The sequence below is a fragment of the Anolis sagrei genome, chromosome 1 (genome assembly GCF_037176765.1).
Source record: "Anolis sagrei isolate rAnoSag1 chromosome 1, rAnoSag1.mat, whole genome shotgun sequence".
NCBI lineage: Eukaryota > Metazoa > Chordata > Lepidosauria > Squamata > Dactyloidae > Anolis > Anolis sagrei.
Genome location: NC_090021.1, coordinates 151,744,609 through 151,816,697, shown reverse-complemented (window position 1 = coordinate 151,816,697; position 72,089 = coordinate 151,744,609). Strand labels below are relative to the sequence as shown.

The 72,089-nt window shown below is 40.4% G+C and overlaps 1 protein-coding gene across 1 annotated transcript; it reads left to right on the top strand.

Moving 5' to 3' along the window:
* The first annotated feature begins 14,105 nt into the window (after positions 1–14,105).
* LOC132780861 (serotriflin-like) lies at positions 14,106–34,888 on the top strand. The gene is made up of 7 exons (XM_060784711.2): positions 14,106–14,168; positions 15,834–15,956; positions 17,475–17,565; positions 21,603–21,751; positions 27,104–27,198; positions 31,427–31,518; positions 34,386–34,888. The coding sequence occupies exons 1-7, from the start codon at positions 14,106–14,108 to the stop codon at positions 34,511–34,513; spliced, it is 741 nt and encodes a 246-aa protein (XP_060640694.2). The 3' UTR covers positions 34,514–34,888.
* Positions 34,889–72,089: the final 37,201 nt, after the last annotated feature.

The following is a 72,089-nucleotide window of genomic DNA, read 5'->3' as shown; positions in this document are numbered from 1 at the left end:
CTTCTGGCTGCCTGCAGTGTGACCAGATGTTGGACTAAAATGGACTTTGGGGCTGGATCTACACTGCCATATAATCCCGCTCCACTTATTATATGAGTCTACAATGCCATATAATCCAATGCAGTTAGCCTGCATTTTGAAACTGCATTGTATGGCAGTATAGATATAGTCTGGGTTGTTATAGCACAAATGTTCTTAATTTCTTATGATGCTTTAGGTCAGTCAGGCCCGTAGCCGGGGGGGGGGGGGGGGGCTGAAGCTTACGCCTCCCCCTGAAATTCTCAGGATTGTCCGAGAGAAGGCCTTACTGTATATTATTTAAACGGTTATGTTTATTCATATCATGATCTGATCACCATGCTCAATATATCCCATATGCATGGGGGTATTGGGATAATGATACAAAAGGTTTGCTAGGGTAGATCCTGAGCCCCCCCGAATCAAACTCAGCCCCCCAAAACCAAACTCTGCACCCCCCCCGAATCAAACTCAGCCCCCCGAACCAAACTCAGCACCCCCGAATCAATCCCAGCCCCTCAAACCAAACTCAGCACCCCGCCGAATCAAACTCAGCCCCCCGAATCAAACTCAGGCCCCCGAATCAAACTCAGGCCCCCGTATAAAACTCAGCCCCCCAAATCAAACTCAGCCCCTCCGAATCAAACTCAGCCCCCCCCCCCGAATCAAAATCCTGGCTACGCGCCTGAGGCCAGTGGTTCTCAACCTGGGGTCCCCAGATGTTTTGGCCTTCAACTTCCAGAAATCCTAACATCTGGTCAACTGGCTGGGATTTCTGGGAGTTGTAGGCCAAATATCCGGGGGGCCACAGGTTGAGAACCATTGCTTTAGGTGTATATCAAATGATTTATAAAAATGCATTTCAATTTCTAACTGGAACAAAAAGAGTCAAAGTGTCAGAAAAAATGAGGTACAAATCCAGTCATGCCCGACTCTGGGGTTTGGTGCTCATCTCCATTTCTAAGCCGAAGAGCCGGCGTTGTCTGTAGACACCTCCAAGGTCATGTGGTCAGCATGACTGCATGGAGTGCCGTTACCTTCCCGCCGGAGCGGTACCTATTGATCTACTCACTTTTGCATGTTTTTGAATTGCTAGGTTGGCAGAAGCTGGGACTGACAGCGGAAGCTCACGCCGCACCCCGGATTCGAACCTGCGACCTTTCGGTCAACAAGTTCAGCATCTCAGCGCTTTAACCCATTGCGCCACCGGGGACATAAGGATTTATTTATTTATTTTGGACATTTATATCCTGCCCTTCTCAACCTCAAAGGGGGACTCAGAGTGGCTTATAATCAGCATTCACTAGATTCCACAGAAGGCAAATTTAGAAGATAATATCAGGGAAATTTACGGAAGGCAAAGGTGTCAGTTGCCACTTCTTGTTTAGCTCAGATTAACGAATCTGTCGTTGAACAATTTTATTTGGAAGAAATTAACATTGATTGAAGATTTAAATTATTTCCTTATATGCTGAGCCAGCTGACAGTTCCAAGCACCTCATTCAAGCAAGCTCATGTAGTAATCCAGGCTGGATAACAGCAGTGAACAGACATCTCTTTAAGAAATGGCAGAGCTGGTCTTGTGTTTAATACAGTACTTTTCCAACCTTGCAATCATTTTGCAGCCTCGAGACTTTGGACTAGGACACCCACAAAAACCTCATCTTGCTCTTAAGTAATGCCAGATCAATTAAAAATAAAGCACATATCATGTTGATCTCTTCAAGAATGAGGGACCTGGCATGCTTCACAGAAACTTGGCTGGGGAAATGATAGTGGCCTAGCATATGCTCAGGATTTCCCAGCTGGGTACGGCATTAACAGATGAGGGAAAGTGGGTGATATGTGTATGTGTGGGGTAGCTGTGGTCTATAAAGACCATCTTAACTTGGCCAGATTATCAACTAGTATATACCTGAGTATAAACATCAGGGATAGACTGGAGATTCTCTTAGGCCCCTTCTACACAGGCCTTAAAATCCAAAAGAAAATGGGATAAAGGGGGTGGGGGTGGCAAGATCATCCAGGGAGGCCGTGCTCTAGCTTCTGCCAACATTGCAAATGCGCCTGGCGGAGATGAGAGACAGGGCCTCCTCGGAGGTGGCCCCCCGCCTGTGGAACGCACTTCCAAGTAAGATAAGATCGGCCTCATCCCTCCTGGCTTTCAGGAATAAATTGAAATTGTGGTTTTGGGACAGCAGACTTAATTAGCACTTTGGTTGGAAATTGACTGGAATGGCGTGATAGCTGATGATATTGGTTATTGTTTTAATTAATGCTTTATGTACTGTTTTTAACTAATGCTTTATATATTTTAATGATTGTTGTATTATTGTAATTGTTAATTTGTAGAGGCATCGAATTGCTGCCAAAATGTAAGCCGTCCTGAGTCCCCCTTCGGGGGTAGAGAATAGACGGGGTAGAAATACCAGAAATAATAATAAATAAGATGCTGCGCACCAAAAGTGCATGCTGGATCACATGACTGGATGAAAAACACATGTTAAAAATGTTCTCCTACATTTTGCAATTGGCCAAAAAATGCGCTGCTACATAAGACTGATTGCTGCACTTAAAAAACCCAAAATATGAGTGTTGGTTGTGGTACACTGGTGTGGACTGCTCTTATCTGTCAGGATTAATTTAGTTATGTATGTGTTTTAAATGTGCTTTTATATATTGCAAATATGGATGCCACTGTGAATTAGAAATGCTGAAATGCTGTGCAGAATGTTTACACCATGAGGCTGTGATTAAGTGAACTTGAGAAAAGTAAGATAAGGTTTGCTCTTGCTGGGAACAGAGGAGAGTAGCCAGTCTCAGCAAGAAAAGGTAAGCAGATGTGAAGAAGCTTTCGTTTTGACAGGTTCCTGAATTGGAGCTCGCTGTAGTAAGACGTGTCTGATGTGTGTGCTTAGTAAACTTAGTTTCTTTTGTAATTCAAAGCCTGCAGAGTCCTTATTTTGCAACTCAGTGTCTGCTGATCTAGCATTCCTTCCGCTGGGCATCATTGAACTCTGACATTATCCTCATTTTATAAACCCAAAACAGCTGATGAAATATGTAAACAGATGGCGCCATGAACACACAGGTAGCTAAATGGAATCACAAGATGACAGCAATTCCCATGAGAACTTTCACCAACTATTCTTTTGTTCTCATATTTCTGAAATTAAATTAGCTTGAATTTAATTTGCACAGTGGGCTGCATGGCAGGCAAGTGACTCCAAAGGAAAATGGGGTTCAAGAGGGCAAACTTAAATGCACCAGGAGAGTTAGGAGAGATGATGACAAGAAATCTGCTTGTGTGCCCTTTCTTATATCCACATCAGCACTTTTGAGGAGGATGTCCCACGTCAATTTGCAAATCTGCTATAACTAACTCTTTCAGATGCTGGGGGACTATTTACCGAGATTGAGAGCTCCATGTTGGGACTTTCCTTCAGATGCTGCAATTTTTTATCCCATTTCCTTTCCCTGGGCGGGAGTATGGGAATTTGGAAAATATAAGTCAATTTCAACAGAGGAAAGTTATGGACTAGATATGAAAGGACAGAAAGAAACAGAATGATCAAAAAGCTACCAGTTTAAGTTTTAACAAACCACAGAATGAGTGCATACATCTTTGTATCTCTCCTACTAACTCCACGAAGAATTAGAAATGCAGATGCTGAGAGGAAGAGACCAGCTTTGCAGAAAGCTGTGTGATTCGCTTTTTCCTTGTCTCTTCTTTTGATTGGCTGACAAGAAAAAAAAACCATAGGCAGCTGCCATTATCAGTTACATCGCTCTCTTTGCCTCCTTCCACCCCAGACAATTATGGAGTATGTTACACTGTAAAAAAACACAGCTTGAAACTCTCCAAAATAACAAATCTCTGTGAAACATTTCAGAGGCTTCTGTTTTGATTCTTAATGCTTTGGAGGGATCACTTTCCAATTAGCAATTTGGAAATTTATATTACTGAGTCATACAAATCTCTAAATTATGAAACGAGAACTCCGAAGCTTTGCACAACCCTATCAGATACCTTCCCCTGAACCTGCTGCTAAAAACTTCAATGGCTGGACTTCAGTGGTGTGGCTTGGAGTGAAATGTTCTCTCCCTGACTTCAGCTCAATGTGGGGGAGAAGCAATTTGCAGAGAAAAATCCGGTTTGGGAGCTCCTAAACTGACAATTTACACTTTTTGGATATAAAAGGCATCAGAGGATTATCCACATTAGCCAATATGCCCCATAGTGGTCTGCACTCCCCAAAGTGCAGACCACTTTGATAAGACAGAGATTCAGGTTGCCATCTTAGTCCTTCTGTGATATCTGTCACACCCAGAAAGCTAAAAAAAAAACCCCTCCAGAATAAAACATTTTTCCACATAGATTAGTTACGGGTACATCTAGAAGTGAGCATATAATACATATGCTAAAATCACTCCACTGGTTGCCAGTTAGTTTACAGGCAAAGTACACAGTGTTGGTGATTACCTTTAATGTTCAACATGGTTTGGGTTCAGGTTATCTGCAGGATTACTTCCTCCTGTACAATACACTTAATTCTTCAGGGAGACATTTACTCCAACCACTGAGAACTTGACAGGCAATTGTTTCCCAGAGGACCCCTGCATTGGCCACCCCTTGACTGTGGAATGACTTACCAGAAGAAATTTATCAGCTAAGTAAGCCATACAAATTTAAAAAACAGAATTAAAAACTTTATCTTCTGGAACAGGTCTTGGCATTATCACAATTCATGCCCAACCAGCCCACCTAAACATTAAAGCACAGAGTACCAGATACTGGTAATGATTCAGACAATGATAACTTCTGCCAACCTCGTCTCCATGTTTCTTCTGGGTAGCCATGTATATCCATCCTAGTTGATTGTATAAAGTATCATTTTCTATTTGATCAAATATAGCCTGAAACACCAATAATAATAATAATAATAATAATAATAATAATAATAATAATAATACACTTTATTTATACCCCACTACCATCTCCCCAAGGGACTCGGTGCGGCTTACATGAAGCCGAGCCCAAAATACAACAATACAAGCAATAACCAAGAGGGAACTAAGCAAAAGAAGACTCAACTAAAAAGAAGTTGGGATGTGAGAGGTGGGGGATGTATGGGTACCTACTATTTATGAATGAGAGAAAGTCATGTGTTTCCTATAAACTGCTCAATTTTTAAGTAGGTGTTTTGTGAACCTAAACATGAAACAGATCAGTAAACCATAACCTTAAGATGGGCATATGCAGTCTGAAAATAGTCGTTTGAGGACTTCCTCAGTGCTTTTTATCTTAATATAATACTGTATTTCTTTGATTCTAAGACACAATTTTCCCCCATATAAACATCAAATGAACAATTTTATTGATTAGCCAATTGGCCTGATCAAAGCAGACACAACATGTAACATACATCTAGCTCTTTTAAAGTAAAATACAAATATACAGGTATTTGTCAACTTGAAACTAATGTAGCTTAGCCGTTGATATATACACCAACTATCCTCGACTCCCCTACACTGCACCCCAATCTGATCTATGTACTCTGATCTGCTTTTAGCAGCTTTATCTTCTGGGGCAGGTCTTGGCATCATCACATGCCCAACCAGTCCATCTAAACATTAAAGCACAGAGTACCAGATACTGGTAATGAGTCAAATAAAGGGCAACTTTTGTTGTCAGAATGGGGTTGTAACCGGCCAACAAAAATGAGGTTTTGGTCACTGTATCCCAAGGGTAAGATGGATGGATGGTATCCTTGAAGTGACTGGCTTGACCTTGAAGGAGCTGGGGGTAGTTACGGCCAACAGGGAGCTCTGGCATGGGCTAGTCCATGAAATCACTGTGCTGTCGCACGCTGGGCCTGTGCATAAGACTGTAGACAGGACATGAATTCCGTGTGCCCAGTGGGACGCAGGGACTGCCTCAGATTAAAGGCCCTTGGATTTCCTTAAAACAGAGTCTTTAGCTTGCTTAAAGGTTCAACAAAGTTCTTTATTATTGATGAAAACAAACAGGTACTTTAAAGCTTTCTTAACAGTCTATTGGCTTTCTCTCAATCTTATTCGCTGGGAACAGGCCTATCTTTATAAACTGTAATTTAACTAATGGGGAAATCCTTAACTTCTAATCTGGGCAGTCTGTCTTTGCCTCTGTTGGCGTGGTACCAACTGCTTCTGGCTTCCGCGAGTGACCCTTACCAAGCAGAGCTTTGTAGACTTCCAGAGGAAAAGGAGTTCAGGTTTCGGTGATGGCTGGCTGAAGTCCCTCAGCAAAGGAGCTGTAAGGCTGTATGATCCTTGGCCAAGCTGTGGGCTGTATAACCCCGACCAAGCTGTAGAAGACGAAACTTTCTACAGGAGGTCTTGGTATTATGTCCTGCATGGAAAGTATGGACTGAACCCAAACTGGCTCCTATTCCCTCCAAAATCCAAAAAGAGGGCGGGATCAGGGAACCTAACTATAATTGACAGGTGGCTTGCCCTACGATTGCAGCCAAAAGAGACCACCTATCTGCAGAGTCCCTGAAACTTAGGACTATAACAAACATTCAATGCAAAGCAAACAAAATTGAAGCTTCTGGTGCAGTTGTACCTGCACAGTCACGAAGAGTCAGAGTGACTGAACGAAAAAACAACAAATTGTTTCCTTTCTTTTTCATATAGATTGCAGTTATGTAAAGTGTGGTTCAGATTTTCGACTTCGGGGGCACCACAGACACAGGGTCTTTCTTCGTGTAGGACATAATTGAATCTGCCATGTCTCTCCATGGACACCATTTGTTCAAATATTGCCCTGGTAAAAGTGATTCTTAGGTAAACATCATATGAACATAAGCCATATAAACATAAACAAATGGGGTTGGTGATACTGAAATTAGTGTGCATCTTAGAATTGATGTAGTCTTAGAATCTAAGCGATATGGTAGATTCGATCTTGAAATCTGGTAGACTGATGACTACTGTTTGGAATGTTTATTCTTTTTTGTATGTTGATCGTAAGCCAAGCTGAACTTCATGCCCATGAGCTTAAACAAACGCCACGCATGCAGTGAAAGAAACAACCCCTACTTCAGGATTAAGGGATGTTCACACCAAAATATAAAAGACTTCTCTGATCATTTGTTGGCTTCTTTCTCCTGTTGTAATCACCAGCTTGCCTTTGTTGGACTATAGCAAATCTGCAGATCTGACCCCACCTTCACTAAGGTATAGTTGGCTCTCAAGATATTTTCTGTCTCTGCAGTTATTGTTTTTTTATCTTTGGCAATGGAAGAAAAAATATATATATTATGCTTTATTCAGATTTTTTAAACCCCCTATTTAGCAAATCCTAGTTTCAACATTATATAGTACTGGAGTTTGATAAGGTAAGAACCTTCATGAATAATTAAGCAATATACAAAAATATTAAGAATGCCTTGTCTCTAATGTGCTTTGATGGATGTGACCATGATGTGCAAGAAGGCTTGTACATAGTGAAAACTGAATTATTGTTTGCTATTGGAATAAAATGACTTGGAAGATCTATGCAGTTTTGAATTATCATTTCTTTTGTGAATTTGTGAAATGAACATGAGTTATAGTCTTAAGATTTCTGGAAACCATACATTTTGGTATGATAGTATTTTCTGTGTTATTGGAACTGGGAGAGAAGCTAGTCTTCTCTATGTTGTGCTATATAAACATAATTAAAATTAATTTTTCTAGATGTAAATATTTCAGAAAAAACAACATTCGGTATTTAAAGATAAATCACATAAAATTTCAATATTTATATATATAAGTTAAACATCTTGATGAAGCATATATACACATAACATTTGTTAGGTGTACAGTTTAAATATGTCAGTGTTCTATTTCTGTGGGAAAGCATGGAACATATACACACATGTAGCGATCATGATCTAAAAAAGCCGATAACACAAGTTATTTGAGCTCTCCAAATCTCTTTAGGGAAGAATTTAAAAGCTGCTTCCCTTTTGTCTCCTGGAAGCGAAAAGCAATTTAGGGGTTCAGTGATGAGAATATCTGTGAGAAAAACAATTTAACTCAAATGTTATTTGACTTTATCATATAGCATAGACAACAGATAACTTGCTTTAGCACTTCTTTTGGAAAGATCAAATCTGCATCAAGAAGGAACTAATGCAGAATAGAAGGACTCTTGTGTTTGTAACTGCTCATGCAGCAGGCTCCACATGGCCCTGTAGTTTGGGATAGATAAGATAACAATAATTTATTTTTTATCTACCTCTCCTTGTGGTTCGAGGCGAGTTACAGCATAATTAAAACACATACACATTTGTAAAAATGTTTTACATTTTCAGTTCATACAGTAGTAAATCATTGTTGAAATTAGACAAACCTGGAACATATCTGATCATTTAGACCAGGAGTCCTCAAACCTTTTAAACAGAGGGCCAGGTCACAGTCCCTCAAACTGTTGGAGGGCCGGATTATAATTTTTTTTTAAAAACACACGAATGAATTCTTATGCACACTGCACATACCTTATTTGTAGCGCAAAAACTCACTTAAAAACAATACAATAATTAAAATGAAGTACAATTATAACAAATATAAACTCATTAGTATTTCAATGGGAAGTGTGGGCCTGGTTTTGGCTGATGAGAAAGCGTTGTTGTTGTTTGCTTTCAAGTCATTTCAGACTTAGGTTAACCCTGATTGAGGGCTGGGTAAATGACCTTGGAGAGCCGTATCCGGCCCCCGGGCCTTAGTTTGAGGATTCCTGATTTAGACATTCTTATTTACTCCTTTTTTTATTTCCCCTCATAAGTCTTTCTGTTGGTCTCTGATTTGAAGCACATAGTTGAGCCCATTATCCTATCATCTTATAATACTTGGAGCCAGAAGTGGTTTTGATTTCTGATTACTTTTTTAAAATTTTGGATATACATTATAAGATATCTTGGAGATGGGATCCAAATCTAATTTATGCTTCATACACACTTTCTGTAAACAGCAGCAGAAACAACAACAATAACAATAATGTTTTATTTATTACCCACCTCTCCTTATGACTCAAGGTAGGGCACAACAAATTAAAAACGTATTCACACACACACACATACAGTAAATTATATAGATAATCACATAGCATAGACAACAGATAACAGACAAAAACACAAAAACATAAAAAACATAGATACAGAATTGACATATAGTAGCAATAGAATGTAAATCAAAATTCATGATTGAAAGCTGATTGGGTAGGCCTGCTGGAAAAGATGGTCTTCAATTGCATTTTAAATCCTGGCAGCTCATGCAGCTCATGTAGCATTTGGATGTCTTCTGGCAGGTCATTTCACAGCCATGTGATGGCTGATGAAAAGGTCTGGGTGACTATTGCCAGTCAAGTTCTGGTTGATCAGAGTAAATGTCCCTCAGAGGATCTAGATGTCGTAAAAGGTGGATTGTGCAGGAGAAAGTTATCCTGTGGTAACCCAAATTATGTAGGGTTTTGAAAAGTATTTCAGATTTTAGAATTCTAGATAAAGTAATCTTTAGATGTTTTCATTGAAGGGGAAAATAAATCAAGTACATATAATTTCTTAAACCCAATTGTTAGTACTACCTAAAATCGACCCATGAAATCAATGGAATGGAACCGCTGTGAGTCGCCTTCGGGCTGAGAACAGCGGTATATAAGTAAGGTATATAAGTAAGGTAAATAATGGAATCATAGGAAGTTGACACTTACATATGCTGTGCTGATTCATGAAGTCTACTCTATTTGGGACTAATGGCTAGATTTTGAGCTAAGTACAGGGAAGCTACAGACCTGTCCTGAAGCTTAAACTTTTTTTGTTAATTTTAATTCCCAGTAATCACATGTCTCTATTCTAGATGAGATTAACAAATGATTTTAAGTCACAGGACCTAATCAGACAGGAAGGGGGAAAGCAGGGGAAAGTGGAGGGAACTGTCTTATCCTGTTCCCACTCATCTTTCCCCATTTTCTGGGGTAGCCAGCCATCTCACGTGCTTACCATGACTTTCCCAATCTTTCCCTCGCTTTCCTCTTCATTCTGCTGCTTGGGGTCGGATAACAGCCAATTCCTGGAGATGGGTTTCCATGCACTTAGGAAACGAAAGGCCATGGAGTCCCACCAGAAGGGCCCTTACATCATGTGATGCCCTCTCAAGGTGCTCTGTTTCCTAAGTTCATAGAAATGGAGATCATCTGATGAAATCCTTAGACTCAAAATGCTGAATTTTACTGTTTTTTCCTAGCCCCATGTATATATACCTCTGTTTGCCTCACTGCGAACAGAACTTCTGAAGATGCAGGTGAAACATTAGGAGAGAATGCTACACGAACATGGCCATAGAGCCTGAAAAACTCAAAGAAACCCAGTGATTCTAGCCATGAAAGCCTTTGACAATGACTACCTTTTGTTCTGTGCGTAATATGATTTATAAGCTCAAGGATACAACTTGTTATGCTTCTAAGTTGTTGTCATTTGTGCTTTCATCCTTGTATGTAGGAAAAAATGAGGTGACATTTATAATGAAGAAAGATGTAGCAAAAGCAAAGTTTGCCAAATTATGTCAATAAGATTCATAAGAACTCTGGCCTGAAGCCAGTGACACTGTCATGAAGGAACACACACACACACACACACACACACACACAATACCTATAGCCAAAAAGAAAGTGATACTTTCATAGATGTCTAATAGCAGTTAAGGGGAGATAAGAAGTAAAAATAAGATGGTGACAGAAAGAAAATCAGAATACTGAAACCAACTGTTCAGTGACTTTTGTGTAAGAGAACAATAACAGCAAAACCTCAATTGAGAGAAGTAGAAAGTAACAAAGAAGAAGAAGAAGAAGAAGAAGAAGAAGAAGAAGAAGAAGAAGAAGAAGAAGAAGGAATGGGGGACTGTTCTGGTACGGTCGTACCAGGAGCTCCAGCTTATCTTGCTATTTGTTGAGTGTTGCATGTATTTAAAGTTCTATGCGTTTGCAGTTAGATGGCTTTCCTTACTTTGCCGTTATTGGGACAATGACCTGCCAATTATCATTAGGTTCCCTAGTTCTGCCCCCTTTTTGGGTTTTGGAGGAAATAGGAGCCATTTTAGGTCAGTCCACACAGTCCACACAGATAAGATTTTTTTACAGGACGTAAACCAGGACCTCCTGTGAAAGGCTTCATCGTTTACAGCTTGGCCGGGGAGAAATAGCCCATAGCTTGGCCAGGGATATACAGTCTTAGCACAGCTTTTGCTGGGGACTTTACAGTTTGTTGAGGAACTTACAGCCTCTCAGCTCTCTTGCTAGGGATCCAGTCCCGCAGCGCTTCAGCCAGCCATCACTGGGAAGTGAACATCTTCCTCCTCCTGGAAGTTCTGCAAAGGTCTCTGTTCGGTAAGGGCCCTTCACGGCAACCATAAAGCAGATTGGACTGGGTGTAGGGGCCCCACGCCAACAGAAGAGAAGACAGATTGCCCAGGGTAGAGGTCGAGGATTTTCCCAACAGTGAAGGAACAGTTGCCTGCCCTTGGGAGCAAGATCGAGAAAGCCAACAATTTATTAAGAAAACTTTGAATCCAATCGTTGAAGCCTTGTTATTTGTTCAGTAATAAAGATTTTGTTGCATCTTTAAAGACTTTGAAGCCCATCTTTTTCAGGAAAATCCCAAAAAACCTCTCTCTGAGGCAACCCCGGCGTCCCGTTGGGCTCACAGAAATTACGTCCTGTTTATAATCTTTTATAGGAGCCCAGCGCAAGACAGCACAGGGACCTTTCCCATAACAGCTGTCTAATGATTTTTGTGCAGGTTTTCTGTTTGAGATCATTACTGCCCTGGCCTCAAACCATTTCCAGCTATGGCAGTCTGATCATCTGCAAAGAAAAACCGTTTCCTCCCAAGCTGGTTCCAAGCTACATTATTGTGCCAGTATAGAAGTGCACCAAGTTGGAATAAAAATATAGAAACATTACACAGAAGAGATGAAAGGGTGAGTGACTCATTCAAAGAAGAACTATATGAAGATGGACCTACAATTTTACATAGTGAAATGGAAGCTGACTCAGACACTTAAAAATAACCAAGTAGAAATGCAGACAAACAAAGCAGTTTTAAGCTACAGAGACGAATCTATTCTAATTATGTTCTGTCAACAAATTTGAAAAATACAGTCACAAGTAAAAGACACCAGGGATTACGGCAGTTGAAGAAAAAAAATTAATTTCCCATGCTCAAAATTCTATAACAAAGACTTTTACTGTATATGGAATGAGAAATGCCAGATGTTGGAGCTGGATTCTGGAAAGGAACAGGAAATAGGGACCATATTGTAAATGTACATTAGATAAAGCAGTTAATAATTTCCAAAAGAAAACAGCCTTCAGTATACAGAATTTTATAACGACTGGTACAATAACTCGTAATCAACCTTTTCATACGAGAGGTATTTTTGAAGTAAGGTCCGTTTTGTTGTAGACACTAGTTGTGCATACCACAACGAGCACGTGCGTCGTGTACTGGCATGCCTTAGGAACAACTGTGCTCAGTTTCCGCTCTGTAGCTAACCTGTACGGTTCTGTTCTGTGCTTTAAAAATGTTTAAGACTATCAACTCACCCTCCACATGTGAGGTTCGCTCAGTGATACGGTTTTTGTCAGCAAGGAACCTGCCTGCTGCAGAAATTCATCGACAGATTTGTGAAGTGTACGGTGATACTGTTATGAGTGAAAACAAAGTGCGTAAGTGGGTACGGCAATTCAAAGATGGCCATGACAACGTCCATTATGAGGACCGCTCCGGTCACCCTTCTTTGATTACAGACGATTTGGTGGCTTCAGTTGAAGCAAGGATTTGTGAGAACAGGCGCTTCACAATAACAATAATAAAAATCTTTGAATTGTCGTACCCACTTACGCACTTTGCTTTCACTCATAACAGTATCCCTGTACACTTCACAAATCTGTCGATGAATTTCTGCAGCAGGCAGGTTCCTTGCTGACAAAAACCGTATCACTGACCGAACCTCACATGCGGCGGGTGAGTTGATAGTCTTAAACATTTTTAAAGCACAGAACAGAACCGTACAGGTTAGCTACAGAGCGGAAACTGAGCACAGTTGTTCCCGAGGCATGCCAGTACACGACGCACACACTCATTGCGGTATGCGCGCGAACTACTAGTGTCTACAACAAAATGGACCTTACTTAAAAAATACCCCTCGTAATTTGTAGTTTGAAGCACAGGCCCCATCTACACTGACCATTTTATGCAGCTTGAAGCTAGCTTCAAACTGCAATGGCTAGATGACAAACACCTACAAAAATGTGTGAAAGAAAGCCAGTGTGCATCAGCGCTTTGTGGTTTGCGTAAACTCAATCTGGGCCTCGGGCTGGTCTCAGGATTTCCTCTGAACAGAGAAGTCACTTTCTTCCATACCTCTTTAAAACTGCATTAAATGGGATCATAGTGAAATTATAAAATAAAGGCAATTCCCTTTGAATATTTACTCTTTGCAAACACTTTAAGTACCAGGCTTTTAGACATTATCCTGGGAGTATTGTTGTTATCAGTGAACCAAGAAGCAAATAGAAATAGGAAATATAATTCCATTATTGAGTACACTAACAAAAAACTCTTAAAAGATGACCACAAAACCCTCAGAGTAATAAGTGACTTAAAGCCACATATACCAAATGACAGTGATTGTAAAAAAAAATCAAAATCGGAGACACCTAAATTGTGAAATTGAATCTTTCACAGTTGTTTTCTATTGATTGAAAGCCTGCTTTGCATATTGCACGGTTGTGTAAGAAATATAATGCTAACAAAAATGATATTTTTCCGCTTGAGGAAGAGCTTGCATAACATCTTGTATAAGAGGAAGAATTGATGCAACCTACATATAAGATCACTGGCGTGACTTAATGTGCAAACTCTTGTATGTTTGTGGAAGAGTACTACTACTGCAATCAGTTCTTGGATTCACACCAATATTAATAAATGCTTATAAATGATTACTGGAACCATTGTAATAGCACAAATAAAGAAACTCAATCATCTGTTTTCTTTTTTCCAGCAATGTCTCCTCTGCTGGCACTTTTAGTCTTGGCTGCTGGCCTACATCCATGTGCTGGAAATGAGGTATGACCGCATGTGTGAAATTTGAAATTCATTCCAAAAGAAGCGCCCTCTGCCTCCAACCAAACAGGATTCCACTGCTGTGTCTTCAACATAGTGTCCAGGGATTATGAAAAAAGGATAACATATAGGAGTAATGTATACTCATTCGTTTTTTACTGACAGCCTTTATTGGTTGTAGCCACATATATGTCCATTATGCCAATAATGAAATAATGTTCTTTATAGCTATTTTGAAAGCAGTAACCTAAGACCAAGGGCCCTTCCAGACTGGCTTGAAACGTGGGACCTGTCTCGTTTTTTGCCTGAGGAGTCTAAATTGTGGCATAATATAAAAGAAACCATGTAGTTCATGTTTGATCAGCCAACACACTGCCTTGCCAGATTAAGAAAATATGCCACACAGATGAACAATAAATAACAAGTAGTTTACTCTTCATAGTTCAGAACAACAATCATGTGATCAATTACATCGACTCACATAATGTCCTTTTATGAGAGATTTAAAATGGTCTTTCTTTGTCCATGTGGATAAACTCCTTCAGGAGCACATGAAGTGAGAGCACACTCCAAACCAGCTCCCTCTGCTTTTCTGTCTGTGCATCTGCATAGCTCAAGACTAAAAAATGTAACAGTATCCAAAAGTCCCAGGCTTAGCTTGCTCCCCGGGCATAGCCCAACCAATCAGCTTCATGCATCTTATTTTACAGTTGACACACACAAATTGATTTCTTGCATACTCCAACATAAATGACACCTCAGGTAAAAGCGAATTAATGCAAAATAATTTAGGTTTTCCCAGTTTACTCCACATTAATTAAACACCTCTAAAGGTCTGGACCTTAAGCTAAGGTCCGGTTCTTTAGAGGTCAGGGCCCAAAGCCATCCCTCTTCTTCAGGCTCCCAAAAGCCCAGAAGAGCAGGATGGTGTCCCACACTCTTCCCATCTCCCCATTTCACCCACAAACTTACCGGAGAGTCCTGCCGTCAAAATCTCTCCTCCCCCTTCCACCTCCTGATGCACCATTTTCCTGCATCAGGAGTCCTGTACAGAGGAGCCTGTGGTGACCACAGCTGCCTCCCCAATAAGTTTGGGGGGAGAAATGGGAGACTGGATGGCATCCTAGAAAAGCCCAGGGTTTGGTTTGGGGGTGGAGTCTAGAACCTGTGAGGTAGAGGGTTGTTTTAATCTTGGCTTTTAGCATAGTGTAGAAGGGTCCCGAGTCACATTGGTGTCATATGGCAAAGACCCCATATGATAAAAGATGACTGCATTTGACTAGGATAGGGTGGGAGTAAAACAAGTAATGAATAGCACTCTGACTCATGTGTGCTCCCAGTTCCATGTAGAAATTGTTATGCTAATACCAGGCTCTCCCAAGAATGTCCAGTTATATGTTTCATTCATGCATTCAAACAGTCTAGAAAACATTTCTTTTGTGAGCACAGATAATACATTATTGAACTCCTTTTTGTATGAGAAAAGCCTTCCAATGCTTGAGGGCAACAAGAAAGGAATAATGTCATGTAATAAATCCAAGGCAAAGAGGTTGTTGTCCTGCGGTAATTGCAGTTTGCCTCCCTCTTGTGATAAACTCCTTAATGGATTCTATATGTGTGGATTTTCTCATTTTTGTGTTTGTGACTGAAAATTTGATTTCATGACAGAAACATGCGGAAGCATTTGCTGCATTGTCGGCTGATTTGCCAGAAGTTCAGAAGGAAATTGTTGACAGACACAATGCCCACAGGAGGCAAGTCGAGCCAAGTGCTTCCAACATGCTGAAGATGGTAACAATTTAAGCAGCACTTTTGTGGTGCTTCATTTTTTTGTTCCTTATACCTTCCAGTGACTTTTGCTTAAAAAAAATATTTCTACACATAATTAATTGTGTGTGTGTGTGTGTGTGTGTGTGAGAGAGAGAGAGAGTATAGACATTTTAAAAAATAAAATAAAATAAAATAAAATATGGTAATAGCTATTGTTAGTTACTATGGTAATATTTGAATGATTCAAGTGGTCTGTAGTGCAAAACTTATTTTGATGTCAAACTACTCTTTGACACACATTCACAACAATACAAGAAACATTGCAAAGGGCTCTATGATATTCCTTCACTATTTAATGAATCCCCACCTCATAACTTTAAAAGTAGCAAAGATGTTACCTGCTTATAAAAAATAAAGAGACTATCCTTCCTTAAGTTACAAACCTATTCTAATGTGGTTGCCTTAGTTATTGGGAAAAGGACAAAAATTGTAATTAACTCATTTGTAATGACACATTTCCAAAGTCTGAGAACAGATAAGAGTGTCATCTTTGATACTACAGGTTGGGGATCTTTACCCATCTCTCTCTCTCCCTCTCCCTCTCCCTCTCCCTGCCTCCCTCCCTCCCTCCCTCCCTCCCTCCCTCTCTTTCTCTCTCTCTCTCTCTCTCTCTCACACACACACAGACACACAAAGAGCTATCTATCTATCTATCTATCTATCTATCTATCTATCTGTCTATCTATCTACAATCTATCTAATAAAAGTCAAAGTTTGTATGCGGCGGAAGTGTAGCGGTGTATGTGCCAGTGTTCTGATTGGCTGCCACTGTGGTACAATCTGCATATGGTCACTGATTGGCCAACTTCAACATTCCGAGGAATAATTTGCATATGGTCTCTGACCAATCAAGACCAAACTTAGCACACAGAGCCCCCATGACCCACTCTACATCCTGCTGCAGTTTAAAGGAGGATGGACTTTGGATGATGGGACTTGCAGTACCTTCACTCACTTACTGAAACCACTGCCACCCTCATCCAATGACTGATAAAGACCAAACTTGGCACACAGAGCCCCCATGACCCACTCTATATCATGCTGCTGTTTAGAGGAGGGTGGACCATGGATGATGGGACTTCAAGTACCTTCACTCACTTCCTGAAAACAATGCAACCGTCATCCAATGACCAATAAAGACTAAAGTTGGCATACAGGACCACCATTACCCACTTTCTCTAATAACCCGGGCAGTGCCGGGTCCCCAAGCTAGTATCTAATATTTGTTGCTATGAGTCTAAGCAGGGGACATGATTTGATAATGAATTCGTTGCCAAGGATAGTTTTTAACCGAAATAACCTTGAAAGGTGATGATGATATACAAGATGTTAAACATTGATAGGATATTTTTCTTGGGTATCATTCAATATGTGGGTTCAAGTTGACTAGCCCTCATTTAAAATGGGCAATTCATTCACAAATGGTAAATCTGGTACATGAAAGCTTGGAGTCAGTTATATGCCGTTGTTTCTTTCAAGGAATGGAACGGGACAGCTGCAGTTAATGCCAAAAGGTGGGCTGAAAATTGTGTATACTCCCACAGCCCTGGAGATCAAAGGAAAATAGAAGGTAGGTTAAATGGAAGGACTGCCCACTATCTCCTGAAACATTCCTCTTTACCTAGAAGAAAAATACTGCCTGTAGTCTAACACCTTATGAGTGCAGTTGCCTTAATTAAAACAGTAACACAGCTTACTTCAATTACATTGGAATAGCCAGCATGTTTTATTCCTTCCCAGAAAATAGAGGTGACTGAGCTGGTGGAAGAATAATAATGCTGTTTGTATATAGCTTAGCAAAAAGTATACAATGCTTGGGGCAGAAGGACGGGCAGTGCGATGTAGTAGTTCAAATGCCAAGCCCTATCCACACTGCACTAAAATGTGGTGCTGAGAGTGCATTATCATGAGGCATTTATTTATTTACAGTTTTTATATTCCGCCCTTTTCACCTTGCAGGGGACTCAGGGTGGATTACAATGTACATATGCATGGCAAACATTCAATGCCATAGACACACAACATATATAGACAGAAACACAAAGGCTATTTAACATTCCAGCTTTTTCATGAGGGTATTCTGGCCATCCAGGGTTGCTTCACCATCCATTTGTGACACTGATTAAGTACTTCCTCATTCTTTGCATGCTTGCTGGAGATTTTTATGGTGTCGTAAATTAGCGGTACCTAAATTTCCTTCTTGACAGATGCAACTGTCTTTCGGGCTGCAATGTTCGACAGCAAGCTACACAAACTGATTGGAAGCTCACTCCAACCAGGGCTGGCTTCGGACTCATGACCTTTTGGTCAGTAGTGATCTTAATGCAGCTGACTTCCAGACAGCTGCACCACAGTCCTGGTGCAATGATACCTCATAATAGCCCAGTTTAACCAGGAATAAACCTGGAAAAACACTTCTAGAGATCTGAACCTTTCAGTAAGGTCTGCATCTTTGGAGGTGGGTGGCCTGTGGAGATTCTCCTGGGATTGCCATTCACGATCTCAGCAGCAGCCTCCAAAGCGATCTCACCTCTATGAGCTCAAGCAGCCTTCCCTCCCTCATCCACATTCCTGGATTGAAAAGGTAAAAAAAAACCCTTGCCAAACTTGGAGAATTCTAAGAGCTCAGTTTTGCATTTAAATGATGCATGGAGCTCTGGAGGGTCTTCCCTTCTCTAGAACGCTGTCATATTAATTAGATGCAAAATGGATTCATTAGAGAGTAAGGCTCTTCTTTTTACTCTGTACAGCTAGGAAAGGGCTCTAGGGAGGGCAGAATATTGTTTGGCATGGGAGGAAATGTGGCCACCCACTTGCCAAAAAGACAGGGTTTTGGTCCCCTGTGTGGGCAACAAATGCGCAGGGAAGTGGAAATTTAAACTCCAGTTCCATGCACATTTTGCATTGTGTGGAAGAGCCCTTGGATTCAGATTCAAATGCACATACCCCTTAACTTTATCCAAGATACTAGAGTTGCAACACATCAGTCATTAACTTATTATACTAGAAGATGATGGAGACAAAATTGTAGTGAAGAGAGAAGTCATGTGTTGCTGTTTATTTGTTCAATCACTTCCGACTCTTCGTGACTTAATAGACCAGCCCACGCCAGAGCTTCCTGTCGACTGTGACCATTCCCAGCTCCTTCAAGGTCAAGCCAGTCACTTCCATCTTGCCCTTGGTTGGCCCCTCTTCCTTTTTCCTTCCATTTTCCCCAGCATCATTGTCTTCTCTAAGCTTTCCTGTCTTCTGTGCAGTGTTTGCTTTGTGATGTTTCAGTGTACACAAACATTGTTTTATGCACAAAATTATTAAGAATGTGGTGTATAAAATTATCTTCTGGCTATTTGTATAGGGTGCATGTGAAAGAAACAATGCATTTTGTATCTAGTCTTGGGTCCCATCTCCAAGGTGTATTATCTATATGCAAGTATTCTAAAATCTGGGGGGGGGGGGGGATATGAAATCTGAAATGCTTCTGAATCTAAGCATTTGAGATAAGGTATCTTCAATCTATGTTACTTTTTAAACCATCAAATGCATTTCAGAGCACGAACCACCATCACCACTGATTATTTTTTTCCATAACCTCAAAGTAACAGGAATTGAGGATGAATTATACACGTTGTATCTAGCTCTTCTCATTTTTCAGTCTCTATCCTTACTACCTTTTTAAAGATTGCAAGGTAGCCTAATTTTAAAATATTATGAATAATTCCAAAACACTAATTAGGTATTATGTAGTAAGAAGTGTTTTGTTGTTGTTGTTGTTGTTCGTTCATTCAGTTGCTTCCAACTCTTCGTGACCTCATGGACCAGCCCACGCCAGAGTTCCCTGTCGGCCGTCACCATCTCCAGCTCCTTCAAGTTCAAGCCAGTCACTTCAAGGATGCCATCCATCCATCTTGCCCTTGGTTGGCCCATCTTCCTTTTTCCCTTCCATTTTCCCTATCATAATTGTCTTCTCTAAGCTTTCCTGTCTTCTTATTATGTGGCCAGAGTACTTCATATTGGCCTCTACTATCCTTCCCTCCAATGAGCAGTCGGGCTTTATTTCCTGAAGTATGGACTGGTTGGATCTTCTCGTGGTCCAAGGCACTCTCAGGACTTTCCTCCAACACCACAGTTAAAAAGCATCTATCTTCCTTTGCTCAGCCTTCCCTATGGTCCAGCTCTCACATCCATAAGTTACTATGGAGGATACCTTTGCTTTGACTGTGCGGATCTTGGTTGCCAGTGTGATGTCTCTACTCTTCACTATTTTATCAAGATTGGTCATTGCTCTCATCCCAAGAAGTAAGAGTCTCCTGATTTCCTGGCCGCAGTCTGCATCTGCAGTAATCTTTGCACCTAGAAATACAAAGTCTGTCACGGCCTCCACGGTTTCTCCCTCTATTTGCCAGTTATCAATCAGTCCAGTTGCCATAATTTTGGGGTTTTTTTATGTTTAACTGCAACCCTGCTTTTGCACTTTCTTCTTTCACCTTGATTAGAAGGCTCCTCAGTTCCTTCTTGCTTTTGGTCATAAAAGTGGTATCATCTGCATATCTGAGAAATCACGTATAAACAAACAAAATGAAATAAACTACCTGGATTCAGATTCAGGATTATATGGCAGTTTAGGTGGGGCCCGATAGACATGTATAGGCACTACCCAAGTTACAAATGATCTGTGGGTTTTTCTGTAGGTTTGTTCTTAAATTGAATTTTTATGTACATCAGAACATTACATTTTTAATAGTAACTCCAGTCATTTTTTTTGTTTTGGATAGCATACAGAAGAGTTAACACCCCTTTAATGTTTGTTTTGCTGTCCTTGCCCATTTTCACTTCACTTTCTCTCCCTGTGATAATTGGGATTTGAAAATTTTGGCTTGTTGTGAAAACAAGGATTGGTGATAAAACCTTAGTGGAGACACATTTTTCCTCATGACAACTCTTTCAGGAGTGAATTTCCCTCCTTAGAGGTAGATTTCCTCTCACTTCCATTCTTAGTTGTATGCAAATTAGATGGTTGTAACTCAGGGACTGCCTGTAATAAAAAATAATCCCAGACTATTTTCATTCAGTAACTTTGAATGTGAATACTGTATATACTCGAGTATAAGCCTAATTTTTCTGCCCTTTTTTAGGCTGAAAAAACTCCCCTTATACTCGAGTCAAGGTTATTTATTATTTTACTCTATTATTATTACTATTATTATTATTAATATGTATGTATGTATTTTTATTTTTATTTATTTTATTTATTATTTATTATTATTATTACATTTATCATTTTACTCTATTATTATTGGAAGGATACGTAAACCCATGTACACTGAAGAAGGTTAGAACAATGGTTTAGTCAGAGTTGGACAGTCTTATCTTATAGTTTTATGTAAATATTAATAAACATTCAACCTACTGATGCTTCAATTAATGTAATTTTTATTTTGAAACTGACCCGTAGCTGCTGCATTTTTCATCCTCAGCTTATACTCAAGTCAGTACGTTTTCCCAGTTTTTTGTGGTAAAATCAGGAGCTTCGGTTTATATTCGGGTCGGCTTATACTCATGTATATACGGTACTTATTTGTATTTATTTCCTTCCTTCCCTCATTTCAGGTGGCAAGTCATGTGGTGAAAACCTCTTTTATTCAAGCGTCCCAAAGCCTTGGTCAGATGTAATACAAGCTTGGTTTGATGAAAGGAAAGACTTTATACTTGGAAAGGGACCGACACACGAGAAAGCAGCAATTGGGCATTACACTCAGGTATGTCACTTAAGTAGAATACAGCAACCTATATTTCATTCTTCCATATTCCAAAAACGTCTCAATGTTTAGTGAACATATTTATTTATCGTGTTAGGAGCAACCAGACAGTTGTATTACATTTTTAACAAAACAAACAAACCAACAAACAGACAGACAAAACACAAAGTTTGCAAGCTTGGTAGTTGATTAAATGTCCTTTGACTAGTATCTGGCCACTTGGAGTGCCTCTGGTGTTGCCACAAGGAGGTCCTCCATTGTGCATGTGGCAGGGCTCAGGTTGCATTGCAGCAGGTGGTCAGTGTTTGCTCTTCAAAATCAAATCAAATCAAATCAAAATATTTATTTCGGTCATTGACCAGCACAGGAAATAGTGTCACATTTCCAGACAAACCTGGCATGTTTGGTACATTAAAAATATAAATATAACTACTAAAAACACAATATGGGTGAGGGAGCAGAAGGGGGAACAGGGTAAAAACATACAATGCCCAGATCCATCACCAAATTGTAGATTCAGAGAAGTGGTTTGCTCTTCTCCACATTTGCATGTTGTGGATTCCACTTTGTAGCCCCATTTCTTAAGGTTGGCTCTGCATCTCGTGGTGCCACGAGCGAGTGAACATATGGAAGATGGCAGTAGGGGTAAGAGCATGCCTACTGAATCCACTGTTTGGACTCTGTATATTCAGCTAAGCCCTCTTGCTATCAAATGTGCACACACATTTTACCTGTGCAATCTCCAACAAGTCCTCAGAACATATGAAGAAGAACCTACCCATGTGCAGCTTGTACACTCATGAGCCATGTGCATGTGTTCAGATGGACACATGGGAACTAAAGGAAGAAGCAGTGTGCAAAATCCAACTTAGTCCATGCATTCACTGATAAAGAATTATATACCTCTGAGGATGCTTGCCATAGATGCAGGTGAAACGTCAGGAGAGAATGCCTCTAGACCATGGCCATATTTCCCGAAAAAACCTACAACAACCCAATGATTCCGGCCATGAAAGCCTTCTACAATACAAAGAATTATATCTTCTCAATAGTTGTATCCTGCTCAATATTTTTTCACATCATCTACTAATCATGTGTCAGTATTCCATGTACTGTATACAATGTTCTCCTTAACTCAGATAAAAGATAGGATTTGCATACAATCATATCATTCAGATTTTATGACTGGAAGTGGATTAACTGCTAATCCTGGGTTGAACAGTGGTTATACCATATTTTAAGAAGAAACATCTAAATTGCAGGGATTGGCATTCTCAAAAGGCTACTGATCCCTTCTGACTCACTGCTTGCTGCACTGCCACTATTTTCCAGAACTGAAAGTCACATTGTTTTTGATCTTTTGATCTGTTTCAGAAGCATACTTCTTAAAGTCCCCATTCACACCCAAAATAAAGGCTTACTTTTGGCCATTGTTTTTCCCCCCACACATTCAAAATAGTTCTATGTGCTGTTAGCCCATTACTTCTGATGCAATTGCTAATACAGCTCCCGGGGCAAAAGAAATTATTAGTTCCTTCTTTTGTGTTACCAAAGAATGTGGGTTGTTGTAGGTTTTTTTGAGCTATATGGCCATGTTCTAGAGGCATTCTCTCCTGATGTTTTGCCTGCATCTATGGCAAGCATCCCCAGAGGTAGTGAGGTCTGTTGGAACCAGGAAAATGGGTTTATATATCTGTGGAATGACCAGGGTGGGACAAAGAACTCTTGTCTGTTGGAGCTAGGTGTGAATGTTTCAACTGACAACCTTGATTAGCATTTGATGGCCTGGCAATTGTTTGGTGTGGCTTGTTAGTGCCTGGAGCAATCTTTTGTTGAGAGGTGATTAGAAGTCCCTGATTGTTTCCTATCTGTTGTTTTGCTGTTGTAATTTTAGAGTATTTAAATACTGGTAGCCAGATTTTGTTCATTTTCATGGTCTCCTCCTTTCTGTTGAAATTGTCCACATGCTTGTGGATTTCAATGGCTTCTCTGTGTAGTCTGACATGGTGGTTGTTGGTGTGGTCCAGCATTTCTGTGTTCTCCAATAATATGCTGTGTCCAGGTTGGTTGATCAGGTGCTCTGCTATGGCTGATTTCTCTGGTTGAAGTAGTCTGCAGTGCTTTTCATGTTCCTTGATTCGTGTTTGGGCAATGCTGCATTTGGCGGTCCTTATGTAGACTTGTCCACAGCTGCATGGTATTCGGTAGACTCCTGCAGATGTGAGAGGATCCCTCTTGTCCTTTGCTGAATGTAGCCTTTGTTGGATCTTCTCAGTGGGTCTGTAGATAGTTTGTGTTTCCTCATCAGCTTCCCTATGCGGTCAGTGGTTCCCTTGATGTATGGCAAGAACACTTTTCCTCTGGGTGGATCTTCATCTTGACTCTCGTGGCTTGTTCTTGGTCTTGCAGCTCTTCTGATGTCTGAGGTGGAGTATCCATTGGCCTGGAGAGCCCAGTTGAGGTGGTTCAGTTCATCTTGGAGAAGGTGGGGTTCGCAGATTCTTTTTGCACGGTCTGCCAAGGCTTTGATGGTGCTTCTTTTTTGACTTGGGTGATGGTTGGAGTTTTTATGTAGATATCTATCTGTGTGTGTGGGTTTTCTGTAGACGGTGTGACCCAATTGTTGATCTGGTTTGCGGATGACTAGGACATCTAGAAAAGGCAGTCTTCCTTCATTTTCTTTTTACATAGTGAATTGGATGTTTGGGTGGATGCTGTTAAGATGGTCCAGGAACCTGTTTAGTTCTCCTCCTCCATGGCTCCAAATGGTGAAGGTGTCATCCACATATCTGAACCATATCGTGGGCTTCTTTGTTGCTGTCTCCAGGGCTTGTTTTTCAAAGTGTTCAATGTAGAAATTAGCTATGATCGGGCTGAGAGGGCTCCCCATCGCTACTCCATCTTTCTGTTTGTAGAATTCATTGTCCCACTGAAAGTAGCTGGTGGTGAAGCAATGGTGAAACAGAGCTGTGATGTCTTCTAGGAACTTCTGGAGAGAAACGTCAGGAGAGAATGCTTCTAAAATATGGCCATATAGCCTGAAAAAACCTACAACAACTCAGTGATTCCGGCCATGAAAGCCTTCGACAACACATTTTACCAAATATTGTTTTAAAAGCTAAAATGGGGCTTTGTGGATGAAGTAGCTATTGCAAGACATTATCTGAAGCTACTCCTGGTGGCACAATGGGCTAAACCCTTGTGCTGGCAGGACTGCTGACTGACAGATCAGCAGTTCAAATCTGGGAGAGTGGGTCAAGCTCCCTCTGCAGGCACATGAGAGAAGCCTCCCTCAAGGATGGTAAAACATCAAACATCCAGGCATCCCCTGGGCAACGTTCTTGCAGACGGCCAATTCTCTCACACCAGAAGCAACTTGCAGTTTCTCAAGTTGCTCCTGACACAAAATAAATAAATAAATCTGAAGTTACAATATGATTGACATTTAATTGGCCTCCTTTTATGTGGATTTCGTGTTGTGGGGAAGTGGTCACTCCAGCACAATCTGGGTATTAACCTTTGTGGGGCCTTATTGAAGAACCACAGCATTTGTCATTGATTAAGAAAAAGCAGGGTGTGGAAGATAGCAGACTCAAATCCAGGCTGAGTAGGCACAATCCTGGCCAATAGCAAACAAAGAAAAAAAAGTAGCATGACAACAAATGTGTTGAACAATAACTGAATTAAAACAAAGAACAAACCCTCCCTGCCAGTATGCACACTTGAAACGTCAAACAAAGGAAAAGCGGAGAGAAAAAAGGGAAGAGAAAGAGGGAGAGGCAAGGGTTAGAAATCAAAGCTTGGGTGTGTGGATGTATTTTTTAAAGAACATTTAAAACTAAGGTGCAGAGGAAGTTGTATGGAGGATCAGAAAGTAGAAATCAGATAGCAAAAGAAAATGAGTGGAGAAGATGCATATAACAGTTCAGTTCAGTGGCAAATAGTGGTGAGTGGGTGTAAACAGGAACATAAAGAGAAAGCAGTGCGGACGAGATGATGATGATGATAATTATTATCTTTATTTATAGCTAGCTTTCTCTCTCCACTAGGAGATATGAGAGAGAGTCCAAAACATGATGATGATGATTATTAATAGAAAACAGATCTTCTGTATTAGTAAAGGAGGAAATGTGAATTTGTTGTAGGTTTTTTCGGGCTATATGGCCATGTTCTAGAGGCATTCTCTCCTGACCAGGCCCGTAGCCAGGATTTCATTTCGGGGGGGGGGGGGGGGGCTGAATTTTTTTCACGGAGGGTTTGGGGGGGGGGCTGAGTTTCGGGGGGGGGGGGCTGAGTCTGAGTGAAAGAGGGTCTAGCCTAGCAAACCCTTTGTATCATTACCCCAATATCCCCATGCATATGGGATATATTGAGTATGGTGATCAGATCATGATATGAATAAACATAACAGTTTAAATAATGCACCAGTAAGGCCTTTTAGCGAACCACCATGAGAATTTCGGGGGGGGGGGGAGGCTGAAGCTCCTCAAGCCCCCCCCCCCCCCCGGCTACATGCCTGCTCCTGGCGTTTCTCATGCATCTATGGCAAGCATCTCACTACTTCTGAGGATGCTTGCCATAGATGCAGGTGAAATGTCAGGAGAGAATGCCTCTAGAACATGGCCATATAGCCTGAAAAAACCTACAAAAACCCAGTGATTCCGGCTATGAAAGCCTTCAACAATACAATGTGAATTTGATGTATAAAACCCTATATGGCTCTGGTCCAGTATATCTGTCAGAACGTATCTCCTTTGACGTCCCACCTCAGAGTTTAAGATCTTCTGGGGAGGCCCTGCTCTTGGCCCCGCCTCTGTCTCAAACACACTTGGTGGGGACGAGGGACAGGGCCTTCTCGGTGGTGGCCCCCCTGCCTGTGGAACTCACTCTCTGGGGAAATTAGGCCATCTTCATCCCTCCTCACCTATAGAAAAAAGTTAAAAACATGAATGTGGGACCAGGCCTTCGAGTAATTAAGCAGACAATGACAATAACAATGTTGACAATGGCTTGGAAATGAATTATGGATAAGTTTAATGGAGCATTCAACCACAGTTTTCGGCTAATAATGGCCACCAGAGTGGTAATTCCTAGTAGTTTTAATTGTATTGTTTTAATGTTTTTAACTATTTATAATTATTGAGTGTAGGTCTTACTGAATGTTAAAAGATGCTGCTTCATCAGTTGCATACTCTTTAGATTTTCAAGTGTCACAAACTTCTTGTTATAGTTGCCTTGACCCTTTGACATTTTTGCAGTACAGAAAATCCCACTCTCAATACAGAAAGTGACTAGTTGGGTGTTTCATTTTAAAGTGGGGAAGCTTAATAAAATTTATCTTCTTGTTTACAGGTAGTTTGGTATTCATCCTACCAGATTGCTTGTGCAGTTTCCCAGTGTAATCACGCCAAATATAGCTACTTCTACGTTTGCCAGTACTGCCCTGCGTATGTATAACAGATATTGTTCATTTGATACAATTTCTAAATTCCTGGAGTAATGTTTAACATATCATCCGAATTTGTAGTTCTGAGTTAGGAAAAGACAATACTGAAACAGCAGGATCTTGTTTTGGGATAAAAGGAGAAAGAGTGAAAAAATTGGAGAAAAAGTGAAAAAAAATGCTGTTTAACTTCACCAAAGACTGTTTAGTCCCCAGAAATTTACTCTTAAGAAATAAAATTGCTATCAAATGAATTGATTTTAATTTTCTGATAAGAAATTCTTTTTTAAAAATAATAATCTTTAGTAAGGATTTTGCTTAAAAGACAAAGTGAAATCTATCTATATAAATAAAAATGTAATATTTGTTTGTGGGATTAACATAACTCAGAAACCACTGGACGAATTGACACCAAATTTTGACACAATACACCTAACAGTCCAACGAATGTTCATCACCCCTAAAAATACTAAAAAAAAACAAACAAACCCAGCAGAACAGACTTAAAACCCCCCAAAATACACCATACACATATACTCATACATATACCCAAGCACACACAAATATATACACACAAACATCTACATACACATGCACACACAAATATACACATGCACACATACATACACACATATATAAACACAAATATGCATATAGACAAGCACACACATATACACAATATACATATACACATATAAACACACAAATATATACACACTAGGGCTGGGTAACCACGGAAAAAATTGTTTCTAAACTCGATTCGTTTCCAGGGAGCACTAGCATTTCCAAATTCTAAATACTTCTGAAATATTGAGATTTCAAAGTTTCGTTATTTACGAAATTTCGTTAATTTCGAATCGATTCATTAATGGCGGACGCAATTGCGCAATATGCTAAAAAACCTCCAAATGGGACAGGGGGAACTTCTGAAGCTTCCCTCTCCCTCTGTTGTTGACTGTTGGTGTGATAAAACAAACAGTAACTATAAAACTTGCACCAGACATGCGAAAATAATTACGAAATAATTACGAAAAAATTACGAAATAATTTCGAAATAATAACAAAATAATTACGAAATAAATTGAAAACATTGTTTCGAATCTAATTTACTCCTTACACTATTCCAAAATGGCTCAATATCGGATTGTAAGCTAATTTAAGATAGCTTAAATTAAGATATAATTTAAATACGAATTAATAACGAATTACGAAATTAACGAACGAAACCTCCCAGCCCTAATACACACATATGTACACATCTACACACACATATGCACACATATATACACCCACATATATACACAGATATGCAAATACACACACATACACACACACAAAACACATATATACAGACTGGGCCACAGCAACGCGTGGCAGGGGACAGCTAGTATATATATAAAATCTGATAAGAAATTATTGAAGTTCCTATAAAGAGTGCTTTCATCTAAGGTCCCATCTATTCTGCCATATAATGTATTATGACTTAGTTTAGAGTCATATAATGCAGTTCAGTTAAGACTGTATTGTATGAGTTTGAAACTGCATTATATGGCAGTGTAGATGGACCTAAGAGAAGGCAGCAAAGGCCATAATCTTTACTAGCTTTCTAGCGGTCAGACATAGACATCTGACCCATTTCAACAACCCTCATCAAATGGATGAATGGATAGAAATCATTCTGCTTTCAAACTCTTGTACATGATGAACCACAAATCCCAGCCTTATACTAAACTGTTAGTCCCATCCCTGTACCTCATTATAGGAGGCTGAGCCCAGCAACAACTTGGTGTACTTAGGTGCTGTGATCTTTAGAGGAGACCTTCTACTGATTCTTTTACTTTCAGAGAGATGAATGGGAAAGGAAGGTTTTCTTGGAGAAATTGCTTAATTGCTAGACAGGTCTAGATAGGTCTTAGACTTCTACTCATGACCCCTTTCTGTCTGAGATGATTTCATGTGACCCCAGATATATAGATCTATAATATAGGTATACAAATAAAACATGTACTGATCAGCCAGTGTTCAACCTTCAATTTCTGAGCAAGGTTCTGGAGTGTGTGGTGGCCTCCCAACTCCAGGGATTTCTGGATGAAACAGATCACCTAGATCCATTTCAATCTGGTTACAGATTGAAATGTTGTAGTAGCTCCCTGTTGTAGTAGCCCCCTGTTGTAGTAGCTCCACTGGCTGCCAGTCTGTTACCGGGCACAATTCAAAGTGCTAGTTATGACTTTAAAAACATAGACGGTTCAGGTCCAGTTTATTTGGCCAACTGCATCCTCTTGTATGAACCTACCCAAGCCCTGAGATCTTCAGGAGAGACCCTTCTCTTGGTCCTACCTTCATCTCAAGCTTGGGTGGTGGGAACAGAGAGTGGTCTTCCTATTCGGTGGCTGCCCTTTGACTGTGTAATGCCCTTCTTCCCAGGGAAGCCAGAATGGCCCCCTCCCTGTTGTCCTTCCAGTGGCTGAGATCTTCAGGAGACACCCTTCTTTTGGTCCGACCTTCATCTCAAGCTCAGTTGGTGGGAACAGAGAGCTGGCCTTCCTTTTTGGTGGCTGCCCTTTGACTCAGGAACTCCCTTCTTCCCAAGGAAGCCAGAATGGCCTCCTCCCTGTTGTCCTTCCATCAGCTGAGATCTTTAAGAGAGGCCCTTCTCTTGGTCCTACCTTCATCTCAAGCTCGGTTGGTGGGAACAGAGAGCTGGCCTTCCTTTTCGATGGCATTTCCTTGACTCTGGAATGCCCTTCTTTCCAGGGAAGCCAGAATGGCCCCCTCCCTGTTGTCCTTCCAGTGGCTGAGATCTTCAGGAGATGCCCTTCTTTTGGTCCAACCTTCATCTCAAGCTCAGTTGGTGGGAACAGAGACTGGCCTTCCTTTTCGGTGGCTGCCCTTTGGCTCAGGAACTCCCTTCTTCCCAGCGAAGCCAGAATGGCCCCCTCCCTGTTGTCCTTCCAGCAGCTGAGATCTTCAGGAGAGGCCCTTCTCTTGGTCCTACCTTCATCTCAAGCTTGGTTGGTGGGAACAGAGAGCTGGCCTTCCTTTTCGATGGCATTTCCTTGACTCTGGAATGCCCTTCTTCCCAGGGAAGCCAGAATGACCCCCTCCCTGTTGTCCTTCCAGCAGCTGAGATCTTCAGGAGAGGCCCTTCTCTTGGTCCTACCTTCATCTCAAGCTTGGTTGGTGGGAACAGAGAGCTGGCCTTCCTTTTCGATGGCATTTCCTTGACTCTGGAATGCCCTTCTTCCCAGGGAAGCCAGAATGGCCCCCTCCCTGTTGTCCTTCCAGTGGCTGAGATCTTCAGGAGACGCCCTTCTTTTGGTCCGACCTTCATCTCAAGCTCAGTTGGTGGGAACAGAGAGCTGGCCTTCCTTTTTGGTGGCTGCCCTTTGACTCAGGAACTCTCTTCTTCCCAGGGGAGCCAGAATGGCCTCCTCCCTGTTGTCCTTCCATCAGCTGAGATCTTTAAGAGAGGCCCTTCTCTTGGTCCTACCTTCATCTCAAGCTCGGGGGGTGGGAACAGAGAGCTGGCCTTCCTTTTCGTGGCATTTCCTTGACTCTGGAATGCCCTTCTTTCCAGGGAAGCCTCCTTCCTGTTGCCCTTCCAGAGGCATCCTAAAACCTTTGTATTCAGGCAGGCTTTTAAAGATGAGGTTTCTTAAGATTGATTCAGGGGGTGCTGTGGCTTTTAACTTTGAATTTGTTTTAATGGTTTTAACTGGGAATTTTAAAATACCGTTTTCATTTAATCTTGCTTTAATGTTCGTATATTTGTATATTTAAATGTTTATACTGATGCTTTTATGTCAAGCCGCTTTGAGTCCTCTTTGGTGAAGATAAAACGGGGCATAAAATATAATAATAATAATAATAATAATAATAATAATAATAATGATGATGATGATAACCACATTTTCTGGAACAATGTTTAAATATAAAATGAATAGATGTGCTTTTGTAAGATTATATTATACATGCCAACATTATCTAATTAGAGCTGGCAAAATGAGGATGGCAGGATGTTCTCTGTTCTAATTACTTGGGAGGCAAAGTTTATGGATTTCTTAATGTGCCTCCAGTTTGAACTCATATCCTCCTAACATCTATGACTGGAAGTGGATTACCTTACTTTATGGATTACAAAATGGATTGCTTTGCCAGGAAGCTACACATTTAAGAAGAAATGGGGAAGTATTTTTGATGTTCTTTTTGTTCTTTCTTTGAAATTTCAGGGGAAATGTGCTCGGCATTAATTATTATTTCCCTTACAAAGAAGGAGAGAAATGTGGTGATTGTCCCAATGATTGTGACGATGGGCTGTGCAGTAAGTATAAATGGCCCTATTTAATTAATTATTTTGAGTATTCAGTTAGTGGACAGTATTCAGGAACAAGTATGGTTGTGCTGTCACGCGCTGGGCCTATAGCAGTTGGCTTTTGAACAGGACGTGCTCTTTGTGCCCAGCAGGAAGCCGGGGTGCCTCGAGTGAGAGGCCCTAAGGATTTTCCTATACAGAGTCTTTAGAAGCTTGAAAGGTTTAACAAAGTCCTTTATTATTGCTTAAGTCTTCAACAAACAATCAAATACTTCTTAGATCTTCAACAAATTAAACAAATGCTTCAAGCCTTTGAATCAACTGGTGGGCACCTTGCTTGGAGAACTATTTGTTTCTTTAACAAGGAAAACCCTTTTTGACCCCTCCTGGGCAATCTGTTTTCTGGCTCTGCTGGTGTGGGCCCTACTCCTGGCTCCAATTGCTTCTGGTTACCCGAGTAGACCTACCAGTCAAGACCTTGTAGATTTTCCAGCTGGAGTTCTTTTGGATTTTCTCCACAAATGATGTGGATCTGTATCTTTAACCCCAACAAGGGTTGTGCTGTAAAACTGTTTTCCTTAGAAGCTTTAGGGCTGTTTTCCCCGGATGTTGTGAGAAACGAAGCTTCTCTACAGGTGGGGAAAGCTCACGTCCTGTAACTGGGCTTCCAAAACTGAAAGACAGCCTGAAGTCTTTCTTTTCCCTCCCAGAACCCCGGGGAAAGGGGTGGAATTAAAGAACATAATGATGATTGACGGGTCATTGGCCCTATAATTGCAGAGCAAGGGAAACCACCTTATTGCAAAATGCATGGAACCTTGGAATACATGCAAACACTCAATAGAAAGAAAATGAAGTAGGAGCTCTTGGTACAGCCGTACCAGCATAATGGTGATGGTTGTGTTGGTGCATGAAGAGCCTCTGATCACTAAAAACCACCATGCCAGACTAATCCGATCTCTTTTTTGAGAGCACTATGAGTTTAGTAGATGAAGAGAATGCTGTGGTAGGCATATCTTGATTTCAATAAGGCCTTTAGCAAAGCACCTCGTTATATTCTTGCCAAAAAATGCTAGTGAAATGTGGGCTAGACATTAGACAATGATACTGTTTAGTGGATTAATAATTGTTTGATGAACCTAACCCAAAAAGTGCCCATCAACGTCTCCTCTTCATCTTGGTGAGAGAGGTAATTAGCAGGGTGCGCAGGGTTCCATCCTGGACTCAGTGCTATTCAACATTTTTATTAATGATTTGGATGATAGATTAAAGGACATGTTTATCAAATTTGCATGTTGTTTGTTGTTCATTCGTTCAGTCGTTTCCGACTGCATCTCTTCCTATGAACCCTCCAGGAACTTAAGATCATCTGAGGAGGCCCTGCTCTCGATCCCGTCTGCTTCGCAAGCACGCTTGGCGGGGATGAGGGACAGGGCCTTCTCTGTGGTGGCCCCTCAGCTGTGGAACTCCCTGCCTAGGGATAATAGATCAGCCCCCTCCCTCCTGACTTTTCGGAAGAAAGTAAAAACCTGGCTCTTCGAGCAAGCATTCGGAACCCCGGAATAGATAGTCAAGCTTGAGATAGAGAATGACCCAGGAACGGCCAAGACGATGAAACGGATGCGGATTGGAATGAGAGGATATAGCTCTTTTTAAATTGTTATTGCACCGTTCTTTTTGTCTAAATGCACTTAATTGTTTTTGCTGTTGTATTGTATTGATGGCATCAAATTGTGCCAATGTAGACCGCCCTGAGTCTGATATGGGCAGGATATAAGTGATATAAATAAATAAATAAATAAATAAATAAATAAATAAATAAATATCTGTGAAAGGGATCTAGGAGTTTTAGTATTCTACAAACTGAACATGAATCGTCAAAGGCTTTCATGGCCACAATCACTGGGTTGCTGTGAGTTTTCCAGGCTGTATGGCCATGTTCCAGAAGCATTCTCTCCTGACATTTCACCCACATCTATGGCAGGCATCCTCAGAGGTTGAGGGGTCAACCTCTAAGGATCTCTGTTTTAGATGTGAGCAAAACATCAGAAGAAAATGCTTCTGGAACATGGCCACACAGCCTGGAAAACTCACAGCAACCCAGTGAACATGAACCAACAGTGATGTGGTGACTAAAAAGCCAATGCAGTTGTCAGAGGCGGCCCTAGGTAATTTTCAACGGTAAGCCAACAGTATTTTGCCCCCCCTCCCCCCACCACCAATCACTGATATATATTTTCTGTTCGTCGTGGGAGTTCTGTGTGCCATATTTGGTTCAATTCCATCATTGGTGGAGTTCAGAATGCTCTTTGATTTTAGGTGAACTATACATCCCAATAACTACAACTCGCATACGTCAAGGTCTATTTTCCCCAAAAAGCGCCTCAAGAGTGCCCTTGGGCAAAATCAACTATACCGCAAATGCTTACTTTGCGTAATGGGTTGAGCCGCCCTTGGTAGTTGTATGCTGAATGTACTCAGTTGTATGCCGCATAGTTCCTAGATCAAAGAAAATACTGTAGAAATATTATTCAAAAAGTCAACCAAAAAAACGCTGGGCTGACTTATTCACCAAAAAAACAAAACAAACAAACAAACAAAAAAAACCTCCCAGAAATTTCAGCTATTTTACTAGCTGTCAGGATTTCTGGGAGTTGAAGACCAAAACATCTCCGGATCCATAGGCTGGTCTAGAATGTAATGAATGAGTAAATATTGTTACCATGTTTTTTTTTAAAAAGGGAGCGGGGTGGGGGGTCCCATAGGCCATTGGATACTAGATAAGTCTTCAGTGTGATCCAGCCAGGGATTATTTATGTTCTCATGTTAGCTTGGGACTTTTTGCATTAAATATATGCATTCTTTTTTTATTTCAGCCAATCCTTGCCCTCATGAAGACATGCTCAGCAACTGTGCCAATCTAAAGAAGGCACATTCATGTGAACACCCAGTACTGAAAAAGAATTGCCTTGCATCCTGTTTCTGTGATTCTGAAATAAAGTAATATCAGGATTCTTCCTATAAATCTAATTTTTTTTAGAGCACTATGAGCTTAGTAGATGAAATGAATGAAAACTGCAATATACTTGTAATGTTAATTACAGACTACAATAGGACTTGTATTTGTGTATGTTATTATCCTTTAATCTATCTTCTCTCTTTCTCCGAGAAGGCATGTTGTTACCTTTAGTCTGGTATGAAAAGCAGCTCCTGTTCTGGAATAGCTTATTAATTATCAGGCAATCGGAGGGACTTTCCTAAGAAATCAATGCATATTATCCTATAGAATTATTCTGGGAGCTTCTTCAAGGTCTTTTACTTGGTAAAGAAAATAAATAATTCACTGTATCTGGAATTTTGTAATATACGTGGAAGTCTGAATAAATACATGAGCAATATTAATAGTTATAAAATTTTCATTTTATTAATATACTAATTATATACATATCAGTTCTAAATATGAACATCCTGCGGCTCCTCCATGATGACATGATGGCAACAGTTTTGGACAGCAATGGCTCCCAAAGTGACCTATTTAAAGTGGAATCCAGTGTCAAACAGGGATGTGTTGTTGCCCCAACTTTATTCTCCATCTTCATCGCTATGATACTTCACCTTGTTGATGGGAAGCTTCCCACTGGAGTGAAAATAATCTATCGGACAGATGGCAAGCTATTCAACCTCAGCAGACTGAAAGCCAAAACCAAGGTTACAACAATATCTATTATAGAACTCCAGTATGCTGATGACAACGTCATCTGTGCGCATTCAGAAGAAGATCTACGGGGCCACTCTGAATGCCTTCACAGAAGCATACGAGAAGCTCGGCCTGTTGTTGAACATCAGGAAAACCAGGGTGCTGTTCTGGCAGACACCAACCAACCCCTCTCCAGTGCCAGCGATACAGCTTAATGGTGTAACACTGGAAAATGTTGATCATTTCCGCTGCCTTGACAGCCACCTCTCCACCAAAGTCAACATCGACACTGAAATACAACATTGCCTGAGCTCTGTGAGTGCAGCATTTTTCCAAATGAAGCAGAGAGTGTTTGAGGACCGGGACATCCATAGGGATACAAAGGTGCTTGTTTATAGAGCTGTTGTCCTCCCAACCCTGCTGTATGCCTGTTAGACATGTACTGTCTACAGACCTCACATGCAACTCCTGGAACGATTCCATCAGCGCTGCCTCCGGAAAATCCTGCAAATCTCTTGAGAAGACAGGCGGACAAACGTCAGCCTGCTGGAGGAAGCAAAGACCACCAGCATTGAAGCGATGGTCCTCCGTCATCAGCTCAGCTGGACAGGCCACGTTGTCCGGATGCCCGACCACCATCTCCCAAAGCAGTTGTTTTACTCCGTACTCAAGAACGGAAAACGGAATGTTGCTAGACAGGAAAAGAGATTTCGAGATGGGCTCAAAGCCAACCTTAAAAACTCCAGCATGGACACTGAGAGCTGGGAAGCCCTGGCCCTTGACCGCTCCAGCTGGAGGTCGGCTGTGACCAGCAGTGCTGCAGAATTTGAGGAGGCACGAATGGAGAGCGAATGGGAGAAGCATGCCAAGAGGAAGGCGTGTCATGCCAACTCCGACCGAGACCGCCTTCCACCTGGAAACCAATGCCCTCACTGCGGAAGAAGATGCAGAGCAAGAATAGGGCTCCACAGCCACATACGGACCCACAAGAATACTAGACAATCCTCCTCGGAAAACGAGGGATCGCCTAAGTAAGTAAGTTCTAAACATGTTGTTTTCATAGTTGTTTAGTTAGTCAATAATAAAATGTTGTTGGAGCATCTCCAATACAGTCTGCTTTCAAAATTACAAGAATTTACAAGATTTGCTCATGAATCTTTCTGCTATTGTGCTGTTTTTGGTTATCTCTGCAACAGTGTATATAGAGATACCTGTGCCAATTTAGCAACAATAGAAGACCACAGTCTAATGCACACTCTGTTCACAATTATGCTGAATGCAGCAACATACTTACCAAAGGGGTAATTTACTACAGTGTGCATATGTATCACTTTTTAAAAAAAGCGATTGGCAAGAATCAGTAATCTCCCTGCTTCAGTACTTCTGTTACAAACTCCAGGTAGATTAACCATTAGAGTACAACAATTTTCATTGGCAGTTATTTAAAATGATTTCCACAAAGTACTGCAGTGAAATAAGAAGAGGCTCTGTAAGTAAATAAAAGACCATTGTGTCAGAACTGTATTGTGTTGGCACTGCAGGAATCATATACTGTTATTCAGGACAAAGTTCCTTGCAGGGTATTATTGAAGCACTCAGTCCTTTATCCCACAAACATCCGTATTAAAAAAATACAGATGTTTGGGGGGGGGGGCTGTCCACACCCACGCCAGAAAGTGTGTCCCACAGTTTACTGGGCCTTTTAGGCCTGGTAAATTGTGGGAATGGTGTCTGGACTGCAGTATTTTGCAGTCCAGACCCAGAAGTACTGGATTTATCCCGCACCTTCCAAGAAGGCATGGAAAAAAATCAACTAACTAATTAGGCACAAACCAGGGGTTTTGTGGTTTGTGCCAAATTAATGCGGGACTGCCCAGAATGTCATCTGGACACCTTTTTATTATGGAAGTTTCCGCTATAAAGGGGCTGCCTGGATGGGCCCTAGATCTACTAGATGTTGTCCTGCCAAGTTCCTCTAAGACAGCGTTTCTCAACCTGGGGGTCGGGACCCCTGGGCAGTCACGAGGGGGTCTTAGAGGGGTCACCAAAGACCATTAGAAAACACAGTATTTTTATTTATTCTGTTGGTCATGGAGGTTCTTTGTGGAAAGTTTGTCCCAATTCTATCATTGGTGAGGTTCAGGTGAACTACAAATTCCAGCAACCACAACTCCCAAATGTCAAGGTCTATTTTCCCCAAACTCTACCACTGTTCACGTTTGGGCAATTTGTGCCAAGTTTGGTCCAGATCCATCCTTGCTTGAGTCCACAGTGCTCTCTGGATGTAGGTGAACTACAACTCCCAAACTCAAAGCCAATGCCCACCAAACCATTCCAGTATTTTCTATTGCTCATGGAAGTTCTATGCACCAAGATTGGTTCAATTCCATCATTGGTTGAGTTCAGAATGCTCTTTGGTTGTAGGTGAACTATAAATCCCAGCAACTACAACTCCCAAATGACAAATGTAATCCCTCATCCCCACCATTTGGGCAAATCAGGTATTTGTGTCAAATTTTGTCTAGTGAATGAAAATATATCCTGCATGCCGATTCATAACAGTAGCAAAATTCCAGTTATGAAGTAGCAATGAAAATAATGTTATGGTTGGGGGTCACCACCATATGAGGAACTCTATTAAGTGGTCGCGGTACTTGGAAGGTTGAGAACCAGTGCTCTAAGAAGTTGAGAGTTCAATTCAATCTACCAGTGGGGTAGGTCTATCCAGAAAAAGAAAAGTGTTTGAAACTCCCAGGTTTTGCCTAACTTTTGTTTCCAGACAAGACCATCAATGATTTTGAGAGTTTAACTCAGCCTACAATTGGCCACTTATTACATGAGTGCACTGAATGTGGTTTTGGTTATATGAGAAGAGCTTTCAATGCTATAGATCTATGCTGCAGGAGCTAGCAATGTTTAGATAATCTTATTTCTTGGCCTGCAGCATAATTCTATGGTCAAGTTCCACAGAAAGTTCTGCCAGAAGTTGATCATGCAGTCATGCTGGAGGCCTAGTGAAAACATTTCTCTAGGCATCACTAAGTCCCACTGTGTGACCTTATGGCATGTTTCAGTGGGAAGCCTACAACAATGTTAATTTGAGATAAGAAAAATCGGGCTTCAGATTATATGCAAAAGCCATATTACATAAAGTTTTCTTACATAATACATTGTATACTGTACTTTGAAGTGAAAAATTAACCCTGTTCTGACAAGGAAAGAGTATCTGAAAAAGATCTGAATGACTTTTCCCACATCCTGAAATATTCACAAGGAACACTTAGCATTTCCACTTAACTCACTGGTGTCCTTTCTGAACCACTTGCCATCATTTCTAAGAAGTCTTGAAGAACGAGTGAGGAGCCAAAGGACTGGAGAAGGGCAAACAATATACCTCTATTAATGACAAATATTATCCAGGAAACTACAGACCACTCGGCCTAACCTCAGTACCAGGAAAAAGATTAGAATGGATTATAAAAAGGTCTGTCTGCAATACACTATGTAACATGATTTTTGTTCCTGGGTTATAAAATGTCATGTTATAATTAGTTCTATCATTGAAACATGGAAAAAAATATTAAACCGCAAAACCTATGTTTTGCTATACTTTTTGCTATACTTTTTCAATTAATACCTCATAGAGTCTCAACCAATTCAACATAGTTTGTGGTAGCCACAGATATGGTTTCTAGAGTATAACAACTAGGGCTGGGCGGTTTCGTTCGGTAATTTCGTAATTCGTTATTAATTCGTTATTTTTTTTGATAACTAAGCGATATTGAACCATTCAGGAGCAACTAAAAATCGAAACGAATTTTTCAATTCCTTTCGTAATTGTTTCATAATTGGTTCGAAATCGTTTCGAAATCGTTTCGAAATTATTTCGTTATTATTTCCGCATGTCTGGTGCAAGTTTTATAGTTGTCTGTTTTATCAGTGAAAATATATATAATTATTACACCAACAGTCAACAAAAGAGGGAGAGGGAAGCTTCAGAAGTTCCCCCTGTCCCATTTGGAGGTTTTTTTTAGCGTATTGCGCGGTCGCGTCCGCCATTAACGAATCTATTCGTAATTATTTCGTAATTGTTTTGTAATTTCCGAAATTTCGTAAATTTTGAACTTTTTTAAAGAAAAATTTCGGCATTCTTTTAAAAATCGAAACGCAAAAAACCCCTAAAAACGAATCGAGTTTAGAAACAAATTTTTCCGTGGTTGCCCAGCCCTAATAACAACTACTTTCAAAGTAAGTACCTCACAATTAAAAAGGAAATAAGACTTTCAAACCAAGAACATATTTATTTATTATTTTTTAAGACATAATGTTATTAATGATATGCTATTTCATAGAAATAGGCACCTGGCACGGGACAAGTTCTACCTTCCAGAAACTTTTTTTTTGCTGAGGGTGGTTCTTCACAGCCATTTAAATTGAGTCAAGAGGTGTATCAACAAGATCTTCTTGTTGTTCATTCATTCAGTTGTCTCCGACTCTTTGTGACATCATGGACCAGCCTACTCCAGAGCTCCCTGTCGGCCGTCACCACCCCCAGCTCCTTCAAGGTCAGTCCAGTCACTTCAAGGATGCCATCCATCCATCTTGCACTTGGTCGGCCCCTCTTCCTTTTGCCTTCCACTTTCCCCAGCATAATTGTCTTCTCTAGGCTTTGCTGTCTCCTCATGATGTGGCCAAAGTACTTCAACTTTGTCTCTAGTATCCTTCCCTCCAGTGAACAGCCGGGCTTTATTTCCTGGAGGATGGACTGGTTGGATCTTCTCGCAGTCCAAGGCACTCTCAGAACTTTCCTCCAGCACCACAGCTCAAAAGCATCGATCTTCCTTCGCTCAGCCTTCCCTAAGGTCCAACTCTCACATCCGTAGGTTACTACAGGGAATACCATGGCTTTGACTAGGTGGATCTTTGTTGCCAGTGTGATGTCTCTACTCTTTACTATTTTATCGAGACTGGACATTGCTCTCCTCCCAAGAAGTAAGCGTCTTCTGATTTCCTGGCCACAGTCTGCATCTGCAGTAATCTTTGCGCCTAGAAATACAAAGTCTGTCACGGCCTCCACATTTTCTCCCTCTATTTTCCAGTTGTCAATCATTCTTGTTGCCATGATCTTGGTTTTTTTGATGTTTAGCTGCAACCCAGCTTTTGTGCTTTCTTCTTTCACCTTGATTAGAAGGCTCCTCAGCTCTTCCTCGCTTTCGGCCATCAGAGATCTAGTTCCCTGCAACAAGATCTAGTTCCCTGCAAAGTGTCTACACGAACATTCCAGGAAATAGTTGGAGGTTGAGATAGTAGTCACATACACCTGCTGATTGTAAATCGATTGGAAAGTGATGGTAGAGGGATCGTACCTTGCCCACTGGAATGTGGCAGTTTGTCAGATAAGGACCAAGAAAACTTTACGTGAAAGCTTTCCTCTGATGTAGTATTTTGTTAAGATGTGTGAATATGACAAGACACAGATTAAAATGTATTAAAGATTGTGGTCCACATTAGGCATGTGCAACATTTTTGTATCTCATTGTAAATCAGAACTATTTCATAAATTCCATACTTACGGCACAATATCCGACGTGCGGGAATGGCCCGCGCCAGAAAGCCAAGAATTGAAACTTTAATCTGGTGCTTCTTCATAAGTTGCGTAACTTTCATAAGTCTCTGTGATGCAGTTAAAATCTACAGAGCAATCAGGCACTACAGGGAAGTGAAGCCAAAATTGCTGCCATGCCTCTCAGTCAATCAGGGCTAGGCTGGGGATGGGAGAGAGGAGCCGGAGGTGGAGCCATGGTTATTGTCCTTTAAATTCCCGAGCATGATGGCATAGGCTCCATTCGCACTCAGGAAGGCATCAAGGCAGGTAGTCAGGCAGACATTGGAGAAGGAGACCAGCTGGGTTGCACTAGAGAAAGAAGAAGGAGAAGGAGAAAGCTAGCTTTTGTGGCTTTAAAAAAAGTTTTCATCAAAATATCAGTACATGTATGAATATTTCTGAAACTTCGGGGGGTGGGATGATCTCATTATTTGTCATTGTATGGAAAATTCAAGGAGATCATTCTCGTAGATTTTTTAAAAAAATGTTTATAAAAATTTTGAAAATTTCCGAAAAATCTATTGATAAGCAAAACATTCTGAAACTTGATGAGCTAACAATGGTAAATGTGTTCTACCATTTTAGGAAGTCCAATTCAGTAGATGTAAAGGGTTCATGTGAGAATAAGATTTTTGTTCGTGTGTATAGGGATTCAGATATATAAATGACACATTACTACTAACAGAAAATAGCAAAGACTTGGAACTGAAGACAATCAAGAAAGAAAGTGAATAGTGAACATTAAGAAAACAAAAATTGTGTCAGCAGATGATTTATATGATTTTAAAGTAGACACTGAAGACACTGAAATAGTTCAAGATTGTTCATACTTTGGTATAGCTATTAATTAAAAGAAGACTGGGGGCATGTCTACATAGGCTACAAATCCTGAATTGGGCCAGAAGTCAGTTTTGCAGATCCTTGTGACATTTAGGCCCCTCCCTATACTGCCATATAATCCAGATTATCTGCTTTGAACTGGATTATATGAGTCGACATTGCCATATAATCCAGTTAAAGGCAGATAATCCAGATTTTATATGGCAGTTTAGAAGGGGTCTCAGAGACTTCTGATCCCTAACCATGGCATCATATTTGAAATGTCTATGTATGATTGTGAAAACACGGCATTGAAGGAGCTCATAAGAAAAAGTGTGTTGCGGGAGAAGAGTTCTATGGATACTGTGAAGGACTAAAAAACAAAATAAATGGGCCCCTAGAACAAATCAAGCCTACACTTTCTGAAGAAGCAAAGATGAGGGTCTGACAAGAATGCATGACTCACTTGAAAAACAAAATGCTTCGTATGGCAGCAAGTAGCAAAAAAAAAATAAAAATACCTTATTGCAGATAAATAGATTGATGATCTTGTGACACGGGCTGCCAGAATCGCCATGCGTTGTAGCGAATATGGTGACCGCCATTGGGGAGTGTGGGGAACCTGTTGCCCCACATCTCCCAGCTTCCATGGGGGGAAGCGTCAACCACATAGCTTCCCCCAATTTCTTCTGGGGCAACACGGGAAGCCTTCCCTTTAACACAGTGGTAGCATATGCCAGTTCAGCCCTAGTTGACTCACGGAGCCCTGTTAGAAGTTCCTTTATATTGTGAAATGGGAGCTGGTGGGCTCCGTGGGTCAACTAGGGTTGAACTGGGGTGTGCTACTGAAGTAAGCCCGATCAGATGAGGCCGTGAATCAAAAAAGTACAGACTTAAATCTGCAAGACCTGGATATGGCTCTGACTTTCTTTATTCGGTCTATTTATTTGAGTGGTAGGATGACTTGGAGGTCTCTCATTCATAGGGTTGCTGTAAGTCAAAGTCGATTTAAGACAGATAACAACAATACACACACTCATATACTCTGAACAGAGTCATTGGCCTCAATCTCTATTGAAAATGCAGGAACACCCTCTAGTGGTACCTTCTTTGTCTGCATACCATCTGTTATCAAACTCTGCTAGTCTGGCTGGGCATGCATTCAGATCTCAGCTGAAAAAAATGAGAAAAAGATTTTATTCCACTGACGTGTTTTCATGCACCTGTCACCATCCTTCTAAATGTTGTGGAACTTGCTCCCTGCTTTGTACTTAAGAGTTTCTCAGACTATTTCATGTAAAAGAACATGTCAGTCATGACCTTAAGTTATCAATCTATCTTTGTTTCCCTGTTTCACTGAGCATACATTTTATGTCCAGTCTTATGTACACAAGTGAAATGAATGTTTCTAAATAAAATACTTCACATAACATGTGTAAAGTCCTTGAGGAAGTATTTCTCCCCTATTTATTTAAGATAGAATAAAATGAAGATTAGCAAAGACTTAATGTTTCCATAGGATAAACTCTCAAGGAATAATAATAATAATAATAAAAATAATAATAATAATAATACATTACACAGTCCTAAATGCTTGCAAAGTATTCAACTTGTGATTTTTATAGGAATTCCAGCATATGTATCTTGGTTGCTGTGTCATACTGTGATTTGTGTCAGTGAAATAATAATAATAATAATAATAATAATAATAATAATAATAATAAAGGCCAGGATTGAAAAATCAACGAATGACCCAAAATGCAGACTGTGCAAGGAAGCTGATGAAACCATGGACCATCTCCTCAGCTGTTGCAAGAAAATTGCACAGACGGACTACAAACAAAGACACAACTCTGTGGCCCAAATGATTCACTGGAACTTATGTCACAAGTACCACCTACCAGCAGTAAAGTATTGGTGAGATCATAAACCCTAAAAGGTCATGGAAAATGAATATGCAAAAATACTGTGGGACTTTAAATCCAGACTGACAAAGTTTTGGAACACAACACGCCAGACATCATGATTGTGGAAAAGAAAAAAGTCTGGATTATTGATGTTGCCATACCAGGTGACAGTCGCATTGAGGAAAAACAACAGGAAAAACTCAGCCGCTATCAAGATCTCAAAATCGAACTGCAAAGGCTCTGGCATAAACTAGTACACTGGCGCACAGGGTGCCGTGCCAAAAGATCTCAGCTGGCATTTGGAAACAATAAACATTGAAAAAATCACAATCTGTCAACTGCAAAAGGCCACCTTACTTGGATCTTCGCGCATCATTTGAAAATACATCACACAGTCCTAGACGCTTGGGAAGTGTTTGACTTGTGATTTTGTGATACGAAATCCAGCATATAGATCTCATTTGCTGTGACATACTGTGCTTTTGTGTCAGTAAAATAATAATAATAATATTTCTTGTATCCCGCCTCCACCTCCCTGAAGGGACTTGGAGGGCACACATGGGGACAAGCCCAAGCAACATAATTAAAACATAACATTTTGAAACAGCAATAAAAAACAAAATGAAAAAAACAACAACAACAGCATAATACAGTATAAAAACAACCATCAAACAGACAAGCAGTACCTGAAATAGCAAAACAGTAGGGCTGGGCGGTTTCATTTCGTTAATTCATAATTCGTTAATAATTCGTTAATTTTTTCAATTACAAAACGATAACAAACCATTCTGGAGCAATTATTAAAAAAAAACGAATTTTCAAAAACGTTTTGTAAATGCTTCGTATTTCGATATTGTATTCGTTTCGTTATTGTTTTGAGGTCATTTTGTTATTATTTCCGCATGTCTGGGCCAGTTTTATGGTTTAATTAGTGAAAAAAATTTATAATATCACACCAACAGTCAACAACAGAGGGAGAGGGAAGCTTCAGAAGGTTTTGGAGGTTTTTTAGCATATTTCGCGGTCGCGTCCGCCATTAACGAATCAATTCGTTATTGTTTCGGAAATCGATTCGTTAATTTTTTACCATTTACGAAATTTCGTAAATATCGAACTTTTGAAAAGGAAAATTTTGTAATTATTTTAAATATCGAAACAAAAAAAACCCCCAAATACAAATCGATTTTAGAAACAAATTTTTCCGTTGTTACCCAGGCCTACAAAACAGTTCTGGGCTTGGGCAGAGGTGTGTGTGTGTGGGGCGGGGCGGGCGGTACAAATCAGTTGAGGGCAGGGCTGATAGATAAAGTACAAGTGCCAGATGACAAAATGGGGATAAGGGCAATATGAGGTAGAACACTATGACTCTGGGCAGGGGACAGCAGTAAAGTGCAGCGACTGGATTTTGGGTAATAACTGGGAGCCAAAATTTTCTGGGGGATTGTCTAGTCATAAAACTATAGTTATAAAAGAGAATTTTAAGATGATAAATAATGCAGTAACCTCTAACACAATATGGGATAAACAACAGTAAGAATTGACACTTGTCTAATGTATTGGGGAGGGGGACTTGCTGAAAATCAGCATTGATTTCTTTTAATAAAAAACTTTAATAAAACTTTATTTGTACCCCGCTACCATCTCCCCACGGGACTCAGTGCGGCTTACATAAGGCCAAGCCCACAATACATCAATACAAGCAATAACAACAACAACAATACAAAGCAATTAAAATAAATCTCAAACACAAATAGCATAAACAGTGACAATAGCACAACACACATTTAAAACCTTTTGGGTTACATTGGGCATAAAAGTATTTTGCTTGCCATATCCTACATAAATTGAAGCACTTCAAATCTTTCTCTATTCAGTGTCTTGACAAACCCAAGTCAGTTCCTTTCTATAACCATTCCTACTGCTTCTACCTTACCCACTACTATCTTTTATGTGCTCCATAAAAAGGTCTTAGACTAGAACCCCATGAACCCTTCCTTACATTGGAGTATGCCATATTAGGGTATTTCTATCCCAGGATTGCGTTCTTCAGCGTGTTTACAGAAATACTTGTTACAGTCAGTCGTAACAGGATCAAGTATGTTTGTGTGTTAAAGAAAAACTTATGCTGTTAATTATTATGTGCAGCTGCTAATGTAGGTCAACTAGTAAGTTTGGACCACACCTGGTGGGGTATAATTGTATGGTTTTTAGAATACAGTTCAGCTTTTGCTCTGAGGAGCCTTTGCTCAGGCACTTTGCTCAACCATTTCTACTGAAGATGAAGAAGCCTTATTCTGTATTGCTTACAAAGACTATGTAAGTTTGTCGCACTGTTTGTAACATTGCAAGTTTATGCTTTAACTCTGCTGATGAGAGTAAAGTTTTTTCCTTATTCTGTATTGCTTACAAAGACTATGTAAGTTTGTCACACTGTTTGTAACATTGCAAGTTTATGCTTTAACTCTGCTGATAAGAGTAAAGTTCTTTTTCCTCTTGCTTGGGTGCAATGTTATTGTGTCTTCTGCATTAGACTTGCCTGAAATACGCTTAGCGCAACAATACTGACATGAAAGGTGCAAAGTTAGGTTTAACAGTTGAGTTCTGAATTCTTCTGGGTTAAAAAAAAATCTTTACCTTCTAACTTTCCTGTAAACAGTTCTGTGCTAGACTCTGCACTGCCACATTACAAAGGTGAACTGAATTATATGGCCGTGTAGACTGATTTAATCCAGTTCAATGCAGTTAATCTGCATTCTGCAACTGCTGCATTACATCGCAGTGCAGATCCAGCCATAGAAGCCACAAAAGAAATAATTGGGTGCCATCTAGTGGACTATCAACCACTTTCCACTTTCAGTTTGCCTTGAGAATCTGAGGTAAAGCAACATTAAAAAGTAAAAGGGAAGAGGAATGTGAAGTGTTTGGGAAAATAAATAATTAAGACATGTACTATAGTGGCAAAGGCTGCTCACATACCTTGGAGGAAGTCCTATGGAACTTAATACACCTCATTCTGATTATGCATGTAGAAAAAGAAGCTGTGAGCTATATGTTTGGAAACCTACTATATATACCTGTGTATAAGTCAATCTCAAGTTGGCTTGAGGGCAGGTTTTGGGGCTAAAATTATGGATTTTTATAGAACTTGTTAATAAATCAAGGCTCATTCCATGGAGAGGAAAAAGCCAACTCTGTCACAATTTTTCTGCTCATGCATTTGAACAGGCCAGAAGTGGTCCATGCACCCACTAGGCTCTAACCTTTCACCACTCTACTCAGAGAGTTTTTTTGGTGAGTATTAAGGCACGGGACCTACAACAAAGATCCACATAGTCAAAGCAATAGTATTCCCCGTAGTCACCTACGGATGTGAGATCTGAACCATAGGGAAGGCTGAGCGAAGGAATATAGATGCTTTTGAACTGTGTTGCTGGAGGAAAGCGCTGAGAGTGCTCTGGACAGCGAGAAGATCCAACCAGTACATACTTCAAGAAATAAAGCCTGATTGCTCATTGGAGGGAAGAATAGTAGAGGCCAAGATGAAGTACTTTGGACACATCATGAGAAGAAAGGAAAGCTTAGAGAAGGCAATGATGCTGGGGAAAATGGAAGGAAAAAGGAAGAGGGGCTGACCAAGGGCAAGATGGATGGATGGGATCCTTGAAGTGACTGGATTGACCTTGAAGCAGCTGGGGGTGGTGACGAGCGACAGGGAGCTCTGTTGTGGACTGGTCCATGATGTCATGAAGAATCGGAAACAACTTAACGAATGAACAACAACAAATAGTTTATTTTATGTTCCGGCATTGAATGTTTGCCGTATATATGTTGTGCTCCTCCCTGAGTCCCCTTCAGGGTGAGAAGGGTGGAATATAAATGTTTTAAATAAATAAATAAACTGCAATTGCCCTTGAATACATAACTGAAGTAATAGAAGCAGTGAAGAATTGTTTCTTTCCTGCCCTCACTGCTGCGAAGCACACCCTAAAATGGGTTCTAACCCCTCTTCAAACAGATTCATCCCATTTCTATCACTATCTAGCACAGTGGTTCTCAACCTGTGGGTCCCCAAGTGTTTTGGCCTACAACTCCCAGAAATCCCAGCCAGTTTACCAGCTGTTAGGATTTCTGGGAGTTGAAGGCCAAAACATCTGGGGACCCACAGGTTGAGAACCACTGAACAACTGCTTCGTTACCTCGAGACTTCAGAAAATATTCTACATCTAAGCAAAAGATGTCACTTTCCTTATTCTACAAATCATTCTGGTAATCAACAAACTCGCACATGTATTAACTGGAAAAATTCCACAGTGCACTCAGGTTTCTTTTTGGAGCAGTTATCATTTCAGTGGTTCTTCTACCCTATGGAAATTGTGTCCCAACAATTCTAAATTATATTACATAGTGGTCCGTCCATGACTAAAAAAGTTGTTTTCAGTATATTTCCCACAGGTATCTCTCATGTTGCCTTGCAAAAAATAGATCAAGTGCATGGCCTACTATTTATGTTGGGTCAGATATTAATAGATACATGCCCATGGTTGCCATGGAGTCCATAATCCTAAGCAAGTTTCAATAAGGGAGTATGTTAAAATCCTCAATAAAATAGAATAATAGTACCATAAAGATGGAAGGAATCACAAGAGTCATTCAATCCAAGTCCCTGCCATTCAGGAACACACAATCAAAGCCATTAGATGACCAGTCTCTATAAAAGGAGATTCCACCCTACCCCGAGGCAGCATAGTCTGTTATTGAACAGCTCTCTTTTCATAGGTCTAATTCATTGCTTCATGTCCTAATTTCTGGAGCAGTAGAAAGGTTTGCTTCATCTTCGAGATGACATGATCTCAAATATTTAAATAAGGCTATTAGCCTTCTCTTCTCCTGACTAAGCTCTCCAAATCACCCCGCATAGGGCTTGGCTTCCACACCTTTTAGCATTTTGATCACCCTTCTTTGGACACTTTCCAACAAGAGAAATCAGCATGTCTTCAAGACCACCCCCACCAGCTCAGGAAGGGAGGGCATTGTGTAGTGGGGTGGGCAGTACATGAACAGAATAATAAACTGGTGTAATTGCCCTATAATCCCCTATTACCAAATACATGGAGTCTTCGAGTTACAAACATCTGACTTACAAACTACTCATAGTCATGAATGTGGTGAGACAGCAAGAAGTGGGAGGAATCTATTCATAGGAAGGGAAATTGACTCCTGAAAGAGTTATCATGGGGAAAAGGTGTCTCTATTGAAGCCTCCTCACCAATCCTTGTTTCCATAACAAGCCAAACTTTTCAAAATTCCATTGTCACAAGGATAGAAAGTGAGGTGAAACCTTCTGAACATGGGCACAGAAAGCAAACAAATACCACGGGCATATCAACCTTTCTCTATGCTATCCCAAGCTTATATATATTGGAGTTACCTCTTCTGACTTACATACACATTCAACTTAAGAACAAACTTGCAGAGCCTATCTTATTCGTAATTTGGGGACTACCTATATATACATTCAGACCTTGAAATTGGTCAGATCGGATTAGTTGGCTGAATATGAAGGATTCCCAAATGCTTTAGAACATGTTTCTCAAATGCTGCTCTCACAGATGTTTTGGACTTCAGCTCCCACAATTCCTAACAGCTGGTAAGATGGCTGGGATTTCTGGGAGCTGAAGTCCAAAACATCTAGAGGAGCACAGTTTGAGAAACACTGCTCAAATTGGGAATATGCTGAATGACAGGGCTAATAGTTCAGTCAAGATCCTGGCCTCATTATGCAAAGGTGAAATGGGAGAAGACCATCAACCAATTGCTAAGTGTTCTGCTAAGCATCCCATAATTATCTAGTTGCCCCAAAGTCCTGCTTTAAAATGAGTGTTACACTGACAGCTTTCCAATCTGGGAAGAAGAGCTTAATGATGCAACATTTTCACATCTGAATTCTTTATGAATTTTCAGACAGATGTTGATATATGACGGCAAATATATGTGGCGGCAAAAAAAGCCAATGGGATTTTGGCCTGCATCAATAGGAGCATAGTGTCTAGATCTAAGGAAGTAATGCTACCCCTCTATTCTGCTTTGGTTAGACCACATCTGGAATATTGTGTCCAATTCTGGGCACCACAATTCAAGAGAGATATTGACAAGCTGGAATGTGTCCAGAGGAGGGCGACTAAAATGATCAAGGGTCTGGAGAACAAGCCCTATGAGGAGCGGCTTAGGGAACTGGGCATGTTTAGCCTGAAGAAGAGAAGGCTGAGAGGAGATATGATAGCCATGTATAAATATGTGAGAGGAAGCCACAGGGAGGAGGGAGCAAGCTTGTTTTCTGCTTCCCTGGAGACTAGGACGCGGAACAATGGCTTCAAACTACAAGAGAGGAGATTCCATCTGAACATGAGGAAGAACTTCCTGACTGTGAGAGCCGTTCAGCAGTGGAACTCTCTGCCCCGGAGTGTGGTGGAGGCTCCTTCTTTGGAAGCTTTTAAACAGAGGCTGGATGGCCATCTGTCAGGGGTGATTTGAATGCAATATTCATGCTTCTAGGCAGGGGGTTGGACTGGATGGCCCATGAGGTCTCTTCCAACTCTTTGATTCTATGATTCTATGAACTGCAATGTCAACTAGCCCCAGAATTTGATTTCTTGTCATCTCCTTTTCACTTGGCACGTTGATACCCTTTCCAGACAGTTCTTCAGGATAACTGGCTATCTAACATATCCTTCAGAAGACTGGTGGAAGGAATTCACTCAACATATTCAAGTTTAACAGTGCTTTTGTTCCTTTGTTATCTAGTGTTCGAACTGTTGCTTCTATTCTCTTGCTCCCCATGTTTGTAAAGAATTATATCTGATATTGTTTATTGTTTAGTTTGCCATCCTTAATCAAGGGAGATTAGATTCTCCAAAGATTTGCTTCATCTTTTCAACCAGAGGAAGTTGATCTGTATAAAGTGAATGTGACTGTTATAGAATCTATTAAGAAGCCTCAATAGTAAAGTCCTGCATTTGAAATTGGAGTTATTCAGGCTCATTTTATTGTATGAGGTTGTGAGTTATGAAGTATGTTGACTCAGATACTGAACTGTGAATCGATATTCTGGTTGAGCTCTTAAATTACCACCTATCAGGTTTGTCTTTCTCAGACACAAGACAGCTTTGTCTTATGGAGGCAAAATGCATGTTAAAAGCGACATAAATCAAGATTAATGCACAGCCGAGACAGCTGTGCCCAAGCGTCTTTGACTGCATCTTCTCACACTCAATCACAGAAGCTCAATTTTTCAAAACATCATTTCTTCAAATGGATGCTCCCCATTCTTCTTCTACTTCATAAAGACAAATGGATGCTCCCCGTTCTTCTTCTAGTCCATAAAGGCAAAATGTATGATTTCCATCCGCAGTAAATCAACTAGTACATTACAGCTTCATGTCAAGTTATCACCTTCATGATGGAATTAAATTAGCAAAGCAAATAATGTCATCTAATTGGAGAAGATGCTAATTACCCACACTGCCTGTAAAATAAGGCATGAGTGATGTATGATGAGTCTCGTTCAGGGAAAGTCATGAACACTTGGAAATGCAAGACTTAAATAATGTCTCAAACTGCTTAGGCAGAGGGAAATGAAGAATTAGCAGGGACCATCAAGCACATGCTGTTTGGCAAGAAGTATCTTTATAAAAAGTTGAAAACCGGTTTTTATCGGGATGAAATAAATGTTGTGGGAAATTGCTAACAAAAGCCGGACACATTAATACTGCAGTGGGTGTCATGCTAAGAGATTGGCAGTGGTGCAGTGACAAATGTTGAAAGGCACGTTCGTGTCACTGGCACAACAGTCTCAAAACACAAGCATGCCATCAGTGCTATATCTGACTCATACCCAAGGGAGGTAAATAATATTTGCTATTTTTTTTTACTCTCAGCAAAAAAGATGTCTGAGTATGTTGAGACATAAACTGCTTGGAAAGTTTTCCCCTCCAGTTGTAGTTTCTTCTCTTTGTCAATTTTCCTGCTATTTGTGCAGGACAGCACTGCACAACAGAGAGGAAACAAACAAGGACGTCTAATCACCTCTCAAAAAAAAAGTTTGCTCCAGGCACAGTCAGGACATTGTATGCTAATCAGGTGGTCAGTTGAAACATTCACACCTAGCTCCAGCAGACAAGAGTCCTTTGTCCCACCCTGGTCATTCTACAGATATATAAACCCTTTTGCCTAGTTCCAACAGACCTCACTACCTCTGAGGATGCTTGCCATAGATGCAGGCGAAATGTCAGGAGAGAATGCCTCTAGACCATGGCCATATAGCCCAAAAAAACCTGCAACAACCCAGTGATTCTGGCCATGAAAGACTTCGACAATACATCAAAGTACTATTGTTAGCAATTGGACACCAGTGTGGCACAGCACCTCTATGGTTGCTTTTAAGATTGAAGAACTGGTATTCTGTGAACCCCTTTATAATGTTGTCCTATCTTTCCCTCCAACAATTACATCTCCCAGAACTGTTATTACAAATCTTTATGGGGCTTCACGGAGGAGGAAAAAATACAGATGCTATAGAATCATAGAATCAAAGAGTTGGAAGAGACCTCATGGGCCATCCAGTCCAACCCCCTGCCAAGAAGGAGGAATATTGCATTCAAATCACCCCTGACAGATGGCCATCCAGCCTCTGTTTAAAAGCTTCCAAAGAAGGAGCCTCCACCACACTCCGGGGCAGAGAGTTCCACTGCTGAACGGCTCTCACAGTCAGGAAGTTCTTCCTCATGTTCAGATGGAATCTCCTCTCTTGTAGTTTGAAGCCATTGTTCCGCGTCCTAGTCTCCAGGGAAGCAGAAAACAAGCTTGCTCCCTCCCCCCTGTGGCTTCCTCTCACATATTTATACATGGCTATCATATCCCCTCTCAGCCTTCTCTTCTTCAGGCTAAACATGCCTAGCTCCTTAAGCCGCTCCTCATAGGGCTTGTTCTCCAGACCCTTGATCATTTTAGTCGCTCTCCTCTGGACACATTCTATTATTATGATAAAGTTCCTAATGCAATAACCAATTTACCTGGACATTTATCAAACTGTTAAGTTCAGAAAGCAAGTTCATAGTCTCTTCCTGGAATATATCCACTGTTTCTTGCAACATGATCTCATTGACTTGTAACAATATTAGAGCTGATTTTATCAGATGTCTCAAAAATGTTCAGGACATATTCCCTGTAGTTCATCACACCAGGCTGAAATCTGAAATAGTATCGGTGCCTCTTTTGAGGTTAACCATCTGCATTAATGTAACGGGAAGTCAAGACTTATTAATATCATAGGATTTTGATAAGATTAGCAAAACTGCTTGACATTTTTTTTGGTTGACAAGTGGTTGGTTTGCATATTTCCAAAAGAGAATGCACCTACCCGAGTGTGGGATACAGACACAGGGAATGGTTATTAGGGAGGAAAAAAAAGAATAAAGGTGGATTCTGCATACATCACATACAAAAGTATTGAATTTACAGTACTGCCTGTTGAGGATTTTTAATATATATATATTTAAAAAAGAATAATTTGCAGAAAGTTTTGAGCAGGTACAAAACAGTACGGAATATTTAGAGTTAGATTACATATCCCTCTGAGTATTACCCTCAACATATTGCAGTAATACGTCGAGACAGCTGTCACTGTATAGTGCTATCAGAATAACACAATGTAAAAAAGAATAGTTTTCTCGTGCATTGTTCCTTTAAAAAATCCGATTGCTGAAATGATTATGAGGAGGTTTAACAGTCTATCTTTTTGCAACTTTATGGAATTGGCTTTGCAAAAGATGGTCGTATTTTCCCCGCACGTAGCCAAAAGACCTCCTGCTGTGAAAAAGACCAGTGGTTATTATAGCAATAGCCGTAAGTTGACTGTTTATAGGTTCTAAGCTTAAATCTCGGCAATTCTGAATTGCAGAGTTATCTTAGATTTATGGAGATGAAGGATCATTTCGAATGGCAGTTCTTTCAAAAAGGGAGATTACCCAAACCAATTTTCCTATAGTAATGTGATTGCAATACCATATTTATGGGTTTATCAGTATTTTCCATTATAAACTTCCACCTTCAGTTGTTATAATTCGGGTATAAAAATTCACTCTATGTTGCTACTGTTGATTTTTAGCATTACGTAATGCACCTCCCACAAAATAATTTAGCCATAGCTTATATTTCAAGATTTCTAAACTATGTTTATGATATTTAGCCTCTTCAGCTATCTCTATATTAATCTAGCTTCTGCAAATGCACCTAGATGCTAGGGGAATAAAGCTTGTCTATTTTAATTCGAGCATTAAGTGTGATTAGGTTCTTGTGGGTTTTTTCAGGCTATAGGGCCATGTTCTAGAGGCATTTCTCCTAACGTTTCGCCTGCATCTATGGCAAGCATCCTCAGAGGTACCTCTGAGGATGCTTGCCATAGATGCAGGCGAAACGTCAGGAGAAATGCCTCTAGAACATGGCCCTATAGCCCGAAAAAACCCACAAGAACCTAGTGATTCCAGCCATGAAAACCTTTGACAATACATTAAGTGTGATATTAAAATTTATTAATAAAAAAAGAAAGAAAATGTCCCTTCATCGATATGTACAGCAACACCTTTACCTTCTACAGAAGAAGCACTGCATTGCAATTCAGTATCTAGTGGGGCTGATTAAATTGAATTAAATGGAATTGTATGCAGAGGATTACAGTCTTTATTATTTCATTTTGTATTTTCATGCTATTTTCAAATCAAAACCATTTTAAGCTCAAGGTATAGGAAGACTTAACTTGAGAGATCTTAGAATCATAGAATCAAAGAGCTGGAAGAGACCTCATGGGCCATCCAGTCCAACCCCCCACCAAGAAGCAGGAATATTGCATTCAAATCACCCCTGACAAATGGCCATCCAGCCTCTGTTTAAAAGCTTCCAAAGAAGGAGCCTCTACCACACTCTGGGGCAGAGAGTTCCACTGCTGAATGGCTCTCACAGTCAGGAAGTTCTTCCTCATGTTCAGGTGGAATCACCTTTTTTGTAGTTTGAAGCCATTGTTTCGCGTCCTAGTCTCCAGGGAAGCAGAAAACAAGCTTGCTCCCTCCTCCCTATGATGTCCTCTCACATATTTATACATGGTTATCTTGTCTCCTCTCAGCCTTTTCTTCAGGCTAAACATGCCCAGCTCCTTAAGCCGCTCCTCATAGGGCTTGTTCTCCAGACCCTCTGGATCTTGTCCCATTATGTCCCAGGACTACTTAATGTGGGGATTGCTTCCAAAAATCAAAATAATTTGGGGCCTTATTGCAAAAAAGATGTAGGTTTATTACTTAGGTTTAAGGCTGGTAATGATTTTTTATTTAATGTATTGTCGAAGGCTTTCATGGCTGGAATCACTAGGTTCTTGTGGGTTTTTTCGGGCTATAGGGCCATGTTCTAGAGGCATTTCTCCTGACGTTTCGCCTGCATCTATGGCAAGCATCCTCAGAGGTAGTGAGGTCTGTTGGAAGTAGGACAATGGGTTTATATAAATATTTTTTATTTATATTTCTCTTCTATAGCCGCAATACCCAGAATCAAATCTCTAGCTCGTCTCAGTAACATTTCAAGAGTTATAAAAAGTTAACACATATACATCTTTGAAAACTTTTCAGGGCTTGAGTCTCAGAATTCCGACCTTATCCTGTGTTGTTTTCAGGCTGAGAGTAATTTTTTAAATCCCTTTCTGTCTTTTCACCCCAATCTTCCGATGAATGAAAGAATGCACAAAGGAGAAAACTGATACAATTACTTTTCCTCTTTGCTTCTTATCTGTTAACCAAAGCACTTTCCATATAAGCACCCCTGCGAAAGCTCCCAAGAGGTTTGGGATGGTGAGCTGTATATATGAAATATATATTCTATCTTGGTGTTCTCAGCAATTGCTGACACGAGGTATTTCTACACAAATGAGGCTGATCTGGGTTAATCCCTGGTAAGGCCACCTTAACATAGAATTCAGTCCTTCTCCAAACTTAGGGGAAGTCAGGACACTTGAGCTAGTTCCCATTTGGAACCAGCCACAACTATTTTGACTACCATCTTGCATTCCCCAGGTTCAGGCAGCTGAGGGACATGGGATGGCAGTCCCCACTCTGTGTCCTCAGCTGGGAAACAAGTTCTGTCTTCTTTCCTGTGCTCTGTCTGATGTCAGCTAGAGCATTGGGGAGAAGGTAGGTGCGTTGTCACAGCTGGAGACTACCAAAATGTAGGGGCAAAGAGGGGGCATATAGAGTGGCTTCCCAGCGGTGCCAAACCGTGTTCAATGTGGCTGGGCAATAGAGACTCCCTCCCACATTTGAGGAGGCTGAGGGAGTACCTGTGTGGATTCCATGTGGGCCTGATCTGGCACCTAGTACACCAGCTAGAGGTTGCATTTCACACCAAAACGTAATGTTTTAGCATAAAAATATTCTAACAAAACTTGCCATCATGTTATATTCCTGAGTTTAAGCACCAATCCCTGGAAAGTATAGAAGTTGTAGTTCACACCCAGGATAATTTTTTTTTGTACTAAGACAGAGGGGAAATATTTGTAGGCAGGGCCAAGCGCCTGGCAAGCAGGGCTGTAGGCTTTGGCAGGGTCTACAGCCAAGTGCGCTGAGTGTTGAATGACAGGTGTTCAGTGCTGAGTGCTTGGTGTTTGGCACTCGGTGCTTGACGCTTGGATGTAAGCCCAGTGGCAGGTCCTACAGCCAAGTGCGGAGCACCTGACACACTCAGCTGTAGGCCTTGGCAGGCCCTGGCAGGACTTACAGCTGAGTACCGAGTGCCTGCTGTGCTCAGTTGTAGGTGCTGGCAGGGATTGCCAGGGCCTACAGCCAAGTGTGCCAAGCACTGAATAAGAGGTGCTTGGTGCTCAGCGCTCAGCTGTAGGCCCTGCCAGACCCTGCCAGGGCCTACAGCCAAGCACCAAGCACTGAAAATCTGCTGACCAAACAGTTACCATTCCCACTTACCTTTTGTTTCACCCATTTTTCCAAACAGGAGGGATGGTGTACCATTTCGTGCCCTCCGAATGAATGGTATGAAACAAAAACAGAAAAGAAACCAATGAGACAAATACCAGGCCCATGACTACTGTGCATGTTGCTCGGTGCTAAATTTTTGCATGTATACTCATGTATATAAACGGCATACAGGTCAAGCGCTGAAAATCAGCTGACCAAACAGTTACCGTTCCACTTATGTTTCGTTTCACCAATTTTTCCAAACAGGAGGGATGGTGTACCATTTCGTGCCCTCCAAATGAATGGTATGAAACAAAAACACAAAAGAAATGAGACAAATACCAGGCCCATGACTACTATGCATGTTGCTCAGTGTTAATTTTTTGCATGTCTACTCATGTATATAAACGGAATACAGGACAAGCGCTGAAAATCAGCTGACCAAACAGTTACTGTTCCCACTTACCTTTCGTTTCACCAGTTTTTCAAAACAGGAGGGAGGGTGTACCATTTCATGCCCTCTGAATGAATGGTATGAACCGAAAACACAAAAGAAACCAATGAGACAAATACCAGACCCATGACTACTGTGCATGTTGCTCGGTGCTAAATTTTTGCATGTATACTCATGTATGCAAAGATTTAGCACTGACCAGATATGCATAGTAGTGATAACACAAACTGAACAAGATAATGTAGTCTGAAACAGAGAATGCTGCAAGAAGTGGGGAGCTAGAAAGCAGTATGATTCCATGAATAACACTGCTTCAAACTTTTAAAAATTGAATGAGAACTGTGCCAGAGTTACAGTTATGCTTTGCTCAAGAAGTGAGATGCTAGCCAAAGGAAGCTTTGCATCATTAACAAGCACAGGAAGCAATCATGAAAACAAATCTAGATTTGTAAGGTTCTTTAAAAGAATAAAGAAGAAAATTAAATCATATTAAATCAATTAGAGAAAGGATAGAGATTTGCTTTAGGTTAGGATTCAAGGGCTACATCTCCCCTCACTATCATCATTTTTCCCAACAAGTAACAGACAGAAGTATTACCACCCTCCACATTGCACCACCCTGGTGTCGCACAGCCCTGTCCTGCTGTGCCACTTCGCCCTGGCCAATTTTTAGTTTATATTTTAAAAGACACTTCAAAATTACACATATTTTGCTTTACAGATTTGGATTTACAATTGACGGAACAAGAGGTCAAACTTTTTACATATATAACGACCGCCGCTAGAATTGTTTTTGCTAGAGAGTGGAAGCAAGACTCAGTACCACCCGTACAGGATTGGATGGAAAAAATCAGAGAAATAAAGGACATGGATGAACTGACTTTTTTGTTGAAGAAAAATACAGGCATGATAATAAAAAGAACGAATTGGGACAATCTTCATGACTATTTGGACAATTTGCAAATATAAAAAACAAGAGAGACAATTTTATTATCTTTAATAAAAAAAATTATATTTTTGAATAATAAGAATATTTTATCCAAGAAGATGGAATGGAAGTCATTTTTGTTTTGTGTGTGTGGATGTATTCTTGTAGTTTTTTTAAGGGTTTTATTTAAGATATCTTTTTTACTTCTTACTTTATTGGCCTTTCCCTCTCTCTTTTTCCTTTACTTTTCTATACCTTATTGTTCTCACTCTTTCGTTGTATTCTATATAAAATTTAATAACATTTCTTTTTAAAAATTACACATATTTTTTCAGTGATGGGAGGGGACAGCATGCTACCACAGAAGTGCCTAGGTATCATTTTACTATGACAAGATTGGCAAGATACTTAAAATGAATGAGACAACTTCATTGCAGTGTGGAAGTGGACCAGCAATGGGTATCACTGTGCAATGCATTTTCACCTCTGTGAGATAAAGTCCTTGGTTAATGTTTTTAAAGTCCAAGAACAAAACTTTGTCACTTTTACTCAGAGGGGAACTACTTCTGGATTGATCTGCTTGCCCTTTTCTGCACCCCTATCCCATATTTTAATCAACAAATAGCTCTAATTTAAAATCAGCTTCCTACTTTTTGTTGTTGTCCTTCTGATAGGTGGGACATTCTTTCAGACCATTGGCATGTAAGCAGTTCTGAAGCTGAAGGCGGATGTAACTGGTAGAGCACTGGCTGTGGCCCCATTTAAATGCATTATCCAGACAACTTAAAACCATGGTGGCCTCAAAATGTATGTTGCCATAGAGTGCTGCAGTGCATATTAAAGGGGATACAGTACATTAAAAAGTAGCAGGGAAGTCCTAGTTAAGCTATAAAATGCTCTGCACAGATCCAGGGCAAAATCTGGTCTGCAAAATGCAGAGCACATTTATAGACACCTGCCACTGCTGAAGCACAATAAAAAATCCAGAACAGGGGTGTTAAGAAATGCCCCGAAGGCATAGCTGGGTAACAGGGGGCTAATTGATATCCTGGGACAGGTAATAGATCATCTCAACTCTTAACTCACACCCCTCCCTATTTAACCCTATATATATACTTCCATTTCTCTGATGCATATCTCCGTAGGAAATGGGGGAAAAACTGCAGTAGTTTGAGGCTAGGTTCCATGATGTATGCAATCAGTTTCCTGACCTCAAACCAGTTGCACATCTGTCAATCTAATCAGCCATGCAATGAAACTGGTTCTTTCCAAACTAAACCCAGTCTTCATTACAGTAGATATGTTCTATGTCTCTGATTGTAGTGTTTTGAGTTGTATCCTTAACTCATTTGTTTCCATACTATTTTTTACTTCTTACTAGCAGTCCCCTGCCATGTGTTGCTGTGGTCCAGTCTGGTGATCTGGAAAATAAAGTAATGAGAAAGTGCTGGTTTCTAATATATGTAATTTCTTTATGTTTGTGGATAAACAGTATTTCTTGCTGTTTCTTTGCCAGTGTTGATGTGGATTTTATTTATTTATTGTGTCAGTATCAACCAGACAACTGTATTACATTTTTAACAATTTTTTAACAAACAGACAAAACAGAGTTTGCAAGTTTGCAAGCTTGGATTAAATGTCCTTTGACCAGTAGCTGGCCACTTGGAGTGCCTCTGGTGTTGCTGCAAGAAGGTCCTCCATTGTGCATGTTGATGTGGAGATTGTCTGGTTTGTCTACTCTGGAACATGCAACATATCATTGCCCTTCTTTAGGGGTCCCTTTCAAATCTATGATACTATATCTCTCTCTGTGTGAATCATATATATTGATTAGGCCTGGGCAATCCATGGTTCTAAATGGTTCTAAATACTTACAAAACTAAAGTTCTGGTGGTGAAAATTTCAGAACTCTAACAAAACTTTCAAAATTTAATTATTATTTCATTATTGGCGATTTTTTAAATGAAAGAACCAATTAGGAACTGCCATTTATAATGAAATTTTGAGAGTTTTGTTAGAGTTTTGAAATTTTCACCACCAGAACTTTAGTTTGGTAAGTACTTTAGAACCATTTAGAATCATGCATTGCCCAGGACTAATATTTATCTATATCTATGGCTTGATGGCTCTTTGTCAGGAGCGCTTTGATTACGCTTTCTTGCCCTGATGAAGGGAGCTGGACTGGATGGCCTTAAGTATTTGGGGTTCTGTGTGGGAGGTTTGCCCCAATTTTGTCGTTGGTGGGGTTCAGCATGATCTTTGATTGTAGGTGAACTATAAATCCCAGTAACTACAACTCCCAAATGTCAAGGTCTATTTACCCCAAACTCCATCTGTGTGTTCATATTTGGGCATATGGAATATTTGTGCCAAGTTTCCATCATTGTTTGAGTCCACAGTGCTCTTTGGATGTAGGTGAACTACAACTCCCAAACTCAAGGTCAATGCCCACCAAACCCTTCTAGTGTTTTATGTTGGTCATGGGAGTCCTATGTGCCAAGTTTGGTTCAATTCCATCACTGGTGTTCAGAATGCTCTTTGATTGTAAATAAACTACACATCCCAGTAACTACAACTCCCAAATGGCAAAATCAATTTTTTGAGTGGCAGTGACTCCTTGGGTTAATAAGTGTCTTGTGGCCAAATTTGGCAGCAATTCGTCCAGTGGTTTTTGAGTTATGTTAATCCTACAAATGAACATGCAGAGCCAATCTTAAGAAATGGGACTACAGGGTGGAATCCACGACATGCAAGTGTGGAGAGGAGCAAACCACTGATCACCTGCTGCAATGCACCCTGAGCCCTGCCACATGCACAATGGAGGACCTTCTTGCGGCAACCCCAGAGGCACTCCAAGTGGCTAGATACTGGTCAAAGGACATTTAACCAAATACCAAATTTGCAAGATCTGTGTGGTTTTTTTCTCTTTTTTTTTCTTTTTTTTCTCTTTTTCTTTTTAATCTCTGTGTTTGTTTTGCTCTGTTAGAATTGTAATACAATGGTTGCTGATGACACGATAAATAAATAAAATAAATACAAATGAACATTTTATTTTTATTTATGTAGATGTTCGAGGAGTATTTTTTAAGTAAGGTCCATTTGAACATAAGTACACAACAAAAGTTTATTTCAAAAAAGTAAATTTATTTTCAGAAAGTACATACTTCACTCTATTTTTCGACATAGTTGCCAAGTTTGTTTAAACACTTATCATACCTCTGAACCAATTTTAAAATACCCTCTTCATAAAAACTTGCCGCCTGCTCCAATAGCCAAGAGTTCTCTGTAATCAAAGAAGGGCGACCGGAGCGGTCCTCATCATGGATGTTGTCACGGCCATCTTTGAATTGTCGTACCCACTTACGCACTTTGCTTTCACTCATAACAGTATTACCGTTCACTTCACAAATCTGTTGATGCATTTCTGCAGCAGGCAGGTTCCTTGCTAACAAAAACCGTATCACTGAGCGAACCTCACATGCAGAGGGTGAGTTGATAGTCTTAAACATTTTTAAAGCACAGAACAGAACCGTACAGGTTAGCTACAGAGCGGAAACTGAGCACAGTTGTTCCCGAGGCATGCCGGTACACGACGCACGCGCTCGTTGTGGTATGCACGTGAACTACTAGTGTCTACAACAAAACGGACCTTACTTAAAAATACCACTTGTATATTTATTATCCTTAGCCACCCAGCTTGTCTTTCTTAGGAAGATAATTGGTGCAAACTTGCACTGAACCCCCCCCCCCCCCAGAAGATTTTGGACAATTTTCCATTGAATAAAGCAATAGATGGAGGTCTATAACAAGGTTATGCCATAATAACATTGTTAAAGGTTAAAAATAAATAAATATTTAAGTTGGCACAAAACCTGTCTCTCTCTGCACCATATTCACATGGTGCTTTCATACTCTTGAGTCAGCCTTGCAGATAGTCACGAATGTGTAGCAGAAAGCTGAATTTTCTAACTTGTATTTCTGAAGAATGTTATTTTTTCCAGTTTTTAGATGCCACCCCAAAATAAAAATAAAAAAGTAAATAGTTGCAGCACAATACATTCAAATAATCATATACCATGACCAATGTAAATCAATTAACCAATCATTATCAATACAAGAAAAGAAAGGCATATATTTGACTTGTAAAAAATCAGCCATGCCACAAAGTTCTTTGCCAAAATTCTCTTTGAAGGTGGCTTTCTGATAGGTACCTTGTTTCCCAATAAATTAGGGAACTGTTTTGCTCTCAGAACACAGCCTTTACACAGCTGTGCACTGCGCCATTCCTCTCCCTGCCTCAAGCCATGCGCTGCTCTCCGGCAATACGTTATCTCTTCCGTCTGCTTTCTTATTATGGGTTTCTAAATAATTGCTGTCTTCCCCAAAGTCTCATTCTTCTTTTACTAAACAGGCTTGTTAGAGAGGGAGAACATTCACACAGCCAGCTAGACTCCAAGACTCCAAGAGCCCCAAACAGGCATCCTTCCACTTTTGTCTCTGCCAGCAAACAGAACATTCACTTTGGCCAGTCCGTACGCAGTATTTCCCAGCCAACCGAACAGGGAAGAAATGAGTTATAGTGCAGTAATGTGGGAAGGCCACAATATCCTGTTCCACAATGGAACAAAATTATAGAATAATTTCAACCATTGTGTATTATTCTATTTAAAAGATATTTTTATTTATTTTACAGCAGACACAGAATATTCAGAATAATCTACAATATATTAATATATTAACTTTTGGCATCTACTGTTATTTTTACGCTTATACATATTTTCTATCTCTCACCACAGTGCCCCCCCCCCCCCCCCCCGGAGCCTCTCCTTTTATACGAGGGGTATTTTTTAAGTAAGGTCCGTTTGAACATAAGTACACAACGAAAGTTTGTTTCAAAAAAGTAAATTTATTTTCAGAAAGTACATACTTCACTCTATTTTTCGACATAGTTGCCAAATTTGTTCAATGTATTGTCGAAGGCTTTCATGGCTGGAATCACTAGGTTCTTGTGGGTTTTTTCGGGCTATAGGGCCATGTTCTAGAGGCATTTCTCCTGACGTTTCGCCTGCATCTATGGCAAGCATCCTCAGAGGAGAGACCTCACTACCTCTGAGGATGCTTGCCATAGATGCAGGCGAAACGTCAGGAAAAATGCCTCTAGAACATGGCCCTATAGCCCGAAAAAACCCACAAGAACCTATTTATCATACTGCTGAACCAATTTTAAAATACCTTCTTCACAAATCCTTGCTTCAACTGAAGCCACCAAATCGTCTGTAATCAAAGAAGGGTGACTGGAGCGGTCCTCATCATGGACGTTGTCACGGCCATCTTTGAATTGTCGTACCCACTTACGCACTTTGCTTTCACTCATAACATATCACCGTACACTTCACAAATCTGTCGATGAATTTCTGCAGCAGGCAGGTTCCTTGCTGACAAAAACCGTATCACTGAGCGAACCTCACATGCGGAGGGTGAGTTGATAGTCTTAAACATTTTTAAAGCACAGAACAGAACCGTACAGGTTAGCTACAGAGCGGAAACTGAGCACAGTTGTTCCCGAGGCATGCAACGCACAACGCATGCACTCGTTGTGGTATGCACGTGAACTACTAGTGTCTACAACAAAACGGACCTTACTTAAAAAAATACCCCTCGTATATCATCTGTCCAAAATTTCATTAACCCTTGTGGAGTTTTTTTTTCCTCGGAGCACCCAGCAGAACTGAAGACCAACAGGTCACAGGTTCGATTCCAGTGAGAGCACGGATGAGCTCCCTCTATCAGCTCCAGCTCCTCATGCGGGGACATGAGAGAAGTCTCCCACAAGGATGACAAAACATCAAAACATCCGGGCGTCCCCTGGGCAACGTCCTCACAAACGGTCAATTCTCTCACACCAGAAGCGACTTGCAGTTTCTCAAGTCACTCCTGACACGACAAAAATAAATTAATAAATGAATAAATAATCATCAAAATCACTTTGATTCCTTATCCTCTTTCAACTTTTAATTCACATGTTGGGTTGTCATTTATTGCCAATTTCCATACTTCCTTATACCACTCTTCAATTTATTTCCCTTTTCCAATTCCTTGCTATAAGCAGTCTTGTGATGGTTAATGAGTTTGTTAATGAGTTTGTTATCACATCTTTATCCTCTTTTTAGCTGTTTGTTATTATATAATGATAATAAAGCTTTACTAGGACTTCTTTCTATTTTAATCATTATATAATAACAAAATAAAAAGAGGATAAAGATGCAATAACAAACTTATTAACCACCGCAAGACTGCTTATAGCAAGGAATTATTGACATATTTAGACTGCCACTACATATGTATGTATGTATGTTTCCAATTCTTGGCATCCTCTCCAGCCATTTTTGAATAGTTTATATTTGCTACTAGCCGTACCCGCCACGCGTTGCCATGGCCAACCGCCCCTCCCTCTTTCTTTCCTTCTTTCCCGCCTTCCTTCACTCCCTCTTTCCTTCCTTCCCCCTTTTTCTCTCTCTTTTCTCTCATTTCTTCCTTCCCTACTTCCTTCATTTTTTGCTTCCATCCTTTCTTCTCTCTTTCCTTCCCTCCTTCCTTCGCTCCCTCTTTTCTTCCTTCCTTCTCTTTTTTCTTTCCTTCTCTCCTTCCTTCCTTCTCTACCTTTCCTTCCTTCCCCCTTTTCTTTATCTTCTTTCTCTCATTTCTTCCTCCCCAACCTCTTTCCCTCCTTCGCTTTTTGCTTCCATCCTTCCTTCTCTTCTTTTCCCTCCCTCTGTCTCTCCTTTCCCTCCTTCCTTCACTCCCTTTCCTTCCTTCGCTTTTTTCTTTCCTTCTCTCCTTCCTTTCTTCTCTACCTCTTTCCTTCCTTCCCCTTTTTTCTTTTCCTTCCACTTTTTCTCCTTTCTTCCTTCTCTCCCTTTTTCTTTCCTTCTCTCTTTCCTTCTTTATTTCCCTCCCTCCCTCTCTATCTTTCTTCCCTTCTTTCCCTCCCTCTTCCTTCCCTTTTTTCTGTATTGTCATTTAGCTTTTCATCATTTAGCTTTTTGTGGTTTTTAAGTCCTTTTCGCTGTTTTGGGTTTTTTTTAAATGAGTTATGTTCACTCATTGGTCTGTTAGGAGTATAGTGACTACATTTCATTTCAATTCGTCCAGTGGTTTTTGAGTTATGTTAATCCCACAAACAAACGGAACATTTTTATTTATCTAGATTCTTATTGGTGTTAGATACCATTTCTATATTAACTTCTAGTAATTTTCTTTAACTCATATTGATAAATTTTTCAAATTTCTTTGTCCCTATAATTGTGACCATTCAATTTCATTTATTTTCATCCCTAAATCTTCTTCCCAGATCTCCTTGAGGATGTTATTCTTGATTTTTCCTTCATTTATTTCAATTATTATATTACAAAATTTAGTAGTTATTCCTTTCAAATTTTCGTGTTTTTCTATATCTCTTCCATTTTGTATTATTTGTTCAAACTGATTAAGCTTACTTCCATTATTATTATTATTATTTTACCCAATTTTTGAACCATTATTCTAATTGTATGCAATGGAACCATGCCAATTTTATTTCTTTAAAGTTTTCCATAATCATCCCTTCTTCATTTCTACCTTTATCCAATCCCCTATTTTGTCTAAGTTTTTCCCCCTCAATTTTTTTTCCGTTATATATTTTACATTTTTTGGAAATTTCCTTTCTATTATTGTTGGGGTTATTGTTGAACCATCTGCTATTAACTTTCTCCTGTATTTGCTCCATATTTTAATACATTACTCAACACTGGGTTACTTATTTCCCTAATTTCTTTTCTTGTAAACTCTTTAAAAATATTCCAAATATCTTCTTTTGCTTTTTCCGAATCCATTATTAGCCATTCTATATCCTCCTTTTTAAATAATTCCTTCTATACCTAATCTCAGTCTGTTTGCTTCCTAATATTTTTAATATTAGGAAGTGCTAATCCTCCTTCTTTTTGAGATTGGTACCATAACTGTTTGTTTAATCTATTTCTTTTACTGCTAATACAGTATGTATTTGTCATTTGTTGCCATCTATTCAGCTCTTCTTCTGTAATCTGAAGTGGCAGCATTCGAAATATGAATTTTATTGCATGCTACTCTATACAGGAAAGAAATGTTTGCAATGTACATCAATGAGAGATATATCCAGATTTCAAAATTTCAGTTTGCGTTGGAATGCAAAATCATCTGAACCAACTTAGGAGCCAGTCTGAATAAATGAATTTGATCCTGGACTAAAATGGGGAGTAAATTCTCAATATCTCTCAAGTTATAAAATATGTCAAACACCTTTACATCTAAAAAAATGTGCATGAAACAAAGTCTGTGTACCTTGAGCCATCAGAAAGCAAAAACGTCTCAACCACCCATGTGGACAATTTTGGATTTGGGAATATTTTGGAATTATAGTTAAAGGATGCTTAACTGTAGATGAGCCACCCTGTCTTTTTTCTAGTATCACCATGATTACTGATTAGTTCTAGAATTAAAATATGGATTGCATGAAAAAGTACTTTAATTTGTCCTGATTTCACTATCAATCAGTTCCTGTATATATTGGGTGATAGATCAGCCTTAACACAGTGTGTCAGCCACACCAGGAAGCTGGCTTTAGATTCCATGAAATGGCAAGTTGTTGGATGAAATGTTTACTTCTTTAAAACTAGCCGTCCCCTGCCATGCATTGCTGTGGCCCAGTCTGATGATCTGGAAAATAAAGTAATGAGAAAGTGTTGGTTTCTAATATATGTAAGTACTTTATGCTTGTGGGTAAACACTACTTCTTGCTGTTTCTTTGTCAGTGTTGATGTGGAGATTGTCTGGTTTGCCTACTCTGGAACATGTAACATAGAATTGTCCTTCTTTAGGGGTCCCTCTCAAATCTATCTATCTATCTATCTATCTATCTATCTATCTATCTATCTACACATATATATCTGTGTGAATCATATCTATCTATATCTATGACTGGATGGCTCTTTGTGAGGAGGGCTTTGATTACGTTTTCTTGCCCTAGTGAAGGGAGTTGGACTGGATGGCCTTAAGTATTTTCTGTTGGTCATGGGGGTTTCTGTGTGGGAAGTTGTGTCATTGGTGGGGTTCAGCATGCTCTTTGATTGTAGGTGAACTATAAATCCCAGTAACTGTAACTCCCAAATGCCAAGGACTATTTTCCCCAAACTCCATCTGTGTTCATATTTGGGCATATGGAATATTCGTGTTGTTTGGCCCAGATCCAGGCCCGTAGCCAGGATTTCAATTCCGGGGGGGGGGGGGGGGGGGGGGCTGAGTTTGTTTCGGGGGGGGGGCTGAGTCTGAGTGAAAGAGGGTCTACGCTAGCAAACCTTTTGTATCATTACCCCAATACCCCCATGCATATGGGATATATTGAGTAGGGTGATCAGATCATGATATTAGTAAACATAACAGTTTAAATAATACACCAGTAAGGCCTTTTCATGAACCACCATGAGAATTTTGGGGGGGGGGGGGGATGAAGCCCCTCAAGCCTCCCCCCCCCCCCCCCCGGCTACATGCCTGCCCAGATCTATCATTGTTTGAGTGCACAGTGCTCTCTGGATGTAGGTGAACTGCAACACTCAAACTCAAGGTCAATGCCCACCTAACCCTTCTAGTGTTTTCTGTTGTTCATGGGAGTCCTGTGTGCCATGTTTGGTTCAATTCCATCATTGGTGGAGTTCAGAATGCTCTTTGAATGTAGGTTTACTATAAATCCCAGCAACTACAACTCCCAAATGACAAAATCATTTTTTTAAGTGATGGTCACTTCTTGGGTTAGCTTGGCAGCAATTCATCCAATGGTTTTGGAGTTATGTTAATCCCACAAACGAACATTACATTTTTATTTATATAGATAAATTAAATGGTAAATTATTTTTCTGGTAGCTATATTTTTACTATGATCAAGAGGCAGAGAAATTCCTGCTTTCATCATCAGCCTTGGGTACTCTGTAGTGTGGCCTATCCACCTGGGTGATCCTTAAGTATGCCATACACTTTTACTAGTCAACATTTTATCATTTGGCACATTATTGTCTCTCTGGTTTCACAAAGTGACTTTTATTAATTGTTTGGATGTTTAGGGTTTCTTTGGGCTCTGTTTAAGCTTCTTCAAACTAATCGGGGAGGAGGAGGGTTAAACCCCGCAAAATTATAATTGGTGCTAACCTATCACTTGCTCACTCTCCCCTCCTCTCCTCGTTTTGCAACCGCAGCAGCAGCAGCTCCTCTTTCTCCTCTTCCGCTCTGATTTAACTCCCAAATGGTGTCAATTATCCACAAATCTCACAGGGTCTGTACCATCTGAATAACAATTCATTAACCTTCACTTTCCTCAACTGATTAGCACACCCCCCACTACATGCAGGAGACAGCATGTCAGAAACTCAACCAAACTTTTTAATTATGCAAATCATACAACACCTGGAGATAATTATTTTGCGGGAGACCTGCGGCTGCAGACTTCCTGCTCTCGTAGCTTCTACATCCCATTCGCTCCTTTCTTTTCTTTATACTATCTGAACACTGTCAAGGAGAATGAAGGATTTTCCACTAAGTTCCAGGTAGGTGATCCCCAAGGAGTCCAAGTACATAGATGGATTGCTGGTTTGAAAATGTGAATCTGGTGTTCATTTTTTTACGTTGATAAAGACCACCAAGATCTAATGCTGAGATTCAGGACTCCGCTTGCAAGTAAAATAACTGCTTCAGAACGTTGTCCTGCTCAGCTGGAATAACATATATCAACTAGATGTTATTCCATAGGCATGGGTCCAGATAAAGTGAATTCCTATGCACCTAAACGGCAATTGTATCTTTTAATTCTATAAATTGTTCTAATGCCATCAACATACCTCATATTACGTATCCTAGTATGTACTTACTTACTTAGGCGATCCCTCGCTTTCCGAGGATGATTGTCTTCCAGTGTTCTTGTGGGTCCATATGTGGCTGTGGAGCCCTATTCTGGCTCTGCATCTTCTCCCGCAGTGAGGGCATTGGTTTCCAGGTGGAAGGCGGTCTCGTTCGGGATTGGCTTGACATGCCTTCCTCTTGGCACACTTCTCCCTTTCGCCCTCCATTCGTGCCTCTTCAAATTCTGCAGCACTGCTGGTCACAGCTGACCTCCAGCAGGAGCGGTCAAGGGCCAGGGCTTACCAGTTCTCAGTGTCTATTCCAGAGTTTTTAAGATTGGCGTTGAGCCCATCTTTAAATCTCTTTTCCTGTCTACCTACATTCCGTTTTCCGTTCCTGATTTCGGAGTAGAGCAACTGCTTTGGGAGAGGGTGGTCGGGCATCCAGACAACGTGGCTGGTCGCTTCAATGCTGGTGGTCTTTGCTTCTTCCAGCATGCTGACATTTGTCCGCCTGTCTTTCCAGGAAATTTGCAGGATTTTCCAGAGGCAGCGCTGATGGAATCGTTCCAGGAGTTGCATGTGACGTCTGTAGACAGTCCACGTCTCACAGGCGTATAGCAGGGTTGGGAGGACAATAACTCTATAAACAAGCACCTTGGTATCCCTACGGATGTCCCGGTCCTCAAACACTCTCTGCTTCATTCGGAAAAATGCTGCACTCGCAGAGCTCAGGCGGTCTTGTATTTCGGTGTCGATGTTGACTTTGGTGGAGAGGTGGCTGCCAAGGTAGCGGAAATGATCAACATTTTCTAATGTTACACCATTAAGCTGTATCACTGGCCTTGGAGAGGGGTTGGTTGGTGTCTGCTGGAACAGCACCTTGGTTTTTTCAATGTTTAGTGACAGGCCGAGTTTCTCATATGCTTCTGTGAAGGTGTTTAGAGTGGCTTATAGATCTTCTTCTGAATGCGCACAGACGACGTTGTCACCAGCATACTGGAGTTCTATAACAGATGTCGTTGTAACCTTGGTTTTGGCTTTCAGTCTGCTGAGGTTGAATAGCTTGCCATCTGTCCAACAGATGATTTCCACTCCGGTGGGAAGCTTCCCATCAACAAGATGAAGTATCATAGCAATGAAGATGGAGAATAGAGTTGGGGCAATAACACATCCCTGTTTGACACCAGATTCCAGTTTAAATGGGTCACTTTGGGAGCCACTGCTGTCCAAAACTGTTGCCATCATGTCGTCATGGAGGAGCCACAGGATGTTCACAAGGAGAAATCCTAGTATGTAGGAATAATTATGTGTACGTTTTGCAGGTTATATTAAGATTTTTATCTGGCTCAGAATACATCACTTGTTGAATGTTTTCTGTTAGACAAAACACACATTACAGATAGGGAGATAGGTACAACACCTTGCCACAAACTCAGATGCCATTTCTGCCCACACATCTATTGGGGAGATGTCACCACAGATTCACATCTCCTACAGTATCAGAGGTACTTTCCCTTGCTCATTCTCTAATGCCATATATGCCATTCACTGTCAACAATGTCCTACATACTCTACATTAGACAACAGGTCATTCTCTATACTACAGGATACATGCACATAAATCAAACATAAGGAAATGGAATACATAGAAACTAGTTACAGAACACTTCAGTTTTCCTTGGCATCTCTGATGTCAGAGTAGTTATCCTTGAACAACAAGAACTACTATTTCTCTACAAATGAAGAGAAACAGTGAAATTGGAATATATTCACAAATGTCAGTCCATTAACAGTGGATTGAAGAGAGACAATGGTGTCTTGGCACACTCCCACACTTATCATGACACTAGATTGTGCCTAATGTAATGAAGGCTCTCTCGACCAGTTTATGACATCTCCTTTCTGGATCCCAGTCAGCATCACATTATATTACAGTCACCCCTTCTACGAGGGTTGAATGAAAAGTAATGCCTCCATCTTCATAATTCCTCAACAGATGGCAGTACTTGTATGCAGCAGGTATTGGCTAATCAAGGTGGTCAGTTGAAACATTCACACCTAGCTCCAGCAGTCAAGCATTCTTTGTCCCACCCTGGTCATTCCAGAGATATATAAACCCATTTTCCTAGTTCCAACAGACCTCACTACCTCTGAGGATGCTTGCCATAGATGCAGGTGAAGCGTCAGGAGAGAATGCCTCTAGAACATGGCCATATAGCCCGAAAAAAACCTACAACAACCCAGTGATTCCAGCCATGAAAGCCTTCGACAATACAAGGTATTGACTCGTTCGGTAGACTCTCCTCTACAGTTCCATTTTGGTGGGAAGCCTTAACATTGAATCCTGCACAGACGGTCGGTCAATGCGACTTAAGCAACATGCAGTCATTGAATTCTTGACAGCAAAAGGTGTCACCCCAAAGGAGATTTATCAGAGAATGCAAGCTGTTTATGTTGATTGTGTTGATGGGAGTACTGTGCGTCTCTGGGCGAGAACGTTTAAAGATGTTGAGGTGGGAACATCTGACTTGAGTGACAAACAAAGAGTTGGATGTCCTGTGACAGCAACCACTGAGTTTCACAAGCAAAAGGTTGACAGATTGATTCAGGATGATCGTCGTATCACTCAGAGAGAAAATTCAAGCATAATCGGTATTTCACAAGAATGTGTGGGTCACATTATTGCTTTGCTTGACTATCAGAAGATCTGTGCACGATGGGTTGTGGAAACAGACTGTCGACTTCTTCCGTGACGGCTTCAGAAAACTTGTTCATCATTGGCAGAAATGTATCCAATTGTCTGGTGATTATGTGGAAAAGTGAATAGTGGTAGTTGAAGGATTCTAAGGATCCATTCTAAGGATTATTTCTGCGTTTGATTCATTAAAATATTCCCATCCAAACCCAAGTAACAAAGGTGGAGGCATTACCTTTCATTCAACCCTCATACCATTCATATAGTTATCTCCTCATGCTAGCTTTAGATGATATTTTCTTTTTTGTCTTTGTTGTAAAGAGAACATGTCACTTCATCACCATATCTACATTCTTTTTATTTCTATGACTATTCATACACACAGTCAACATCCAAGTATCTGTTCCTAGGTACTTTACACCATGCATCTAAAGAAGCAACCTTAAATCTACAAAAGCTTATGTCACCAGTTTCCAAGCTGCTGCAATATTGCTTTGTATATAGACTTTGTCAAGCAGATCTATTGAATTCAGAAGGACTAAAGAATAATATGGGAGAATAGCCTAA

Coding starts and splice junctions, on each gene's coding strand:
- LOC132780861 (XM_060784711.2), top strand. CDS start 14,106: ATGTCTCCTCTGCTGGCACTTTTAGTCTTGGCTGCTGGCCTACATCCA. Junction 21,752..27,103: donor CAATTGGGCATTACACTCAG/GTATGTCACTTA, acceptor TCTTGTTTACAG/GTAGTTTGGTATTCATCCTA. Junction 27,199..31,426: donor GTTTGCCAGTACTGCCCTGC/GTATGTATAACA, acceptor TTGAAATTTCAG/GGGAAATGTGCTCGGCATTA.